The sequence below is a fragment of the Pinus tabuliformis genome, chromosome 9 (assembly GCF_031772625.1).
Source record: "Pinus tabuliformis cultivar Carrire ecotype Pingquan chromosome 9, CPIR1, whole genome shotgun sequence".
Lineage (NCBI taxonomy): Eukaryota > Viridiplantae > Streptophyta > Pinopsida > Pinales > Pinaceae > Pinus > Pinus tabuliformis.
Window position 1 is genome coordinate 634,029,466 of NC_142307.1, and position 72,089 is coordinate 634,101,554.

A 72,089-nucleotide genomic window follows, 5' to 3' on the forward strand; every position below is an offset into this window, starting at 1 on the left:
TGGTGGGAAAATGACTAAAAGATTAGGGCCTTCTCCACGGGCTTCAAATTTCAGACATAAGCTACCTAATCATTACAATAAAAAGTAAATGGTATCTACAATGGGTGTGATAAAAATTGTTTTTTACTCTTGAAAAACATAATATTTAAGCATCCTGCCATTGACAGGTCCTCCAGGTAGCTCTATTCCATCCATGTCCTTTAGAAAAAATGCACTATTACCTTTGTAAGCATGAATAATGTAAGGTCCCATCCACAAATTTTCAAACTTACCATGCTTTCCTTTCTCTTATATTATGGAATCCCATTTCAGAACATGATTTCTGATATGAAAATCATTAGCCTTAGTTCTTCTATCAAATGTCTTCTTGATGCTTCCTAGATCAACTGAGTTTTGTTTTGGACCTCCTCTCTTGACTGTTGCAAGTGAATAGTTTTGTTTATTCTCCTCTGTAGATCATTTGGTTCAACCTCTAATTCTTGAAGCATTTTCAAAATAGGAATTCCCAACGAGATTGGAAAAACAACATATATTCCATAAACTAGCTAATATGGAGACATGCCTATTGACTTCTTGGTAGTAAGCCTATCTTCCCATAATGCATTCACAAGTTTATTGTGCCATGATTTCTTATTCTCCTGCAACAACTTTTTAATAATATTAACCAAGATTTTATTGGAAGATTTTATTAATCCATTTCCTTGAGGGTAATAGGCTATAGAATGTCCCAAATTTACCTGATATTTGTTGCAAAAATATACCATACTCTTTGACCTAAATGTTGTAGCATTATCTGTGATAATTTTCCTAGGGCATCCAAACATTGAAAGGGTATTGTTTTCTAGGAATTTATTGATGACTGCATCAGGATTCTATCCATTTTGTAAAGTAATCAGTGGTTTTAAGAATCCACTTATGTTGGGTAGAAGAGGAGGGATGGGTGAATTTCTCATATAAAGTCAAGGCCCCATTGTTGGAAAGGATTTTATGCAGATATAGGTCTTAAGGTTAAAGGCAATAGTTTCCTTTTGCCTTTGAATATTTGGCATTTATGGAATGAGGTGACTTTCTTTTGGACATCGGAAAATAAGCTGGGCCAATAAAAACTTGCTCTTAGGATCTTTTTGGCAGTGGTTTTCCAGTACATGTGTCCATCGTAGTCTTCTCCATGAAATTCTTGCATCACTTTATCTGCTTCATCTTTCAACAAACAATTTAGTAAAACACCACCAACATCTTTCCAATATAGATTTTTATCTAGAATACAAAATTTTATAGCTTTGAGTAACTTTAATAAATCTAGATTTTCTTTTAGTCAAACTAGGAGGACCTTATAAATTATGTAGAACATAAATAATGTTTTCATACTAAGGATAGGTAGCAAAATCTTCTTCCACCTGTGGAGTCACCAACTCATCTAGTTCATTGAAAATTGCTAGAAAAATTATATCCAAAGCATGTAAGTTAGATTCATCCATTAATTTTGATAACCCCTGACCCTTAATTAGTTTGGTGGGTTGTATTTCAATATCATATTCTAATATAACAACAATCCACTTACCCATTTTCCCATCAAGATCGTTTTGGGTCATTATATCTTTTACTACTGCATTTGGAACAAAGGAAATTATATGTGAATGGAGAATATACACTCTAAAGTATTTTATTTCTTTTACCGAGGAGAAAGCCTATTTTTCCATGATGTCATATTTTAATGTTTCATATCTCAAAGATTTGCTAAAGAAAACAATACGTTGTTCATGGCCTTCATTATTTTTCTGCAAGAGAACTGCAGCAATCGTGTGCTCAAAAGCAAACGAGAAAATTAGAAAGTCTTTTGTAAAATCTAGACTAATTAATACAAGAAGCTGAGTTAAAGCTTGTTTTACCTTGTCAAATGATTACTTAGCTTTAATGTTCCATTTCACCTCAGTGTCTTTCCTCAATATGTTGGTTATATTCTTTAAAAGTTCTACTAGATTAGGAATGAATCTCCTCAAAAAATTTATCTATCTAATAAAAGATTGAACTTCCTTTACATTCCTAGGGGGATTAATTTTCAATATAGCTTCAATTCTATTGGGATCTATTTTGATTCCTTCTTTTGAAATTATGTTTCCCAACAGTTTTCCTTCTTGTAAACCAAACAATGTTTTCTTCAAGTTGAGGGAGATACCAAATACCTACATTTTTCAAAAACTCTTCTTAGGTGATTTAAGTGTTCCTCATCTGTTTTCGAAAAAATAGTGATGTCATCCAAATATATAGCTATAAAGTGAACTATTTCATCAGAAAAGGTGAAATCCATTGCTCTTTGGAAAGTGGTGCCAACATTCATTAGACCGAAAGGCATTTTCACATACATAAAAGTGCCCTAGGGTGTAGTAAACGTTGTCTTCTCTTGATCATCTGGGTGTACTAAGACTTGGTTATAACCAGAAAATCCATCTAACAAGGAAATTATTCTAGATCCAACCACCTTCTGTAGAATGTGATCCATCTTGGGAAGAGGGTAATTGTCTTTCAAAGAGGCTTTATTTAGATTCTGGAAATCAATACAGAGTCTGATTTCCCTAGTATTTTTTCTAGTCGGAACCAAATTAGACACGCACTTGGAATATCTTAAGGGGACTATGATCTTTGCATCATACATTCTTTTAACCTCTTTTTCAATAAGAGGAATAAGCATTGGGTTTATTCTTTTTAATTTTTGTCTAAAAGGTTTATGATATTCTTTTAAGGGTTTTTTATGTTGTATAATGCTGGTGTCACATGATTTTAGATCCTCATAACTCCAGGCAAAAACATGAATGAATTCTTTCAGCAATTCAATGTACTTTAGCTTTTCTACTGAGGGTAAAGATTTGGATAGTTTGATTATCTTAGGTTCTTGTTGAGTTCCAATATTATGTTCCCCAACTCCAACTCCAGTGGGTTCAGTTTTGGGTTTCTTAGCTACATAATTAAAGTCAAACAAGTCTTCTAATGAGACTAGTCCTCTAGGAATGATATTGTCTTTTAGCTGTAAAATTTATGCTTCTTGTTTCTCTTCATCTATTTCATTAATTCTAATTTATTCACATTATTATGTACAGTATCGTCAAAATCAATTTCAGAATATATATAAGCATCTTCAAATTCATCCTTAGACTTCAAAAAATTCTCAATCTGGGCATCATTTCCAAAAACCTGCAAGTATCTAATTTTATCAGGTACAGTAAGTCTATTTTTCACTTCGACAGTATATTGGCGAGTAGGGAAAAATGGTAATTTACAAGTATTTACCGAAGTATCAAGACCATCAGGAAAAAAAATTTGTCTCTTGAAACCACAGACAAACTATATTCAATAAAAGAATCCAGAAAATCCAATAGAACATTCCTATAAGCTCTTATCCTAGGATGTTTTGAAGAATATTCTCCTTTGATTTGTTTAATTACCAGTTAAGAATCTCCATGAATGGAAATTCATTTAGCACCCAACTTTTTAAAAAGTTTTAACCCTAATATTAAGGCTTCGTACTCAGCTACATTATTATAACACTGAAATGACCTTCTGAGTGATGAGTGTATGAATTAGAAACCCATACTCCAACTCTTGACCCTTCTTTATTAACAAATCCATCAAAACTCAAATTCCATAAAGCTTCATCTGAGTTATCATGTTCACTGATTAATGTTTGGAATTCCTCAGTGTGAAATAATGTAGTATTTTGATTAGGAACTTGTTCTTTTTTATTTCCATCATTATACATAATAAATGAGTCAACATCGGAATGGACAAAATATAGGGGATAATTATGATGTCTCTCCTGCATTGTGACCATGGATTTCATGATTTTTTCCCTATAAAGTCTCTTATTCTAGCCAAATACTAGAATTGTAGCATAGGTCATCCATCTGAAGGTTTCCCTATAGTTCATCTCCCCATGAATGAGAAAGTAGCATGCCATATTTAGGAGGTATGTCAACAACAACTATGTCCATTGCCACACTTTTGGCTAGTATTTGGACTAAGTTGACACATAAATACTTAATAAGTCCAAGGCACTTTACTTAAATGGAATCAAACAAATACATGCCTTTATATCTTCTAGTGATATCTAATCCCAATTTTTCCATGATTACTTTAGGCATGAGATTATGATAGGCCCCTGAGTCAAGCATAGCATTGTGTAAGATTTTATCATGAATAGTTAAGATAATGTAAAATGGAGGAACATCTCCATCTTGGAGTTTACCATAGACTTCCGGGCCAAACAATATTGCAGTTTGATCATCTGATACATTGAATGTATCAATATTTTCTCCTACGATTAAAGCTTTCATTGCCTGGCATATGTATGTCATTTTGTTCATCAATTCAATTAGGGGAATTGGTATATTTAGGTTTTCCAACTCATGTTCTATACCATATGATGTCTGATTTTTTTTAAATTGGCAGGCTCTTGTTTATTATCCAACCCTTCTTGGGATATGTCTCTTTGTGGGCTAGTGGAGGGATCATTTGTTTGAATTGATTTGGATGAAATATCAGGTCTTTTCTGTATTATAACATCAGTATTCTTTCTAGCAAGAATCTCGATGTTATTCTTTGCTGGTGTCTCAGTTGAATTTTTAGTTGGAGTATTAGGTGTTTTACTACTCCTCAAATTGTATTTCTTATGGACTTCCTATTGACATGGTGAATTTTCGCTATACCAACAAGGGGAACTAACTCGATCACAGACCCCAATTAGATCTGCTTTTGTATAAAGTGGCTAGTTCTAATGGGTTTTAAAGGACCCCATGAACTTTTATAGGTGTTGAGGGATTGCTTCCTGGAGGAAGACTTCAATTAAATAAACCAAAGAAATAGCTAATCTATATGCATCAAATCCTATCTACACTGTTGTTAACTACTCTAATATAGTCCTAACTATCCTAATCTATTCTACAGGAGCATAACAAAAGAGAGGTTAAACATCATAGGTAAATTCCAAGTCCAAACGAATCAATTAATGGTTCACATAAGAACAAGGCTACATCAAATCTAAATTGCAATCCAATCACTCATACAGGAATACACATTCCTTTTTATACAAATAAAGCTTGCAACTGATGTCTAACACAGTTTCAAATCAGGGACTACCTATGAATTAACTATGATGAAGAATTACATTCAAACAACCAAGGCTAATCATAAGTTGTATTGTTATCAATATGCACAAAAACAAAACACATTTGTATTTATGCTAGCAACAACACCCTGTTTCAAAACATATAAAAGCAAAGGACCTTAAATCTGAAACAAAAGGCTCCTCATTCAACCAAACAATCTTCTTTATTCATAATAAATCAAAGTTGTTCTTTCTAAACAAAAATCCCCTCTCCTCCTATCTGGAAGTAATACTTATATCAGCTGGAAATGACTCTTGGACTTCCCTTAACCTTTTTCCTTCCCCCTTTTCTTTTCAACATACAGATCAGAATACACCGATGTAGAACAATCGATGTCACTACTGACATGTAGAAGGCATTTCCTGTCACTGGAGTGCTTCATTTCCTAGGGAAATGAATAGATGTTGATTAGAAGAGGAGGACTGTGTGTCATCTCTTCATGATGAAACCTGGGGCAATTTCACTTTTGGAGTACACAAGCAACATGTGGAACTCGACCGAAACACCTAAGGCTACCTCTTTAAATGGCACATCCGCATATATGAACTCTCTGGATCTGCTCATGCATTTTTTTTACTCCTCGTATGTAGAGATAATTAACATTAGTTTTATGATTATGAAACATCACAACATGATCACACACAAACCTTGCATTCAGCCACAGTTTCTATTTAATCTTGCAACTCCAATCAACTATAATTGGCAAACCACCAAACCTTGTTGTGACACATATTCTCATTGCCCGTAATATTCAATTTTACTCAAGGGTTTCCTTAACAATGTTTCCAGGACAGACCTATTCATTTTATCGGATTTTCCCTTGAAAACCTGGACCACAGCCTTTCATCACAATACACAGGAAAACACGAGAAAACCCGTGACCGAGCCATAAGGCCGGACTTGCAATGGTATTCACTCAGGCCTATAGTTATCATCGGGTCTGCTTAATCACATCGCGCCTTATGTTTAAACGCTAAACTTCACTGATTACGATAAGCGATTGTGGGGGAAGTGGACTCGAAATATATGCATTATGTTTAATGATCCCAGTGGGTCCGAAATGTAAGACTTCCCTTTGAAAACACTGACCTCAATACTTTTCGAGAAACACAGGAATATACGAGAAAACCCGCATCCAGCCATAGGGCCAGACCTGAAATATTATATACCCAGATTCATAGTTGTCGGCGGGTTCAGAATATCACAGCGTGCCTTATATATAACCCTTGGGTTCCGTCGATTGCGATATCCGATTGGGCTCTGGACCTGATATATATCTATATATCTATATCTATATATATATATATATATATATATATATATATATATATATATATATATATATATATATATATATATATATATATATATATATATGTTAATAATTCCACCGGGTCCGGAGTATAGTGGCGCACCTTATATATAAGCCCTGGACCCTGCCGATTGCGATATGTGATATGGCTCCGGACCCGAAATATATATATTTGGGTTAATAATGCCATCGAGTCCAGAAGATAGCGGTGCGCAGTGTTGATTGCGATAGGCAAAAAGGGTGATTTATGCATGTTTGTGAAGCATTTCCATTATAAAGAGTTCTAATGGAAATAAGGTGCGATAGAAGGTTTTTGAGGGTTGAAAAGGTCTCGATGGAGGGTATGAATGAGGGGCTAGAAAGGGTTAGAGATGAACCATGCGGCAAATATTTGAAGAGGGGGGCTTAACCATTAGGCATTGAAGATTTGACTTGGCAACGAGTTAAAGTCTCTAGGATAAAACAAATCATTCGGAGAGGTGAAAGATCAACTTTTTTTAGGGGACCCATTTGAAATTGCTATCAAGTCAGTTTTTAATAGGGTGGTGGTTGTGGCCACAACAAATGGCGTACCGTTGGGTGAACCAGTTATCTCTGTTTCTTAATAAACCTTGGGTCAATAGAACATCAGGGTGTTAAGATAAACTTGAAATGAAAACTGTACAGATGGATAGGCATGGGTTCCACTTCAAGATTAATTGCTTCAGGTGGGATAAAGACAAATAGCTTCTACTTACTAATATGGTTTTGACAGGCATTCTCCAATGGTAATATTATGGAATTTATTGACCTTCCTTTACCTGTTTCCTACTTTCAAAAATCATTTCAGGGCCATCACTGGTCTGTCAATACCTGTTTAGGTGTGTACCTCAGCTCTTTATTGCTCATCAAACTTGATGTAGATATGTTTATTTGCGCTTTATATGATAATTTCAGTGCTATGTTTTCATATGATTGAATGGGGCGCAATCATGGATCATGCCATATTTTTAAACCACTTAAGCAAGGTTGGGCTTGCTGTGTCAACCGATACTCTGAGACCAGCAACAATTCTTACTCTAACCGGATTCCCAAACAACCTGTCCTTCCATATTGGCACAAGGACTTGACATTTCATTTTCTTTTAAATAAGTCCTTCTAGTTTCAGGCACAAGGACTAGAGCACAATTGGATGTGCCACATGGTATATGAAAGTGAGTTTAGCCCATGAAATGAGATTTACTTGTAGATGACAAGAATTCGAGAATTTAGTGTGGTGGATGGGACTAATGGAGAATAAATGCAAACCTTGCAGGCAAGCATAGGCTAGGTCTAAGTGGGATTTATTTAAAATGCAGTGTTCCTCCATGCCAGTCCAGCTGTAGTTACACATTTTTTGTTTTATAAAGATGCCTCTACATGCTCCAGGTATCCAGGTTATTAACAGATCTTACGTAGTTCCCAACAGATGTTAGTGAGTGGCTTCAATTTGAATTCCACAGTTGGTTTCCAAGTTCTCATAGGCTCATTGAAAGTTTGTTTGATTTGCAAAGTAATGATGGATTTAGAATCAGTAGACTCATCAGCAGGTTAATGAGGGGTGCAAAAGCTGAAGGTGGTGGATGAGGGTAATCTGAAGAGATTTGAAGAGGTGAAAATGAGACTGGAGGATCGAAATCAGTTGGCTGAGAAAGGACTGAAATTCAAAACAGAAGGAAAATGAACTATGCGGAAACAACAAGAATGGAAGGGACGAAGATATCACTAAGCTAACAATAAAATAAAATGAATCCTAACCTACTCGGGAGGTAACCACCATGTGGTGGCTACTAGAAGTATCTCTTGAGATGTTGGACATTGATAAGGATCTTTTCAGTGTCTCCCTCTAAATTTTTCAATCTGTAAGTCCCCTGACCAATTTTCTCCTCAATTTCGAATGGGCCTAGCCATAAGTGTTGGATTTTCACGTTCTTACCCTTTGGGGTGACCCTATCAGCCCAGAGGGCATTTGTTAGGGTGTTGTGCCAATTCCTCTGGTTGTCGGTGACAGATGCACAGATGAGGTTTTTATTTGGGGACTCTGCAACTCCATTTCCCTAGGGGTAATAGCTTGATGCATATCTTATGCGAATTTATTTATCGATAGCGAATTTGGTCAACTTTAGTGATGAAAAATAAGACGCGTTATCAAACATGAGAGCATCATGGATGCCCAACCTGTTGACAGTAAACTTCTCAATGAAAGATATTACCTTGTCTTTACTCTCATTCATATACCTGTCATGCTCTTTTTCATCAATGAGTGTGTTTTTGAATGTCTTCTCGTAATGCAGGAGCTCAAGGATCTTCTCATCACCTTCGAATGCCTGCCAATTTGAGATGTTATTAGGCATGGATGGTCTGAAAATCAATTCAACATAATATTTATTCTTATCTAATCTAAGATCAAGCAAGAGTTTTGTAGACATACCAGTCATTGGATCGACATCTTGGTTTCGCCATCGAGGTATGTGTATGATATTAAAAGAATAAAAAATGTCAATTAAGCTCCATACCTCATGTTGGTATCTTGCCAGGTGTGGTGAATTGCAATGTATCCTTTTCCTTACTTGGTCCACAATTATCTGTGAGTCACCAAAAGCTTTAATATTTCTCACCTTCATATCAATGGTTTTTTTCAAGCCCTGTAGCGAGCCTCTGTATTCTGCCATGTTTTTGGTGCACACGAACCCCAACTAGCTGGCCGTCGAATGTTGGTCCCTTTGCGGGTCAATGAGAATTCTCCCAGCACCTACACCTTTAGGGAAGTTAGAGCCATCAAAATAGAGTGTCCAAAATATAGAATCTAATGTTACATCAATTGAATTGCTTCCTATGAAATTAGTTCTATCATCTACTATATTACAAGGTGGTTCATCAGTTGGACTACAGGGAAAGCTTCCAACTGTGTGTTTATTGGAGTTTCTTCAATTGTTTCTGCATGGAATTCTCCAAAACAAGATTCCGTAGCACAAACATTGAAACTATAATTCCCAAGGATAGAGTTGGTAAACATTACAGGTTCATTGGCGCTGTTTAATTCCGTCACCACATACTTCATGTATCTTTCACGATCAACTCTCAACATATCACCCTTCTCTTTCTGAGGCAGCAAGAGATGGGACCAATCAGTTCAGAAATATCCATTTAGTTTTGATGACCAATCACTACTAAGCAGTGTTCCACAAGCCTCTGGTATATCGACTACCACTATATCAATGACTTGTGTGTATTGTGGTTTAGCAGCCATCCAAATCAGCATGTCTTTCAATTCCCCAATTACTTTTACATTTGTCCTATCTAATTGCATAATTTGAGTCCTAGTTTTCTCGGGTATCACATGCAGTCTTTTAGCAACAACATAAGGCATCACAGTGGACGAGGCACCGAAATCTACCAAGAAATTATGTATGTTCATGTTGAGGATTTCAAATGTGATAAGGAAAGATGGAGTCATGGATTTTTATTTCCTCCTTATCATGGCTGCACTGACATCTTGTAGGTTTCGACTCATTTTAGACAGACTGGCTTCCATAGCTAATGGTATTTGGGCTGTACTGGGGGTACTATTAGGTCTGGACACTGGCTTCTAGGTTTGGCTGCTTGGGATGGTGGGAGTTTTGCAGTTCCACTCATTCATAGCTTTCAAGAGAAAATCTCTTTGCTGCGTTAATTTTAGCAAATCAAAGTATGTGATATTAGCCCTAGATTTCTTAAGATCATCCACAATGTTGTAATCAATGTTATAAATAGGGTAGGGCAGAGTAAACATACTGGTTTTTCCGTTCTTAGGTGGGGGTTTACCATTTTGATTCGCCTTCGTTGTAGTCGGAGATGTATTCTCTTTCTCTGGATAGTTTGCAACAGGAGTATTCTTGGACTCACTACTAGGTCTACCCTTCTCGACAGGAACTTTGGGAGTGGATGCCTTCACAGGGCGAACATCTTTCTTGGTCTGGTCTACAGGCTTCATCACACCCGCAAGTGGCCCCTTACTTCGTGTGTGGATTTCATTAGTGTGGATTTTTTCCATACTATCTCCTTGGTCATCATCGTTCTCATTTGTATAGAAATCCCACAGTACGTTGATTTGATATTCTTTGTCCAAGGGCTCTTCTACTTGGTATTCTTCCTCATTTTCTTGTTCTGGCTCCAGCTCCACTATAGGTTCTTCATTGTTAAGGAGCGATACGATAAGAGCTAGCTCTTCCATATTTAAATTCCCTTCATTGGGTGGAGCAGGCAGTGCAAGTGGACCATGACCACCTTCTATCTTCTTATGATAGAAAGGTTTGAAGGGTTTTCTATTGTTATACTCTCCTCCACTCCCGATTGTACTCTCTCTAGAATTCCTTTTCATATCGATGATTGTGTTTGTCAACTTCGTAATGATCTGATGCAAACCTTCTACATCTATGGTATCCTTTTCTTTGATTTCGGCCACTTTGTTATCACTCCCATTATTCTTCTTGGATGCTTGAGAGGCTTTATTTTCTCTAGTTGTATGATGGCATGCTGTGAGACTGATCATTTCATTCTCGAATTTTACTACTTCATCGATAGCACCCTGTAAGGTTTGTACGTTACTCCTTTTGACCCACATCACAGTAGAGACAGGGAGAGAAATTATGTAGAATTCTATGAGCACCTCCTTGGTAGGTCTAGCATTAGCCGGGATTCTATTGAACAAGGTGTTGAACCGGATGTTAAAATCCTTGACCTTTTCTTTGGTTTCCATTTTCAAACGGGATAGTTCTAGAACTAAGGCCGCAGGGGTTTTTTCATCGCCATACTTGTCTAAAAAGGCCTGTTGAAAGGTAGCCCACAAGGTGATCAATCCTATTCTCAAGCTAAAGTACCATGTGGAGGCCGCACCAATCAGAGTAAAAGGGAATAGGCGACATACTATATCTTCATCGGCTACCCCCAACATGTGCACGGCTACGAAGAAAGAGTGAATATGGTTATCAGAGGTGTCTCCTTTCTCAGGGTCAAATTTAGGCAGTACTCTTTCTGCATTCTTGGGTAAGGGATGATGTTGCCCAGGTACCACTATGGCATCCTAAGCGAGCCAGGGAGGGAGTGCTCCCGGAGGAGGTGGGAGTTGGTTCCCACCTGGTTGAAGCTAGTTCCCACTTGGAAGAGGAACGTTAGCCATATTGTGGATAGGGATGTTCTGGTTGAAGGTTTTTTTGAGGCTTTCTTTATTAGGATTTCCCAAATCGGGCCAGGGATTACCTTCAAAGAGTGAATCTTCAGGAATTTCTTCCTAGGGAGTGTCTATACTTTGTAAGGACTCTAGCATAATATCTTCAAGAGACGGGGTTGTAGAGGTATCTTTGTTTATGGAACATATCCTTGGCTTTCTTTTAGTTGTCGGAGGTAAAGAGTGAAATATGGGGAGTTGAGAGAGGGAATGAGCATAAGCCCAAGTAAGTACTCTAATTGGTTGTTCCTGAGTGATAGGATACTCCCACAGTGTCTCTTCTTCGAAATGAGGCTTTTCCGAATGGGAGGAAGTATCTTTTTGACCTTTACAATCCATGCATTAATATTTTTGAATCCATGACATTGATAGATGAAATCATAAAAAGTTGTGGACGGTGGTTCAGGCCCTCCTTCTAGTGCCAATTTGTTGACATGGCGAATTTTTGCTATACCAACAATGGGAACTAACTTGATCACAGACTCCAATTAGATCTGCTTTCGTTTGGAGTGGCTAGTTCCAACGAGTTTTAAAGGACCCCGTGAACTGTTATAGGTGTTGAGGGATTGCTTCCTGGAGGAAGACTTCAATTAAATCAACAAAAGAACAGCTAACCTATATGCATCAAATCCTATCTACACTACTGTTAACTACTCTAATCTAGTCCTAACTATCCTAATCTATCCTGCAGGAGCATAACAAAAGAGAGGTTAAACATCATAGATAAATTCCAAGTCCAAATGAATCAATTAATGGTTCACATAAGAACAAGGTTGCATCAAATCTAAATTGCAATCTAATAACTCATACAGGAATACACATTCCTTTTTATACAAATAAAGCTTGCAACTGATGTCTAACACAGTTTCAAATCAGGGACTGCCTATGAATTAACTATGATGAAGAATTACATTCAAACAACCAAGGCTAATCATAAGTTGTATTGTTATCAATATGCACAAAAACAAAACACATTTGTATTTATGCCAGCAACAACACCCTGTTTCAAAACATATAAAAGCAAAGGACCTTAAATCTGAAACAAAAGGCTCCTCATTCAACCAAACAATCTTCTTTATTCATAATAAATCAAAGTTGTTCTTTCTAAACAAAAAGCCCCTCTCCTCCTATCTGGAAGTAATACTTATATCAGCTGGAAATGACTCTTGGACTTCCCTTAACCTTTTGCCTTCCCCCTGTTCTTTTCAACATACAGATCAAAATACACCGATGTAGAACAATCGATGTCACTACTGACATGTAGAAGGCATTTCCTGTCACTGGAGTGCTTCATTTCCTAGCGAATTGAATAGATGTTGATTAGAAGAGGAGGACTGTGTGTCATCTCTTCATGATGAAACCTGGGGCAATTTCACTTTTGGAGTACACAAGCAACATGTGGAACTCGACCGAAACACCTAAGGCTACCTCTTTAAATGGCACATCCGCATATATGAACTCTCTGGATCTGCTCATGCATTTTTTTTACTCCTCACCTGTAGAGATAATTAACATTAGTTTTATGATTATGAAACATCACAACATGATCACACACAAACCTTGCATTCAGCCACAGTTTCTATTTAATCTTGCAACTCCAATCAACTATAATTGGCAAACCACCAAACCTTGTTGTGACACATATTCTCATTGCTCGTAATATTCAATTTTACTCAAGGGTTGCCTTAACAATGTTTCCAGGACAGACCTATTCATTTTATCGGATTTTCCCTTGAAAACCTGGACCACAGCCTTTCATCACAATACACAGGAAAACACAAGAAAACCCGTGACCGAGCCATAAGGCCGGACTTGAAATGGTATACACTCAGGCCTATAGTTATCATCGAGTCTGCTTAATCACATCGTACCTTATTTTTAAACACTAAACTTCACTGATTACGATAAGTGATTGTGGGGGAAGTGGACTCGAAATATATGCATTATGTTTAATGATCCCAGTGGGTCCGAAATGTAAGACTTCCCTTTGAAAACACTGACCTCAATACTTTTCAAGAAACACAGGAATATACGAGAAAACTCGCGTCCGGCCATAGGGTCGGACTTGAAATATTATATACCCAGATTCATAGTTGTCGGCGGGTTCGGAATATCACAACGTGCCTTATATATAACCCTTGGGTTCCGTCGATTGCGATATGCGATTGGGCTCTGGACCTATATATATATATATATATATATATATATATATATATATATATATATATATATATATAATATGGTTAATAATGTCGTCGGGTCCGGAGTATAGTGGCGTGCCTTATATATAAGCATCAAACAACCAAGGCTAATCATAAGTTGTATTGTTATCAATATGCACAAAAACAAAACACATTTGTATTTATGCCAACAACAACACCCTATTTCAAAACATATAAAAGCAAAGGACCTTAAATCTGAAACAAAAGGCTCCTCATTCAACCAAACAATCTTCTTTATTCATAATAAATCAAATATGTTCTTTCTAATTAAAAATCCCCTCTCCTCCTATCTAGAGGTAATACTTATATCAGCTGGAAATGACTCTCGGTCTTCCCTTAACCTTTCGCCTTCCCCCTATTCTTTTCAACATACAAATCATAATACACAGATGTAGAACAATCAGTGTCACTGCTGACACGTAGAAGGCATTTCCTGTCACTGGAGCACTTCATTTCCTAGGGAAATGAATAGATGTTGATTAGAATAGGATGACTATGTGTCATCTCTTCATGATGAAACTTGGGGAAATTTCACTTTTGGAATACACAGGCAACGCGTGGAACTCGACTGAAATGCCTAAGGCTGCCTCTTTAAATGACACATCCGCATATATGGACTCTCGGATCTGCTCATGCGTTTTTTTTACTCCTCGCCTGCAGAGATAATTAACATTAGTTTTATGATTATGAAACAACACAACATGATCACACACAAACCTTGCATTCAGCCACAGTTTCTATTTAATCTTGCAACTCCGAGCAACTATAATTGTCAAACCATCGAACCTTGTTGTGACACGTATTCTCATTGCCCCTAATATTCAATTTTACTCAAGGATTTCCTTAACAATGTTTCTAGGATAGACCTATTCATTTTACGAGATTTTCCCTTGAAAACCCGGACCACAGCCTTTCATCGCAATACACAGGAAAACACGGGAAAACTTGTGACCGAGCCATAAGGCCAGACTTGAAATGGTATACACTCGACCTATAGTTATCGTCGGGTCCGCTTAATCGCATCGCACCTTATGTTTAAATGTTAAACTCTGCAATTGCGATAAGCAATTGGGGGGGGAAGCAGACCCGAAATATATGCATTATGTTTAATGATCCTGGCGGGTCCGCAATGTAAGACTTCCCTTTGAAAACCCTGACCTCAATACTTTTCGAAAAACACAGGAATATACGGGAAAACCTGCATCCGGCCATAGGGCTAGACTTGAAATATTATATACTTGGATTCATAGTTTTCGGCAGGACCAGAATATCACAGCGCGCCTTATATATAACCCTTGGGTTCCACCGATTGTGATATGCTATTGGGCTCCAGACCCAATATATATATATATATATATATATATATATATATATATATATATATATATATATATATATATATATATATATACATCTAATATGGTTAATAATGTCGTCGGGTCCGGAGTATAGTGGCGTGCCTTATATATAAGCCCCGGACCCTCCGATTGCGATACGCAATATGGCTCCAGACCCGAAATATATATATTTGGGTTAATAATGCCATCGGGTCTGGAAGACAGTGGTGCGCAGTGTTGATTGCGATAGGAAAAAAGGGTGATTTATGCATGTTTATGAAGCATTTCCATTATAAAGAGTTCTAATGGAAATAAGGTGTGATAGAAGGTTTTTGAGGGTTGAAAAGGTCTTGATGGAGGGTATGAATGAGGGGCTATAAAGGGTTATAGATGAACCATGCGATAAATATTTGAAGAGGGGGGCTTAACCATTAGGCATTGAAGATTTGACTTGGCAACGAGTTAAAGTCTCTGGGATAGAACAGATCATTCGGAGAGGTGAAAGATCAACCTTTTTTAGGGGACCCATTCAAAATTGCTATCAAGGAAGGTTTTAATAGGGTGGTGGTTGTGGCCACAACACTTCCATAGTTTCATTTTCAAAACTCTTTTTATACTCTTCTGATTCTTCAAGTTTTATTTCATCTTGGGATAGCAGAAAGAGGTCTTGTTCTTCTTGAGTAAGGAAAGTTGAATCATTATCATTAACTCCCATTAAATCTATTTGAGTATTATCTATATCATCAGCTATCTCTGCCTCCTCATCTATGTAGTTGATGCAGCCTAAGCCACATATACCCACAGTATGCAAATAAAATTGCATGTCACACTATATCCTAGGAATTCCAGAATTCCATACTTAGGGAAACCTTCCATAACCCAAGGTTTAACTCTCTTTAATTAAAATGCTTAAGCGAAAGCTATTTAGTCATATATTAATCAGATTACGCTCGTGGATTTCCTTACCATCTGATCTACAACAAACCTGACCAATCACCGTCAACTGCGTGTCGCATAGCTGACGTATTCATTTCAATGTTTGACTTTATGTGCTCCAAATCTCCACCATCAATCTGTCTTTCTTGATCCAACGGCTATCGCGTCATCCGCTTACCAACTAGCTTGGCCGATCTCCATCGTCAATCAATTCCACGTGATCCAATGGCTATCTCATCACCCGCTTGCCAACTAGCTTGGTTGATCTCCACCGTTGATCAATCCTGCTCGATCCAACGGCTATCGCGAAATCTCGCGTGAAATATTGCACGACTGATATCAGATCGAGAGTGTGCGAGAAAAGTAGTTTTCTTGTGCTACGTGTCAGTCGTTAAGGGTAATCACGTAGAATTCAGAAATACCACTTACAACTTTTAGGGTGTGCGAGATACTACTTACCACCTATGAAGACCGCTCCATCATTCTACACATTTTCCACCCTTCTACTTGACACGTGCTTTGATGTGATCCATCCATCTATTAACTTAATCTCCTGCGATAAGATCTCCACAGCTCATCTTCCATTAATCATGTTCGTTGATCCGACAGATCCAACGGTTCCTGTGCACTGTTACTTCATTACTTCTTCCTTCCACTGATTTCGATCTTCGATTGCTCTTCCACTTGACTTCTTCCTGAACTTTGTTCTGTGTATTATTTAAACGCTACCACTCCTGAGCTTTGATTTGGTTATTCAATCAAATTCCAACATTGTCCAATCATCGTAATACTCCTCTGAGCACTGTACTCTCTCTCAGATTCTTTTTGAATTCCTTGCACACTTATGTTATGCAGAATTACTCTAATCCACACACAATTTATAATTCAATTACTCAATATGCACCACACAAACTCAGAAATTACACTTTTGTATTAATAAACAAACATTTACACATGAATTTCTTTCTCGGCCTGATCTTCTATATCAGTGGCCTTTCCTTTCCTGATCATAGGCTTACAATCAAACCCTATCTAATCTCTGAACGCTAATTCTCACTCTAACTAACTGACTAACTAGTTAACTCTCTCTATGCCTTTTAGGCTTACATTTATACAAAATATTATGTTAACCAATTCTGGTTCAGATCCTTAATCTGCTGAACTAAATCCTGAATATCCTCTAAGTCCAATTTTGACTCCACTAATCACTAAGAATCCTCTCTAGTTCCACAAATTATGAAACCAATTTCTAATCTAAGATTTACAATTGATTTCTAAATCCCACTAATCACTCATCATCATTCATGTTCTCCTACATTCAATAGCATTTACAAATATCCTTACAATATCTAATTAATTCCTATTCCAATCACTCAAAACATTAATAATTACATTAATTTGATACATAGGAATCCAAGTTCCTTGAAAACACAAGACCCCCTAAGTTAACTACAATATAATTAAATTGGTGAGCTGGATGCTCCTGCATCAGACTCCCAAGGTTAAAATAATTATGATTTCCTGATTATGTGCTTCCGACCTTTGTCCTCCTAGATCCAATACTTTGTTCTGTAATTTGTCTTTGGTTGTTGTTGTTGTTTGTTGTTTTTCTCTAGGTTTCCACACTTTATGTTGCTTTCCCCACTAGCTACTTTCATAGTCTGTTGTTGTCTTTCTCTTTCTGCTGCTTGGCTTTCTTACTATTGCTTTCTTCTGAGGCACCTTCATCATCAATCTTATTATTCTTTCAATTTCTATGTCCAATTTATCTTTTGACTGATAATTACTTTTCCATTTGTTGTTGTACTCTATCCACTCATCTTCAAAGTGTTGTTTACTATTTTCTCTTTGAAGTTGTTGGTTTCTTACTACCGCCCTTTCATTCTTACCCTCTTTTTGCTTTCCAAACAACCTCTGTTCAATATCTGGAAATTTACTTTCAAAAAATAAATTGTCCTCCAATTTCCTTCGTACTTGATTCCTCTGAAATATATCACTATGTTGTTCATCAATTCAAGCATATTCTCTTTCCTCTTCTTTGACAACCCTCAGTAATTGTCCTTCACTTCCTTGACTGATTCTAACAATCAATTTAACTTCTTCAAGCATGGTATCTTCATGCTTTTCTTTTTCCTCATCAGCATGTCTGACCTAGAAACTTCTAGTCTTCTTTAGTTCTGAGACTGACTCTTTAACTTGAAACATGTCTTGTCATCTTCATCAAATCCTGTAATCATAAAACAATTATCAGAATTAAAAATATAGGGCCTTATTACCTTTTCCCTTTCTGTCAACATCTTAGTATGCCGCTCTAAGTTTTCCTTCAATTCCTTTGTCAACACATCAATATATTGATTTAAACTCTCATTCATATCTTCTGTTTCAATGATATCTCTCTGTTCTAGCTCACAATAATGAACTCCTCCTTTTGTAATGTCAATTTGCTGAACTTTTATTACCATTCTCTTTTCCTTATGATCGTCATTCATGGCAATTTCTTTGTTTTCCTTTTTCAGCAATTTATCCTGAGTATACATCCTTTGTTTTTACAACTTCCTTCTTTGAAAGTCTAATTTTCCATATAACTCAATAATTTCAATTGGAGTAGAATTTGGAAATTTTACACAATTTTCCATACCTTCCTTTGTTATTGACCAATCATCAGATGTCCTTTCTCCCTTTGCTAAATCTTTTGCATAGACTTCTTCTTTCTTCAATTTTGTGATTGTCTTTTCTTTGTCTTGAGACAAATCTGCCTCCCCTTCTTCTTCAATACACTTTTCCTTGTTGTCTCTCTGTAAACCTTCTTCAAGAGCTATCCTTGCCCCATCATCTGCATTAATATTCTCCTGCATTTGTTCTTCATCAATAACATTAATCAAATTCATTAGATTACCTCTCTGAGACAATATTCCTTCATTCTTCATCAGAATAAGATCCTGATCTTCCATCTCTATGACAGCTTTAAATGACTGTCTTCTCTCATTAAGTAACTCATCCATAGACTCTTTCTACTGTAACTAGTCAAATTCTTCCTCTTCTGAGAAATTTTCTTTGTCACCTTTTACTTCAAGATCTTCATCCATCCTGAAGACATCTTCACAAAGTTGCTTTTCTCCTGCAATACCTGCAATCATACACAAATTATCAGTTTTAAAAACATAAGACCTTGTGGTCTCACTTGATGCTTCAGTCATCATATCTCCTTGTTGTATTGAATTATCACAATAATTCATAAGATATTCCACAGGTCTCCAGTCTTCATTTTCACCCAGAAATTCACCCTATTCTGCTTCACAAATGGAAACTTCCATTCTCAACTCAGCTTCTCTGAGTTCTTCCACCAGCCACTTCACTTGCTTCTGTTGTAGCCTTCTCTATAACTTAGACCACTTCACTGCCTTTTTCCTCAAGACCCAACCTTGTCTTTGATTTTCCTCTAGTAGCATCCTTAATACATTGAGTTGTTCTTTTAACTCCGCAATCTCCTTGTCAAGCTCCTCTTGACTCATTCTCTTGCCATTTTCCTTGGCATCCTACTTCTTCACTTTTCTTCTGTTGTGATCTTCTTTAGAACCTCTGTTATCTCTGTTATGACTATAAGTATTCATCTCCTTCTCTATATTCATGAGTTCCTCACTCACTTACTATGAGCTGTATTAAAGCCTCTGTAATAGCAAGTCCTCCCTGCTGCCACTTACCTCACCAAGCTCTCCTCTGTACTTTTTCTTTTGGCAAGCACTTGGTTCTCTATTCTCTCGAACCTCTTTGAGCACCTCTCTCTACTAATTCTAGGCTTCAACTCATCTGCACCTTTTAATAACACAACTATCCTCTTGTATTTCAATCACAATGAAATACTAGGTTCTGGCCACCTCTTCTTTCACTCAAAAATTCTTACCAGCTTCTTCATCCCTTAGCAAGTCTATCCACATCCTTTGTGGAATTTCCTTTATGGTCTTTTCGTGAGCTACAACAAAAGCTCTGTAGAAACAAGTCCCCCTTGCTACATGATACCTCACTAAGCTTCTTTCCTCTAAGCTCGATCTTTTGGCATCTCTTTGGTTCTCTCTTCTTTGGAACCAATTAAGCACTCCTTTCTCTAGGTTGCTGCAATCTTCTCACCTTCTTATGTCGCTACCTTCAAGACCTCTACATGATCTTGTTCTACCATTCACCTGCACTTTGAATGGATTGTTCTTTGTTTCCTTTGCATCTGCAAATTATGCTACACTTTATCTCTGTGTGCCTACTGTTTCTCAGATTTAAAATCTGATCTCCTCTTGCCTGCATACACACCTTCAAAACATAACTTTGTTCTAAGTTTTCTCAAAGAATTCTTACACACAGAATTTCCTTGTTCTGCTCTGATACCAAATTGATGCAGCCTAAGCCACATATACCCACAGTATGCAAATAAAATTGCATGTCACACTATGTCCCAAGAATTCCAAAATTCCATACTTAGGGAAACCTTCCATAACCCAAGGTTTAACTCTCTTTAATTAAATGCTTAAGTGGAAGCTATTTAATCATATATTAATCAGATTACACCTGTGGATTTCCTTACCATCTGATCCACAACAAACCTGACCAATCACCGTCAATCGTGTGTTTCATAGTTGACATATTCATTTCAACATTTGACTTTATGCTTTCCAAATCTCCATAGTCGATCCATCTCGCTTGATCCAATGGCTATCACGTCATTCGCTTTCTAACTAGCTTGGCTGATCTCCACCATTGATCAATTCCGTGTGATCCGACAGCTATCGCGTCACTTGCTCACCAACTAGCTTGTCCGATCTCCACCGTTGATCAGTCCCGCTCGATCCAATGGCTATCACGCAATCTCATGTGAAATCTTGCATGATCAATATCAGATTGAGAGCATGCGAGAAAAGTAGTTTTCTCATGCTACGTGTCGGCCGCTAAGGGTAATCGCGTAGAATTTAGAAATACCACTTACAGCTTTTAGGGCACACAAAGATCACTCCATCATTCTGCACGTTTTCCACCCTTTTGTCGACACGTGCTTTGATGTGATCCATCCACCTATTAACTTAATCTCCTACGATAAGATCTTCGTCGCTCATCTTCCATTAATCATGTTCATTGATCCAACTGATCCAACAGTTCCTATGCACTATTACTTCATTACTTCTTCCTTCCACTGATTTCAATCTTCGATTGCTCTTCCGCATGAATTCTTCCTGAATTTTGTTCTGCATATTATTTAAATGCTACCACTCCTGAGCTTTGATTTGGTTATTCAATCAGATTCCAACACTATCCGATCATCACAATACTCCTCTGAGCAATGTCCTCTCTCTCGGATTCTTTTTGAATTCCCTGCAGATTTATGTTATGAGAATTACTCTAATCCACACATAGTTTATAATTCAATTACTCAATACACACCACACAAACTCAAAAATTGCACTTCTGTATTAATAAACAAACATTTACACAAAAATTTCTTTCTTGGCCCAATCTTCTATATCAGTGGCCTTTCCTTTCCCACCTGTAGGCTTACATTCAAACCTTATCTAATCTCTAAACGCTAATTATCACTCTAACTAACTGACTAACTAGTTAACTCTCTCTATGCCTTTTAGGCTTACATTTATACAAAAGGTTCTGTTAACCAATTCTGTTTCAGATCCTTAATCTGTTGAACTGAATCTTGAATATCCTCTAAGTCCACTTTTGACTCCACTAATCCCTATGAATATTCTCTACTTCCACAAATCATGAAACTAATTTCTACTCTAAGATTTACAATTGATTTCCAAATCCCACTAATCACTCATCATCACTCATGTTCTCCTACATTCGAGATCATTTACAAATATCCTCACAATATCTAATTAATTCTTGTTCCAATCACTCAAAACATTAATAATTACATTAATTTGATACATAGGAATCCAACTTCCTTGAAAACACAAGACCCCCTATGTTAACTAGAATATAATGAAATTGCTGAGCTAGATGCCCCTGCATCAGTAGTATGTTGGAACGCAGGTCTTATGTGTTGATCTGGACCTTTTTTCTCCCTTTGTTTGATCTAGGGTTGGTTTCTTCTAAAGTTGGGATTTCTGATTTGACCAGCTTGGTTTTCTCTAGGAGGAACCCTATCAGATATGTTTATTCTATCCATCATTTTCTCCATAGTTCTAAGTAGACTGTCTATTTTATAATCAGTGATAGAAGAAGATGAAGGTTCCTTTTTGATAGTCACCCTTTTGTTAGCTTTTAATTTAGCTTTTTTGCTAATAAATTAGCCTCAACTTTGAGTGCATTTTCTTGCATTTCCTATAACGTCATGGGATCTCTTTCTTTGAGTTGATAAGCCATATCAACATCGAATCCTTTTGGGAAATGTATTAGGGCCAAGCCAAGGGGAGGTTTAATGGAGTCAGAATTGCATTGTAAACCTTATTAAATCTATCACGTTATTCCTCTACAATTTCATTTGGTCCTCTCTTAAGGTTATTGTATTCATTGAGGATCTGTAGAGGACTCTTTTGAGTTTCCCACCTATTTACGAAAGATTGGTGAAAAATAGCAAGGTCAACTATACTACCTTCTGCTAATTTTTTGAACCATTTTCTTACTTCTCCCCCTAAGCTTTAGGCAAAAAACCTCAGTTTTATATCATTCTCATCTACTTCATGAAGGTTGAAGAAATAATTTATTTTATCTATGTGTTTTTATGCATTGATAGGACCAGTTCTATTGAATTGAGGAATTCTGGTTTGATAGTCTTGGGGCATATCATGCAACTGGGCAGGTAAAACTACGGGGGCATAATGAGAAGCCATGTTTGGTGAAACAACGTGTGGTCTTAAGGGAAGTGTAAATATAGGATTTGTGGGAATAGGTTGGGTGAGTGTTAGTGTTACTACTGGGTGAGTATGTTAGGGCCTAAATCTACCTCAGGCTAAAGGAATGCAGGTCTAGGGTGACATCAAACCACGCTTAACCTGGTAGCTAGCCCTACCAGGTCGGGAGAGGGCTCTCTCCTTGTCAATCTCAAAGAAAATATGGAAAATAAGGCTTGAGATGACTGATATGAATACTAGTTTTAGGTTAGGTATATTTTGTCAGAGGATTTTGTTTAATTTTGATGGTTGGTTGCTGGATCCAGTGAAGAAGGCAGCTTTGGGTCCGGGAAATCAACTCAGATTTGCAGGGAGTTCTGTGGGGCGAGGTAGGTAGGTGTTTTGGCACTTTGAATTGGGTGTGATGGTAAGTATAAGACTAGTGAAAAGTTGGAGAGGGCATGCGAATTTCATGAGTCCTCTTCAAACAACAGAAAACATTAAAAACTAAATGTATCCTCAAGGCAGAGCACTGAATATCAATGGATTCCACCTATTTGTCTTGATTCATTTAGTTAGAATAAAAATATAGATGCTGGCACATATACACATAAGAGAAACTAAATAACAGAGGAAGAAACAATGCCAAGACACATTACCACAAGAATCCCACAAAATGTTGCAAAACCCTAGTTCATTTCCTTGCCAAACTACAGAAGTGATTTACAATGAAGTTCAAAGCATCCACAAGAGTCAAACCTTTACAAATGGCTAAGAAAGTACATAATATAGGCATCAAACCACCTATGCTAGCCATCAGGGGTCGAATCCATAAGTAAGGAGCTATTTCAACAACATCTAAACTAGGAACTAGAAACTAGGCAGTGGAACAGCTTGCCTCTAAAATTATGGAAACTGATTCATTCAAGTTCAAACCACGTCTAACTGATGTATCTACCCCCTCAAGTCATTTTTCATCATATTTACATCATACTACATCATATTACTTCATAAATTTACCAAGGAGAAAAGAAAAAGTAAATTGATAGTCAAACTGGGCGAAATTCTGAGTTTTTAGGCAAAATTGGCAAAAATTTGCCTGATGCGTAGCGCCCTGAGCCTGATGCACGGCGCCACTTCAAGGCTGATTTTGGAGGCCTTCCACTTCACCAAATCAAGCCCAGGATAGCTTGCTGGAAATCTCTGCCTATCTAGTTTCTGGAAAACTTGAATTTTTTGATTTGGAGGTAATTTCCCCCCTCAAAAGTGGATTCTCCCAAAACTGGTTCCTATGTGTCCCAAAAGTGGCAGAGAGGGCACTTTTTGAGTGTTTTTTTCCCTTTTGGTGGCCCAAATCTCCTCCAAATCTTATGAAACTTTCTAGGTTTCATTATTTTTCCATGAGGAATCCAAAAATGTAAGCCTTTTTGCAAAATTCCTAGCCAACCACATCAGCTGAAAATTCCTGTGTTTTTAATTACAAAATTGTGAAATGACAAAAATTTCCCAAAATTTCTCCAAATTTGGCACAAGGGTCCCTCATTGATTTCTTTTTTGGGCTATTGAAGCCTCATCCAATATATTTAGCTTATCATGCTCCTTTTTTCTCCTTAAGTCTCTTCGTGGAATTGTCACTAAGTGTTTCTTCTTCATAACTTGTTTCACTACTTCTTGTCATGGTGCTTGTCTTAGGGATGTGATGACAATATGGTGGAAAATGATAATGGGGCAGGACAAGGGAGATGAGTATGAAGAGATTTTACAAATGTGAAATGGAGTTGGGGAATGAAGGGAGAGGTTTTGGAAAATTAGGGTTTTGTGAAGGGACATAGGGTTTGAATGAAGGGAATGGGTTTTCTTAGGGGAGTGGGATATGGAAAATGAATTTAATGGATTAATTTAGGGCAATGAAATATAGAAAAAGGGAAAATGATGTTGGTTTTGGTTATGGAGTGAAATTTCTACAATGAAATGGAAATTTATGAAGACAAGCTAGGGTTTAATTTTCAAGATGCAAAACTTATGAAGAAAACATGTAGAAAATCAAATTTAGCTCAAGACCAATGAGAACTTACTTGTAGGAGAGAAATGTGGCGTTTTTGAGAGTTTTGGGTGATTTGTAATGGATTTGGCACTTTCTTGACTGATGCGCAGCGCACTGGGCCCAATGCGCAATGCCCTTGTAAATTAACACTGGCTGAAACCCGTTGATGTGCAGTGCCAGTCTGATGCGCAATGCACTGCCTCTGATACGCAGCGCCAAGCATATTTTCTAGAAAAATAGGGTTTTCACCTTCTTTTGCTCAATTTGCCTCCAAATCGCGATTTTAGCTCTTCAAGGGTGTTTTTCACAATGAAATAAATGAATAGCATATTTTTACTTTATATATGGATGCCTTTTAATTTTTCCTTATTTCAAACCCACTTTTATAATGTCATAGTCACTTTTGCTCAAAAACTCTGTTTTTCATTTGAAGTTTGACTTTTCTTGATCAATTGATGAACTAATGAATTGATGCTTTTATTTTTTGCAATGGCTGGAGTTGGAAAGGTGACCAAGAGTAGCAGCTGTGTTATCGGGAAAAGTGTCTATCTAGATCTGCTCTATCCCACTAAGGTGTGATAGCTACCTTAGAAACAAACAGAGAAAACTACTTTTGTATTCTTCTATATGAACTATAAACAAAGAGGAATAGGATGAACCAACCTATATCTTGCGCTAGTCCTTTGATCCAATCTCTCTCCTCTTTGACAGCTTCCAGCTACCTGCTCTCTCACTTACCCAGCTTCACCAAGTACCTGCAAGATCACAGAAGAAGGAAACTATACAAAGACATGGGTTTATATTCACAAATAACTTAGGATCAGATTTAAGTTAACCATACAAATGTAACAAGCATCAATGAAACACAAGCATGGAGAAGAATCTCAAATAGTTTTATTGATATACAAGAAGATCCAGGAGGAGTTACAACCGATGATTCCTGACCCAGCATCAACCTCCCAGCAAAGAAGTCCCTTCTTCAACCCCAACAAAGCATAGATCACCCAATCCTCTGATATGTATCTTAAAACCAACAGCAATTCCTTACAATGTGTAAAATTCCAGCCTCTGGATCTCTGGGATGAGGGATCCATATATAGATGTATGCAAGGAGGATGAGTCAGCTCATGAATTGATTAGTGGTTTCTCTCTATCAGTTCTTGCTTCCACTTGGAGACTGAGAGCCTCTTACTCATCCTTGGTCGAATTCAGTGAGGCAAGTGTCATTGGAGAAGATTCTGGAAGCTTCCATTGTCTCTCCACCTCGTGGAATGACTCTGCCACTTGTCATTTCCCGCTCAACGCACCCTGGTAGTGCATTTAGGTGCGTTGCAACGCACCTAGCTAGTGGATTTAGGTGCCATGCAACGCACTTGGCTAGTGGAGCAGCTGAAATGATCCTGATTTGACTTATTCTGAGAATTTTCTGGTGGAGAACTTCTGGGAGAAGCTGTAATTTGTTGACCTTGTTCCTTTAGGAGTTAGAACAACACTTTTAGGGACTTATGAGCCCTTGGTTTATGGACATTTTCATGCTTAGAGCTGTAAGGCACAAAAATTTCTATAACAGTTGCCCCCTAAAGTATGAGGCCGTTTATCGGGTGAAATGCTTTATTAGGAGGATCTGAAGTTCTTTCAATGCTGGGAGGAGACCTGTAATAAGATACAATACAATGCATTATCTTCATACTGTTTTCATGATCTAGCTGAGGCGGGCATTCCCATGCTCAGCTTTATAAATTCATTTTCATGTACATAGGACAGACAATCGTCTGATGGTAGACTGATGATTCTGATAGAGCCATCATCCTTTTGGTAGGATGATTATCTGTGCTGCAATGCTGTACATTTCAATGTCTTTATTTTCCTGAATATATATCGCAGCCCGGATGGATGAAACTAGATCTGGGGTCTTCAATCTCGTCCGATCTTCACTCGAAGTACAAGTCGATCCATGTGAGAAATGTTTTGAAGTCGAACATGGAAAGACATCGCTTGATTACCAGTCAATCATGTAAACTGTTAACAAGCGCGAGAGGAATCACCGATAATGATAATGACCCTCAAGGTACTGCAGTACAATTCACGTGGTGTGAATAAAGGACTTGGCATCGAACACCACGCAAAATCTTTCAGTCGAAGGTCATTGATGTATACTTGTCGCCGGAAGTGAGAAACTTGCCATTGAGGCATGCAAGCTTCAAAGTACTGAATGGGGTGTTCCTAGATCAACTTCTTGGATAATGAGCTGATTTCGACAAGAAGTGATCCGTCATAGGAGGGCCTTAATGAATCCCACATCAATGACACGGAACGGAGCAAATGATTTTGATGGAGGTGAAAACGATCTGATGATATATGGTTCAGGGTGGCGGTCACGAAAGAATGGAGTATAATGTATGGTAGTGGGCAGGACACAGGTGGCCTTTCTGGATGACTTCTCTTGAACATGTCGGCGACACTTAATGTGATGGATTGGTAGCATTAACCCCAAATGTGGATGGTATGGCGAGACCATGGTGATGTGACCGGTGAATGAAACAACCCAACCCGACTCGGGCACGGAGTGGAAGTGTCATGTTCAAGAGCGACTTGCTACCAATAAAGATTCTTTGAGTTTTCTTCCCAATTTTTCCCCAGTCATTGTTGACCAGTACCTATTTATTTTTGTCAAGCTTGAGGAGGATAACATATGCTTGTTCTATAATTTTCCCTTCGGGCAAACCCATCGCTATGTTTTAACGAGCCTAGCGATAGTGAAACTCGTTCTCGTCTAAAGACAAGTTTGTCGCTATTAATCTTTTTAACGAGTCTAACGAGAAAGACAACTCGGTCCTTCTCATTTTTAGAGAGTCTGAAAATGTAGGTAAAGGTAACTCCAAAATTCCTTTTTCGTCATCTAATCCCTTAAGTCCGAAAAATTATAAAACAATACAGAAGGGATGAATTTTCGATTAGCTTTAACGAGCCAAACAAAACAAGCGCTCGATCTTTTTGTGCAATAATCCCTCAGGTCCAAAAAGATTAAAATCTAGAGGAGGGATAGCACTTCCTGTCGCTTTAACGAGCTGGAAGGCCAAAACTCGGCAATCTTTTCATATTTTACGAGTCAGTTGAAAAGAGCTTAAAGAAGACTCGTCTTTTGAGGAACGAGTGATAAAAAGGGTAGCAGCTGATTCCAGGTAAGGGTTGGAATTTTCCAATCACGGCAGTGTCACAAGGATGGCTAGTGAAATCACTCTTCGCAGCTGTTCCTAAAAATGGGTAAACAACCAAATGGAGGTGAATGATCGGCCAATGGAAAAGTGGAGGTGACGATGCAAACACGACCAAGGCTTTAATGGCTGAAATGCTACATTCACGGTGGTTATTTACCAAGGAATAGTTCATTTTTTAACGAGCTTAAACGAGGGTGGAAACATTTGCTCATGTCTTATGTTTATTTTTTAATGAGCTTGAACTATGCGCTAAAACTGCTCGATTAATCCAGTCATATGATAAGAATGTCTCATATAAAAACGACAACTTTTAGATTTTTGCCCCACATCCTTTCTTTATGCAAGTTAGGTGACGACTAATCCTACGAGTTTAAAGGGTTAGAGGTCCTAAAAATTTAAAAAATAAATAGTCGCCCTTCGCTTGCACTCCAAAAGGTTTGCATGCCCCCAGGTATAAAATATGGTTTCAAGGTTACCCCTCAATTTGCAGACAAAACATTTGTTCTATCAGGAGAGGCCTACCTCTTACAGGTTACCCAAATATTGTCCTATTCACACAACAAACAAAACACTTCTTCGGTGATGTCTACCGAGATAAACAAAGGTGAGCGACGATGCCCTCCAACTCACATAACTTTGACAAGAGAATCTTATTCTAGAATAACCCCTCTTCCACTGACAGACGGGGTACAGACTAGTCATATTCTCCCGCGGAAACCTACCCTATACCCGAAGTTTTCCTGCCGAAGTAGACCAGGACGCATGCCCCCTGGGTTTCAGTCATATCCCTCCGAATTACTCGCGCTCATCGAGAGGACGGACTGGGGATTGGGACATTTCTTGCGTGAAGAGACCATTTAGGGACGGTATATGACTATTTGCTATGCGCGATCCGGGAAATGAAAGCTGGTCCACGAGCTTGACCACTCTTCCTTCATGCGGAAAACACATTACTCTAAAGAGTTAGGAGACAATGGCTCCCATGCAATAAATATAGTCTCGTCCAAGGAGTAGGTTATAATCCAAGGGTCCTTGAACTACCATGACGTTCATGCGAACTGTCTTCCTTCTCAATGTTATGGGCACATCGGGAAGGATCCCTAAAGGTCGACTGGTTCCTTTATCAAAGCCTGTCAGATTTCTCATCTCAGGAAAAAGCGATGGCGAACCAAGCGCTTTCCAAGCAGTAGAGGAAAGGATACTCACAGAAGCCCCCTCATCTATGATGGTACCAGCCATGACCATTCTATATATTTGAATGATAATTCGGAATGGTATGCTTACTGGTAGGTAGGGTCTACCTAGTTGATTCCAGTCGAAGGAGACAACTAGGTTGCTTGGAGGTGGGACCGAGTAGACGGCCAGGTATGGCTTTGACGAACTTCTTTCCTGTGGTAAAGGAACGGGTAGATTGCCCCCATGTTCATCGGAGTCTGTGTTGATGAAGAGAATTTGGACGGTGTCATCCTTGTTCTCTTCAGTGACTGTATCATCCGAAGATAAAACCTCTGAAGGCAAGACCGGGTCAACTGCCGCCTCGACCTTTTGAATTTCGTCTGGTATGGATTCAGTTGGTTTATCTTCAATGATATGCGCTTCAGCCGACCACTTGAGCGGGTCAGCTGGATTCTCAACTAGTGACGGACTCGGAAAGAGTTTTTTATATCTAGGATGGAGTCGTAACGGTAAAACCGGACGATCATCCAAAACTCTTTTAGCTTCGTCTAAGAAGGGACAAGGGTGGAGGGCATGATTGCCTTCGCACAGTTTACAAGGAAATCTAGCTTTCCCTTTTTGTCCTGGGGCTTCACTTTCACTAGTTGACGGTGTGCTTTCAACATGATCACCAGAGGTTGATGACACCGGATTGTGCAAACGAGGAGACCAGTCCCTTAGTATCTGGGGGATGCAAGGACAATCTCTGTGAAAGTGGTCTCCTTTGCAAATGACACATAGCGATTTAGGCCTGGTCGGTGCAGTGTGTGGATTTTCGTTAGACGACACTCGTTTTCCCCCATTCGCCTTTGGCTCCTTCTTCTTCTTCTCTTTCTTCTTATTTTCCTTCTTCTCCTTAGGAACATGGCTTTTAGCTTTACCAGCTCCATCAAGCGAAGAGGAAGGAGGAGAGGAAGAATTAGATGAAGTAGAAGGCTGGTGGGCAACTCTGGATTCGTCTAATTGCTGATTCGATTGTTCAGGAATGGTGGTGTTCTGAACGACATTGGTTGAGAAGAGCCATACTGGCAAGCCAATTGTCAGTCCTAGAAGCGACAATGTGGCCATATGGGGCACACCAACATCTCCCCAAGAGGAGAAGGGACTAGGATTTCCACCAAGGGGAATTCCTTGGTTGGTAGGCTCCATTTTCTCAACCCGAGATCAACGTAGGAAAAAGGGTATGAATATTCCGTTTAAAATAAATTTTAACACGCTTTGACACAACTTGTTTTTTCAGTTTTTAAGAGTCGAGAAAAAACAAAAGATGACTCTAGTCTCCTTCGATTTTTAATGAGCCTGAAGTGACAAGTGCTCAGATGGACCTTTTCTGTTAAGGAGTCTGAAAAGGAACGAAAGGGACTGCTCTGGAGGTCTAGGTAGAGGGAGTACCAAACCAATCGCAAAACTGCAGAATACTTTTTACGGTACGGCAGTCAATCTTTCCGAATGCTGTGTTCGGTGCATTGCGATCAGTAGGGTGGCCGACACGGCTTCCTATGGATAAAGGATTTAAGCCTATAGGGGTCTCCCAATATATACTCGACGGTACGTGGGAGCACAAGTCCGTACTGGAACTTACCTCAAAGTGGAGGAATCACCCAACCATCAGTGAGGACAACAGTTACCAGGCTTTACGACGCTGGAATACGTCTCTAGCCTAGACCTCTAAATGTTGTGCGTTAAGTTCCAAAGCGTTGTTAAGTTCATTGAATTTATTTTAAGTTGATCTTTCTTATGAAGTTTACCTTTTGGGATCACCACGAGATGTAGATGTAATTCCTAAAATGCAATCTAAAGATGATAAACAAACTTGTATCTCTTTTCAGCAATGAAAATCCTAGCTACTAGGGGAAAAGAAAGACACAATCTTTTCGCAAAGAGCAAAGAGCACACTGTAAATGCACTTTTCCTAAATCAAGCCAAACAGACTGCCAATATGCAAAAGCACATGCATGTGTTTTTTTTTCACTTTCTTAATATTGATGCCTAAAAGAAAGTTGATGTACAAATCTGAATTTGCTTTCAAGCGACAAACACAAACAAGCTTCTTTTCGAAATCAAAAGGTAGAGATGATTACGACACTTTATGATTTTGAAATAAATACTCGTTTCGACACTAGAAAGTGACAAATTCAAACCAAAGGCAAAAGTAAAAGCATAATCGACTATCAACAGCAAATAAACTTCCTCCTATGATCAAAATCGACACTTGCGACAGATCTAAATCAAAGGACGACAGCACGACTATTCTACTTTTGCAATGGAAAACTGTAAACGACGCAAAAAACACATAAAAAACATCTACGGTTTCTTTTGTACAACTGAGGCGGAATATCAGTAAGGAAAAGGGGTTTGAAACAGTGAAATACTGATCACAGGCTGCAAAAAACAGAGACAAAACTGAAAAATGAAGCAAAGAACCTCAGCTGCACAAGGCTAGGCTGATCAGTGCACCTGTTACACAGAGAAACTGCATTGCAGCACAGGTAGCCCTCTCGGGAAGTGCGTTGAAATGCAGAACCTCTTCACAGAGCTTGTGCTGGGGCAGAAACGAGAATTCTATCCGGGTTCTGGGTCACGGTTTGCAGTTTAATCTATGGTTTTTGGCCGAACAAAAGCAATTAGTAATGTTAGCACTTGAAATTTCACCTCAGGCTGAAAAAGGTAAACTCCAAGGCAACATCAAACCACTTAGCCTCGTAGCTAGCCCTACGGGGCAGGAGAGGGCTCTCTCCGGTTTATCTTGGTAAAGATTTTCAATGGGCGAGATAACCAATAGGAAAACACCGATTTTAGGCTAGTAAACTGATCAAGAAGTTTGATTTGGGATTTTTAGGTTTTTGGTGGAAAATTGGGGAATGGCAATTTCGGGTGCGGGGATTGGACACAGTTTCCGCAGGGGGTTCTTTGGGGCAAGGTAGGAGACAGTATTGATGCCTTTGATAGAGGTGGATGGATGCGAATGACCGGTGAGGAGTTAAGGAGAGCAAGCAATAACCTTGAATTCCCCTTAAACAGTTGAAAACATTGATATTAAGCAAACTTAAACGCAGAGCATGACAGTCATGAATTCTACTTTAACACTTCATTTGCCTAATTTGCAGAAGGAAAAGTAAGGAAATGATTCACATAACACACTTACAAGTACAAATAGAAACACACTATCAATACATGTTGACCACAAGAATCCCAAAAAGGACTGCAAAACCCTGGTCTTCCTTTGCCAAAAATTGCAGAGATACAGTAAGTAATACAATAAGAGCTTCTCCCTCAAGAGTCCAACCATGAAATTGAGCAAGAAAGTACATAATATAGGCCATCTAACATCTTTCCTTGCCTCTAGGGGTCGACCTCACTATCCTAGGAGCTGTTTCAACCAATTCTAAACTAAGCACTGAAAACTAGGCAATCAAAACAACTTGCCTCTATAAGCTAGGAAACCAATTCATTCATTAAATTTTTGCCTATCTTATGAATGAATCTTCTAGAAAAGATAAATAAGTGTCAAAATATCATAAAATTACATCATTTACAACAAGGAGGATGAAAATCAAATCCAAAAAGTCAAATCCAGTTAAAACTGCGTTTTGCTGAGCTGTAGGTTGAATTCCTGTGCAAACTGCCTGATGGGTCACGCGCAATTCCTGAATGGGTTGCGCGCCTTTGGAGGCACGTTTGAGGCACTTCCAGGTGTCCAAATGAGGCAAAAGTGGGCTTGTTGGAAAGGTCTAGATGTCTACTTTCCAACACAAGTGGAATTTCAGAATTTGGTGGTCATTTGCCCCTCCAAAATTGCAATCTCCCAAGACTGCTTCCTGTGTGTCAAAAATGTGGCAGAAAGTCATTTTTTGCTTGTTTTTTGACTTTCTGGAGGCCCAAAACTTGGTGAAATTTCTTGGTAATGGCTGAGCAAGTGTAACATTCCATGAAAAATCCAGAAATGCTGAGTTTTACCAAAATGGAGTTGCCAAACGAAAGGGTCGCGCGCCGCAACGAAAGGGTCGTGCGCGGCGCGCGACCCATTGGTGGAGAAAACCTTTGTTTGGCACAAAAAATTCACAATTGACAAAATTTTCTCCAAATTTCTTGAAATTTGGACTGGGAGTCCCCAATAAAGTACCATGATCATTCAAAGAGGCTTTGGCCAAAATTTGGAGTGGATCGGGCCTTTTCCGTCGTTTTAGTGCCTTGGCCAACCTCCTTGGATCTAGCGATTGCAATTTTGACATTTCTCTAAAACCATGACACCTGTGCAAAAAGTGAAGGAGGTTTTTCTTCTTTGGCATGTTATGGACAAAAACTCTCTCAGTTTTCAAAATTCATCTTTGATTGCTCTGGAACATCATTTGAGTGCGACTTGTCCCGATGTGTGAAATAAGGAATTTTGTCGAAATGGAGCGAAATGAAGGGGATAGGGGGCTTCTAAATTCTTGGGGAAATTTTTGGGAGTGGGGAGGGATGTTAGGAAGCAGGGGAAAGTGGAATCTCAGAGATTGAGCAAGGGGAAGGGGTCCAAAAGGGCGAAACACAGGCCAAACCTAGAAAATTGCCAGGTTGTAGCTAGAAACTAGGGTTTGTGCAAAAATGAGGATTTTGGGGGATCTCAGTGATGGGAAGCATTTGATAAGGTATTTTAAGGATAGGGGAAGGTGTATGAACATCTGGATATAAGTTTTGTAGATGATTTGACCATTCAAGAGAAATTAGCTTTCAAAACCCTAGGAGAGGGAAATGACCTTGCCTAGGTGCAACTGAAGCATGAACAAGGTGTAAAATGACTCATTAGACACTGAGATGATAATGAAAACCCTATGAATGATGATAGACTCAGCTGAATGGTGACATGGACCAGCATTTGGACAACTTTAGAAGGAGTGAAAGCAAACCCTAGACCTAATGCCTAGTGACCAAATTTTGCCTGAAAACTCTTTGAAATGACAAAATTTGACCTTGACACTCTGAGACCACTTTGTAAGAGCATATTTGATCACTGGAGGAAGGCTGGAAAGACTGACACTAACATTGGCTCCAATGGGGATGGTAGCTCCTTGGAGGTGCCAAGAACCTTTGACCTCTGGGAGAGCAGACGAGTGCTTTCAACCATTGGGCGATGGAGTCATTATTTTAAACGGATAACACAACACCTTTGACACATTTATTGAATGAAACTTGACTAAAAACTGACTGAAACTTAACTGAAACTTGACTCAAACCGACTCGATGACAAATTGAAATGATGGAAAAAACTTGATTCTAACAAACTAACTCAAGACCTAAACTTAAAACTTAAAACTTGATGGCAGTACATAACCGCCTAGGTTACAAGACAACATACCATCAAACTATATCATAATGCCAATGTAACCAATCAAGTAGATGCCTTCTTGACTGATTCTCCCAATCAGATCTCATGATCAACAATAGATAATGGTAACTGGGCATCCAAAAGCATAGCTGACCATGATCTCCTTCATCACTGAACACTGCAATAAACACTTTCACTGCTGGCTGCAACAAACTTGCTAAAGGATCCTGAAAAACATGATGACTTGACATTGCCACCTCCTGCTGAAAAATCAAGGTGTCCTTTGTTTCAATTTCTGATCTGCCTTCCTCATGTGCTTCGGTGAAAGTATGCTCATGGGCTTCAAAAAACTCTGAACAAATGGATGAGCAGATCTCTTCTTGGAAAAACATTTCAGCACATGAAACATATGAAGAGGAATCTGAATGGAGATCCTGAAGGTTTTGTTCTTCTATGGTGTGAATGTGTTGTAGGTCATCTTCATATGATATCACAACCAAATTATCAAGTTCCTTATTACATTCTTCAATATTATCAAGCACAGTATTATCATTTACATCGTCTGCCACAAATTTACTCAAAGAAACTTTTTCACTTGTTTGAGCAAAGATCTCACCTTGCTGTTCATGAGCAGACTGAATGACCTCCTCATGAAGACTCTGTTCTGATGAGATGAGAGCATTTAGGTCTGCTACTCCATTTTCTTCATTTGAGGCAGCCGCGACAATACAACTCTCTTTTATGAGATCCGGAACAACATGTTTTGCCTCATCACAATTTATCTCCCGATCTGATTTATCATCATCACTTTCTGATATTGGAACATTACTTTCCTGCGGTACCTGCATGCTGTCTTCTTCTATGGACAGATCTGAAACAACATTTGCTCTTTCCTTATTTTGAACCATATGGAAATCTTCAGCCTGCTGATCTTGACAAGTATCCTCTAAGATTTCAGTGTGCTGCTGAAATGGATTCTCATACAGAGCCTCCATAATCTCAACGTCCATAAAATTATCATCTTCATAATATTTCTCAAGGCTTTCAATAAAAGTTGAAGCATGTTTGCAACAATCATGAACTAAATTTAATGATGGATGAGAGTCCTTATATCGTTCAATGAAAATAGCATGAAAATCCTTTAAACAGTAAATACAAGCAGGCGGCAAATTTTCATACCAGGATTGAGCTGCACCTTCCAGAGTGGCCAAGAATATCTTCATCAAGCAATCTTCAGGAAAATCCACCTTCAACTTGTGAATATGCATGTGAAATCTAACTAGATGTAAAGCAACATCCTTCTTACCATCATCTTTAAATGTAGGCAGATTCCTTGACCAATCTACCTTCGGAATTTTATTTGGAAAACCAGGGATGTGATCTCGGCTCAAGGGAGCATATCTTCTTGTGATTCGGTCCATCTCACAGCTACTGATCTCTCTGCAGTGAAGTCACCATGAAGCACTGATCGCTGGATTCTTCAGTGAAAGGAGTCGCCAAGTGAACGATTTCAGCCTTGTCAGTGTCTGATCGTTGTTCACCATCAACAATCAGATCTGAACTTGATACATGTACTGGGGTAGAATGCAAATGAAGTATTGTATTCACAAGCTCACGGAGATTGACTGAAGCAGCGTTTATCTACTTCCGCTTATGCAATGCAAAAGCGTTTCGAAGGCTACCTGGCATAACTTCAGGCTCCGTCTAAGACTTATGAAACAAACACATCAACCCACAAACAAGTTTGTTCTCCCCAGTATGGTCGCCAATATGTTAGCGCTTGAAATTTCACCTCAGGCTAAAAAAGGTAAACTCCAAGGCAACATCAAACCACTTAGCCTCGTAGCTAGCCCTACGGGGCAGGAGAGGGCTCTCTCCAGTTTATCTCGGTAAAGATTTTCAATGGGCGAGATAACCAATAGGGAAACACCGATTTTAGGCTAGTAAACTGATCAAGAGGTTTGATTTGGGATTTTTAGGTTTTTGGTGGAAAATTGGGGAATGGCAATTTCGGGTGCGGGGATTGGACACAGTTTCCGCAGGGGGTTCTTTGGGGCAAGGTAGGAGACAGTATTGATGCCTTTGATAGAGGTGGATGGATGAGAATGACCGGTGAGGAGTTAAGGAGAGCAAGAAATAACCTTGAATTCCCCTTAAACAGTTGAAAACATTGATATTAAGCAAACTTAAAAGCAGAGCATGACAGTCATGAATTCTACTTTAACACTTCATTTGCCTAATTTTCAGAAGGAAAAGTAAGGAAATGATTCACATAACACACTTACAAGTACAAAGAGAAACACACCATCAATACATGTGACCACAAGAATCCCAAAAAGGACTGCAAAACCCTGGTCTTCCTTTGCCAAAAATTGCAGAGATACAGTAAGTAATACAATAAGAGCTTCTCCCTCAAGAGTCCAACCATGAAAATGAGCAAGAAAGTACATAATATAGACCATCTAACATCTTTCCCTGCCTCTAGGGGTCGACCTCACTATCCTAGGAGCTGTTTCAACCAATTCTAAACTAAGCACTGAAAACTAGGCAATCAAAACAACTTGCCTCTATAAGCTAGGAAACCAATTCATTCATTAAATTTTTGCCTATCTTATGAATGAATCTTCTAGAAAAGATAAATAAGTGTCAAAATATCATAAAATTACATCATTTACAACAAGGAGGATGAAAATCAACTCCAAAAAGTCAAATCCAGTCAAAACTGCGTTTTGCTGAGCTGTAGGTTGAATTCCTGTGCAAACTGCCTGATGGGTCGCGCGCAATTCCTGAATGGGTCGCGCGCCTTTGGAGGCACTTTTGAGGCACGTTCAGGGGTCCAAATGAGGCAAAAGTGGGCTTGTTGGAAAGGTCTGGATGTCTACTTTCCAACCCAAGTGGAATTTATGAATTTGGTGGTCATTTTCCCCTCCAAAATTGCAATCTCCCAAGACTGCTTCCTGTGTGTCAAAAATGTGGCAGAAAGTCATTTTTTGCTTGTTTTTTGACTTTCTGGAGGCCCAAAACTTGGTGAAATTTCTTGGTAATGGCTGAGCAAGTGTAACTTTCCATGAAAAATCTAGAAATGCTGAGTTTTTCCAAAATGGAGTTGCCAAACGAAAGGGTCGCGCGCGGCGCGCGACCCATTGGTGGAGAAAACCTGTGTTTGGCACAAAAAATTCACAATTGACAAAATTTTCTCCAAATTTCTTGAAATTTGGGCTGGGAGTCCCCAATAAAGTACCATGATCAGTCAAAGAGGCTTTGGCCAAAATTTGGAGTGGATCGGGCCTTTTCCGTCGTTTTAGGGCCTTGGCCAACCTCCTTGGATCTAGCGATTACAATTTTGACATTTCTCTAAAACCATGACACCTGTGCAAAAAGTGAAGGAGGTTTTTCTTCTTTGGCATGTTATGGACAAAAACCTCTCTCAGTGTTCCAAAATTCGTCTTTGATTGCTCTGGAACATCATTTGAGTGCGACTTGTCCCGATGTGTGAAACAAGGAATTTTGTCGAAATGGAGCGAAATGAAGGGGATAGGGGGCTTCTAAATTCTTGGGGAAATTTTTGGGAGTGGGGAGGGATGTTAGGAAGCAGGGGAAAGTGGAATCGCAGAGATTGAGCAAGGGGAAGGGGTCCAAAAGGGCGAAACACAGGCCAAACCTAGAAAATTGCCAAGTTGTAGCTGGAAACTAGGGTTTGTGCAAAAATGAGGATTTTGGGGGATCTCAGTGATGGGAAGTATTTGATAAGGTATTTTAAGGATAGGGGAAGGTGTATGAACATCTGGATACAAGTTTTGCCGATGATTTGACCATTCAAGAGAAATTAGCTTTCAAAACCCTAGGAGAGGGAAATGACCTTACCTAGGTGCAACTGAAGCATGAACAAGGTGTAAAATGACTCATTAGACACTGAGATGATAATGAAAACCCTATGAATGATGATAGACTCAGCTGAATGGTGACATGGACCAGCATTTGGAAAACTTTAGAAGGAGTGAAAGCAAACCCTAGACCTAATGCCTAGTGACCAAATTTTGCTTGAAAACTCTTTGAAATGACAAAATTTGACCTTGACACTCTGAGACCACATTGTAAGAGCATATTTGATCACTGGAGGAAGGCTGGAAAGACTGACACTAACAAGTAATACACAATCAGAGGTAGATCTAAGGGGGGTTCTAAGAGCTATCACAAGGGTAGTCAGTTAGTTTATGAATCAACTGTTCAAATCATAAACAAATCCAGTGAATGGATCGAAGCAGCAGATGTCTACTTTGCATTTGTTAATGGCAAATGCAGTTCGATTGCTACTTCTAAGTTTATGAAACAAAAAACAAGAGAAACACAAACAAACTAACTAGACACGATCCCCAGCGGAGTCGCCATTTTGTTATCAGGAAAAGTGTCTATCTAGATCTGCTCTATCCCACTAAGGTGTGACAGCTACCTTAGAAACAAACAGAGAAAACTACTTTTGTATTCTTCTTTATGAACTATAAACGAAGAGGAATAGGATGAACCAACCTGTATCTTGCGCTAGTCCTTTGATCCAATCTCTCTCCTCTTTGACAGCTTCCAGCTACCTGCTCTCTCACTTACCCAGCTTCACCAAGTACCTGCAAGATCACAGAAGAAGGAAACTATACAAAGACATGGGTTTATATTCACAAATAACTTAGGATCAGATTTAAGTTAACCATACAAATGTAACAAGCATCAATGAAACACAAGCATGGAGAAGAAACTCAAATAGTTTTATTGATATACAAGAAGATCCAGGAGGAGTTACAACCGATGATTCCTGACCCAGCATCAACCTCCTAGCAAAGAAGTCCCTTCTTCAACCCCAACAAAGCATAGATCACCCAATCCTCTAATATGTATCATAAAACCAACAGCAATTCCTTACAATGTGTAAAATTCCAGCCTCTGGATCTCTGGGATGAGGGATCCATATATAGATGTATGCAAGGAGGATGAGTCAGCTCATGAATTGATTAGTGGCTTCTCTCTGTCAGTTCTTGCTTCCACTTGGAGACTGAGAGCCTCTTACTCATCCTTGGTCGAATTCAATGAGGCAAGTGCCATTGGAGAAGATTCTGGAAGCTTCCATTGTCTCTCCACCTCGTGGAATGACTCTGCCACTTGTCATTTCCCGCTCAACGCACCCTGGTAGTGCATTTAGGTGCGTTGCAACGCACCTAGCTAGTGGACTTAGGTGCTATGCAACGCACTTGGCTAGTGGAGCAGCTGAAATGATCCTAATTTGACTTATTCTGAGCAGTTTCTGGTGGAGAACTTCTGGGAGAAGCTGTAATTTGTTGACCTTGTTCCTTTAGGAGTTAGAACAACACTTTTAGGGACTTAGGAGCTCTTGGTTTATGGACATTTTCATGCTTAGAGCTGTAAGGCACAAAAATGTCTATAACAAGCTGGAACTTATTACATATAGAAAACACTTTAAATTACATAAAATTTGTACATAAAATAAAAAAACTCTATTTTCACCTCAAAACAAAGTTTTGAGGTAAAAACCATTTATTAAGCATATCATCAGTGAATTTATGATTTTATGAACTTATAAACCTCCTCATGTACTTGTTGACCTTTTACTGAGCTTTGGATGACCATGGTAGCAAACCCTAGACCTAGTGAGACTAAAACCCTAAAACTGGCTTTTGTAAATGAAATGAAACGAAATGACAATAAATGACGTAAAACATGTGAAAACAGGCCAACAGGTGAGTGCCATGAGGGAAATTGACAATTAACCACTACCATCAGTTGATCCATGACCTAATGGAATGCAACTGATCAGATGGGACACCTAATATGCATGCAAAAAGAGAAATTTGATCACTGATGGAGGGATGAAGATATTGACACTAACAGAGTAGTAGAAATTACAGAAGAGGTAGGGCCAACTGATGTTGGATGAACTGATTGGGAAGAGCAAGATGATGTTGAATGTAAGCTTGATGCATAGCTTGATCAAGTGTTGATACAAGATCTTGCAATTTGTCAAAATCCCGGAGAGCTTGCTGATCTAAATCAAGTTCAACAGATGGTTCTACAGTTTTATAGGGATGAAGAATAGATTCATCAACCACTGTCTGACCAATAAAACTTTCAGACTTGGTCTTGAATAGAAAAAAGGTAAGTCAAACTAAATATCTTGTATGGTATCGAGGTTTTCAGGAAGGGAATTTTCCCTCGAAAGGGGGCTATTGCTTCCTTGGCTTTCAACTAGACTTCCTTTTCTTATAATTTTTTCAGGATCATCTAAAATTTCAGGTGGTTTTGGATCAGGATTAGATCTGGTATGAATTCTCTTTGGAGGTAAATCTTAAAAGGGAAGAACAAGCTCTAATCCTTTATTTCTAAAATTTTGATCACTTGTTCTTCCTGAAATAAAGTTTTAGGAACTAGGAAATTTACCTTATGAAAATGAAATTAAGGATTGTTTTAGTCCCCAGTATGGTCACCAAAATGTTAGCACTCTGTAATTTTCCGAGGTTGCAGAATAAAATCACAAAGGTAGCCACAAACCTACTTTGGAAGCTGGGATCTAGCCCTGCCAGCTTCAAAGAGGTCTCTCTCTATAAGATTTAACTTTGTTGTATTAAATATTAGGCTAGTTATGATTATTCCAAGTTTGGTTTTTAAATTGATTGGTTGATTAAGTGTTTGAACCTTTCGTTGGGTTATTAAGTCTATAGTTTAAAGGGGCTCTGTTTCAGATTTTAGGAGTTTCACAAGGCAAGGTAGATAAACTAAATGGATCCTTTATATTTAAGTGAAATGGAATGAAAGAAAAGATATAAGTTCAATAGAAGTTAAGGAGAAATTAAGAATTCCTTAACATGATATCAGAAGAAAACATAGAAATGATTTTCGACCAGAAGTATTGTACTTTTCAACAAATTTTGTTCATCGATTTTCTGTAAAATAATTCAGATTCAGAAAACACAAGTATGGAAACAAAGTAGTAAAACATTAACAGTGTAAGAAGCACATCACCAGATAATCTAACACATGAATCTTGTGAAGAATGTCCTCTTTATTATTGATCAACCCATCAAATAGAAAATAGTACAATAACATTCTGGATTGCAAAAATCCATGCAGTAATCAACCCTTGACACTTCTAAAAGAGAAGTATTTATAAGATATTTACAAAAAATCCTATCAAAACTGACTAGGATGTATTTAGGAATTCCTAAACTGAATCTATCTAAATTATTACAAATATTTAGGAAAATTCGAACTGTCTGTAGTTCTACCACTAAATTTGTGGAATCGCTAACTGTCTGGCCCTTTGAATTATGATGTTGTGTTGACATTGAGTTGTACAACCAAATCCACTGCTTACTCCAGTAATTCAAATAATTTATCCCAATGTTGCTCACTTGGGATAGTTGTCTTTAGTAACTTTCTGTCAACTTCATTGACCTCAGTGTATATAGCAAATATTGGTTTGGAAATGAGTATGTGTTTCATTTCATATTGAATGTCCAGGTCATATGATAATGCTTCCAAGGATGCTTTTCACGTCATGCTTATTATTCCACCTGTAACCTTCAAACTATATTTAGCCTTGGTCATTAGTTTCTCACTGTAGACCACGTACTGAGCTTATCATTTATTACCAATAAATTAGGAAGTCCCTTTTTGTAGAGAGCTTCCATCTTTTTAAAGAATCTTTGTACACCAGTGTCCAGAATCTAACACTTTTCTTCAAGCTGCCTCACCAAATTTCTCTTAGTCAGCACCTTCTTTACCTCCGTATAGTTTATGTTCTATATTCAATCTCTAGCTCTTCTAATTCCTATTTGTTTTTAGAGTTGAGGAATTTGATGAGCTCAGTAGCTTCACTGGGTCTGTCACCCAACTATTTTTTGACTTGTTCAATGGCTTCATTAGACCTTTTGATCAGTTCCTATTGCTCAAATATAATTTGTATTGAAGGCCATATATATATATATATATATATATATATATATATATATATATATATATATATATATATATATATATATATATATATATATATATATATATATATATCATATCTTCATTGTTCTGTTTCCAAATATTTTCTTTGACCTGGGCCAAGGTATTACCCATGGCAGTGTCTTTCTCCATCTGCTGCAATCTCAGAGAAAGTGTCTGGGATTTATGTACTTATGTTAGGAGGACATTCTCAAATATTGTTTTCTACTCCTGTAAGGTCTTCACCTTCTATCTTAGTTTCTTTATCTCTTCTCCCTGTATAGACATGTTTCCAGGGATTCGACCAACTTAATTGATTCATGTGCAGTTGAAGAAGGAGGTATTGCAAAAGAGGATGCTCCTACTATTGTGGTTGTTGTAGGAATACCTATTTGGAGTAGGGATTCAATTGGTATTGCATCAAGATGAACCACTGCTAGTTGAGAACTCTTCTCCTTCTCTTTGATCATCTTTTCCATCTATGCTTCCATCTCCTTGATTTGTGCACTCTACTCCACCGTTAGCTTGAGCATTTCTTCTTTCTGTAACTTTGTCTCTCCTAACTCATTTTCCTGGGGATCTTCAGTCGCAGGAAGCTTCAATTTCTTTTTTAGGGCTACTATGTCAACATTCTTATTTTTAATAATCTCCTCCATGGAATTTGAATTACCAGGATCAAAACTTGCTTTAATCACCATTTCCTCCAAATATTTATTTATGTTGTCTTTAGCAAGGGAGGAAACTTTCTCCAATTGAAGCTGAGATTGAACATTATTTAAAGAAAGCTATAATTTGGAAGCAATGAGGGAAATTTGTGTAAAGGTTGAATAGACCATTTCTCCAGTTTTCCTGTTCATGTCCATTTGATCCAAATGATGAATATCATTTTCCTAAAATTCAAAGGTAGTTTGTTTGAAGTTAGATATTAATTCGGGTTTTGGAACCTGTGCCTGTAAGAATGCCATATGCATTCTTCCTTTCTCAGTGTCATAGGCTGAGATGAGTCTATGCAGGATATAGGAAGTCTTCTCCCTGAATTGAGTATAGATGTTGTCATGAATGCCTACATTCCTCTATTTAATCTCTTTATATCTCTGGAAAATATCCAACTTCCTTTGTTCTATAGATAACTCTGGTGTGTGAGGTATGATCGCTAGAATCTCTTTAGTAGGAGAGGATGATGGAGAATCGGTGGTACTCCTATCAAACTTAAAAGTTTTAAGGCTAGAGAATACGATGGTGCCCTGTGTTACCTCCAGTAGTGGGAATTCAATTTTAGATCTTGTCTTAGTCTTCTTTGTATATATCTTGAACTCTTTGGCTGAGACTTATGTAACCAAAGGTGAGTCTTTCTCTCTTGGTCTCTTCTCAATCTTTTCTCTAAGTATGGGATTCTATGAGGTAGTCTTGGAAAGTACTTGCTCTTTGGCCTCCTACAATGTGTTCTCTACCCAATTCTGTTGGTTCCTATACTTCTCTATTTCTGGTCTTTGGGTATGCACATAGGGAGTTTCCTTTTGTTCCACTCTTAGCTTATAAATTACCCCAAATGTGTCATAAGACCATGTAAAATTAAGAGGGAAATTCCTTTGTTTCAGCAAGAGGTCTACTTCCTCTCTTGCTGTTCTACTGTTACAGATAAAAGGTCCTATCTGTGTCTTGATTCTAAATTGAGACTTATTTTTGGTTGCCACAAAATGGATATTGTCTGAGTGAATTATTTGCTTGATGAATTCCAAGGAAAATATCCTCATGGGAAGGTACTTGGGCAGCTTATATAGTGGCAGCTTTGAGCCATAAACTTTGATCTTTGTAAATGACTGGTATAGGTACCAATCGCATGTCTTCACCTTCTCACTAAGCTATAACACTTTCTGAATGTCTTCACCTGTTCACGGAGTTGTAACACTTTCTGAATGTCTTCACTGATTCTTGGAACCTACTGGCTACTCAGAAAACAAGTTGTTGGATACACAAAATGATCAATAAAATCTGTGAAACTGAATTCCTATGATTGTTTTCTGATCATGGAGGTCCAGAAAATAATGGCCAGAGGCTCTCCTTGTTGATGGAGCTTCTGTACTGAAAAGGGAAACCTGTCTGTCTGAAAGAAAATGAACATGTACATAAGAATAGAATAATATCAGAACATTCCTTCAATTAAAAACTGAAGGAATTATTCATGAATTAGATCAGCAAGGAAGTGACCATAGTAAAAGGTGACTGATAGCCCTTCCTCTGTAGAAAGAGTGGATAGAAATCCTAAGATAGGCTCCTCTGCCCATTCATCTGACAATTAACCAAGCAGGTAGGACAAGACAGAGATAATCTGTCTAGTTCTTTGAGGGAAAATAAAAGAGGGATAAGGGGGATTCTTCTCGGGGAGTTGAGAATATTCTGGTAGGATGACCTCAAATATTTTAGCTCTCTGGGGAAAGGTCAATTTCTGATAGATTTATTTGAGAGCTTCAAGGGAAAAGGGATTTTGGTTTATACTTTTAGAGGTGATGGTGAAAAGGATTTCACCATTGGGGGAGATGATAGCCCTCTTACTTGAAAGGAAAGAGGCATGACACTTGAGGAAGAATTCAGGAAAATAGTAAGACCGGGGGAAAACGAGCAGGGGGAGTCTAGACTGCCAAAGGTTGATTTCATCATATTGGTCAAGGTAATTGTCACAGAACCAACATCGTAATTCGAATAGATCAAATTCACACTACGTCTCAGTAATCTTGTAATCTCGGTCAGCAAGGGGGATGTGTATCTAAATCCACAGTGGGGGTGAGCATAGGATTCACCACACTGGCAGTTTTGGGGGCCATAGTGGTAACAGAATAAAAGTGAGAGAAAGTGACAGAGGGAATTTGCAGATGGTCACAATAAATTTCGGAGGAAAAAGCTTGGAGGGAATATCTATGTAAACAATTGTCGATAGGAAAGAACGTAAAGGGCAAGAGCAATGTAACAGTAGGAAAATGAGAAAGGGATGTGAGGCGTAGGAGAAATGGAGATTTATAGACTCATAATTGGAGCGGGACCATTGGATAAATGGTTTTTAGGAGCTGCATTTACTCAAGAAACAGGAAGGATGCAACAGAAGTGGTGTAACGGTCGTCGATGTGGCAGCTTAGGATAGGCGGACAGAGGCATGGGGCCATTGGCGGGAAGTGAAAAGAGGAGGGAATACGTGGTGGTAGTGGAGTGGCAGTTGAGCAGGGTCGTGGCAGATGAACGTTGGAGGGAATGCGAGAAACAATGGGATGAACGAAACCACTTTTGGTGGGGGATGATAGTTGTTTGTGGTATTTGAGGGGGGGTGTCCAAAATCAAAACGGGAGGACACGTATCATCGAGAAAACCACTTTTCGGACTCCCCTTCACTGTTAAAGAGAATCACAGCGGTTGGGTCTGAAAAGGCTTAAGGGTAGTTGGATGTGAAGGTGATTGCAATCGGGGCAGGTAAGGTAAGCGGAATATAACACTGGCAGTCCCATAATGTGTGATGTGCACACATTTTATCATAAAGTCCAAACTTTGGACTAAGCAATGTATTACAAAAAAAAAATTCATAACAAGAGTTTCATTTTTCCTAAACTAGTCTAACTTAACCAATTAGGGTGCATTTGAGAATTCGAACCCTATTTATTTTGCCATTTTTAAAGGACTAAGAATATCCATTCAAATCACTAAACTAATCTACCAACTACATTAATCTCGATTAAACTGTTGGATTAATTTATTCCCCTATTCGACCTATCTAATCTCAGCCAAGATTACAATGTCTGGTTAAGTTATTCACTCTAACCTAATTGACATAAATTGAAATTTTCTTGAACATGATTAAACTGTATGTTTCAAACAAAAATAAGTATGGTGGCATTTTAAACAAGCTGCACACAATTTCATGAATTTATTCACTACAAAAGTATTTGACTATTAGTGGCACTTCAATTGGAATCATTTTCACATTTATTCTTTTTTGTGGGGTTCTTTTATCATTTATTTTCCTATTTTTTCTATTTATACCCTCTTTTCATTTTTCTATATTTCTTTTGGAAATCATTTGTAGTATGAAATATTATTTAGAAACTGAAATATAGAAAGAAATCATTCAATAATTATTTGATCCTATAAATTATAGGACCCTAACACCATCCATCCTCATCGACAGTACCCTACGAGAAATGAGAGATCATGGCAAAGTCCTCCTCCTCCAATCTCCTGGTGTAATCATCTATCTCAACAGAAGTGGCAACACCGATGACCTACTTTCCTTTCTTCTTCTCGACATCTCCCTTCTTATTCATCAGACATCTTGATGAAAAATGACCCATCTTGCCAGAGTTAAAACACTTGACCTTACTAAAGTCCTTCTTCTTCTTACCTTTCATTCACGTTACAAGTTCCATGTCATCATCGAAAGTCTTCTTCTTTTGATGAAGATCCTCGTATCGAAATTCTTCCTAAATGAAGCCGTCCCACAACCTATTCTAGTTTAGAAATTTCTTTCTCGAAACAAATCCTTTGATGGAGGGTTTCCATTCCTTGGTAAACCCTTTCAAGGCAATCCTTGCCATATCTCCATCTGAAATAGTCACAGTGATGGCAGCAAGCTCATATTTGACCTGAGACAATCTTGTCAGATACAAAGTCACTCCTTCACCCTTTATCATCTTCATGGACTTCAACTTATCCTCCAATGGCAATACCCAGTTCTCGTTCTTATTCTAGAACATATTCTAAAGAGTCATCCACATCTCATGTGCAGTGTTATTCCCAGACAAATGAGGTATTAGGGCATCCTTCAAATGATCAAGGATGATCAATCTCACCCTCATGTCCAAATCCTCGTACACTTCCAGCTCCTTTGGGTCAGCTGGATTCTTGATGGCTTTCTCGGTGAACTCCAAATCCTGTTGACCTGCAAGACCAACTTGATCATTTTCTTCCATGGAATATAGTCGGACAACCCCTTCAACCTGTCCTCATATGAGATACCAACCTGCAACTTCGACATTGTCACGTACAATGTGACCAACTCCCTCTTAAGTTGTACTTCATTAATTTGATAATCACCCAATGAGTGACCTCAGTTAAGAATTATTAAATGAAGGTATTACAGACTCATATGTTGGTGTGTGTGCCTATGTTATTTAAGAAACGGATCGATAAGATTGCAATACACAGAAACTTGAAATGGAAAACAGCAGAGAAATACAGTAAGCAAAGACAAGAACACAAGAAATTAATAAGGAGTTCACCCTATCCTCCAGGGCTACATCTCCAGTCCAGCTCTCAGTGGTGGCCTATTGTGTCTTGAAGTAAAGAATTACAATGAAGGAGCTCAATACAAGTCTCCTAAAATAGATTGGCTTGGCAAGGTGGTTCTTGGATTCCCCAAGCCACTGGAGTACACAGACTCTCTTCCTTATCAGCTCTTTGACCTCTCTAGTTTAACAAATCCTTTCATGGATGGCTTGAATCTCTCAAGCTCTCTGGTACTCGATGCTACCTTTGGTCAGTTCGGCCCTCTGTCTTATTTCTACTTTTTGCTTCACTGAATCTTTTCTCTTCTTTTCCTTCTGTCTTTGGTGTTCCTCTTCAGGTCCCCGACTCCTCCATGTCCTTTCTGTTCTCTGTTCACGGCCTTAAATCCATTCGGGCTCATGGCGATTCAGTTCCTCTTCCACCTTCGTCGGATCGCCTGCTTGCAGCTGCGCTTGGAGTTCCCTGTTCTCGGCGTCATCATCAGGCTCATAGGGAGTGGCCACTTGTCCTCCTGTGAACTGCGCCAGCCTGCATCGTCAATTCAATTCTTTGGATACATCGTGGAATGAGTCTTTTGCCACCTTGGTAGTCAAAGCAGACCTCAAGTTCTTCTAAATCGCGGCTTATTCCCTCGTTAAATCCGGCTTCTCCATCGGGCGCGATCTCAGCCATTAGATCTGGAGCCCCCAGATCTGACGTCGTTCACTCGTCCCACGCGGTTCAATAGCTCAACCGTTAGTGCGCGATGAGCGGCGTTTTTCTCTCTCCTTTTCTTGCAACGCTTCAAGCGCTGAGTGGAATCTCTCCTTTTCCATCAAAACTGCTTACCGCCCATGGATGCCCCCGATCAATACTGTTGGTTTTGGAGCGGGTCCCGCCTTTAGAGCTTAGCCTTTTGTCCCACGGTTTTCCCAGCTCCCACACAACCGAGTGCTTGGGGCTTCTCCATTTTGAGCTTTTTCGCCCAGCGATGTGGGATTAGGGCTAATCGCACATCAAAAACTACCTCTGTTTCCTGATCCGGGCCTCCCAAGGGCTAATTCGCCTCCCACGCGGTCTCCATGGGCCTCGGTCAGCGCGCTTTGACTGAGGTCCTCGTTGTTCAACGCTGGTTGCCATTTCCATTGGTTTAGAGGCGTTTTTGATTGCTGTTGTAAATTCTTTGAAGTCTACCCCGACCTAGTACAACCATGTCTTTGTTAATTATTCTTTATGGATCCAATTTGGATCACGGCCTTCCCACTGAAAAGCTTTTGGAACACCAAAAGTTGGTTTTCTTTCAAGCATCGACTAAGTGAGGGTACTGCTATCTCACTTTCCCAATATTAATCCACTTTTCACTGCTCAGCTTTGAACCTTTGAGTCCAATTCTGAGGTACTCAACGTCTCCTCTACGCATTGTCCTCACCTTCCTGTCCAAGATGGTGTCTTCCTGCAATTCATTAAGATATTCAGGTACCAGGTCATCAATAGAAGGCAACTGACTTTTCTCTTCAGGATCCTCAATCATTGAGGGTTCAAACAATCTCAAGCAATCTGCATTTACGACTGAGTAGATGTGCATGTAAGCTGGTAGATCAAGGCGAAAAACATTTTCACCAATCTTCTCAAGTATCCTAAAAGGTCCATACCTGATAGGATTTAGCTTTTTACCTTCACCTTTCATCCTGTCCTTGCTGATATATAGCCAGACCTGGTCTCCAACTTGAAAACTATGCTCCATCCGATGCTTGTCATGCCTTGCCTTGTATTTGGCTTGTCTCTTTTCTAGCTATTCCTGTACTGTCTGGTAGATCTCCTGGATCTGTTCAATGAACCTAGTTTCCTTGTCCACATCACTGTGTCCATCAATGGTGGTATCTTTACCAAAGACAAAATCCAAAGGAGACCTTGGTGTGAAACCAAAACAGGTTTCAAAAGGAGATCTCTATGTAGAAGAGTGTTTTGCTCTATTGTAAGCATGCTGCACATAACACAAATGTTCATCCCAAAGCTTAGGATGTTTGCTGCAATATCCTCTAAGTAACTGGATCACTGTCTTGTTAACTACTTCTGTTTGGCCATTGGTTTATGGATGAAAAGTTGTTCTTTTCTTCAGTTGGGTGTCCATCAGCTCCCACAGACTGGACGAAGGCTTCCCCACAAATCGGGTGTCTCAATTGGATACAATAGAAGTGGGTAACCCAAAATGAACCCATACATGTTCAAAGAAGAGTTTTGTAGTTTGTTCAGCTGTAATCTGCTTATTACAAGGTATCAAAATACACATTTTGTTGAACCTATCCACAACCACATACAGATAATCATGACCTTTCCTAGATTTAGGCAGTCCTCCAACAAAATCCATGGAAACACTTTCCCAAGGGTGAGAAGGAACTGGTAATGGAGTGTACAAGCCTAGTTTTCTATTGTTGGGCTTGCTTTTAGCACACATAGTACACCCTCTTACATATCTAGAAACTTTCTCATTCATTTTCGGCCAATAACAAAATATTTGCGGCTGTGCAACTATTTTACTTACCCCAAAGTGATCTGATATTAGAGAAGTGTGTACCTCTCTAATTATCTTTACTCTCTCTGTTTGTGGAATCCAGAGTTTCCCACAATGATATAAGAGTCGGTCCTTCACATGATAATCCAATTCTTCTACCTTTTTGCCTTGACTCAAATTTGCATATACATCTTTAAAGTCTATAGCTTGAGAATATTGTTCAATGTAGCTTTCATGTAGTACAGAATTATGCTTAAGTATAGTAGATGCATTTATAATGGGTCTAGAAAACATGTCTGCAACTTTTTTATGTATGCCATTTTTGTATCTGATGACCAAATGAAACTGTTGTAGAAAACCCATCCACCTGTAATGTCTTGATTGCTGCAACTTAGTTTGGGAGTGTAGATATTGAAGTGGTTGATGATCAGTATGTATTATTGTCTCTTTTCCCATTAAATAATGTTTCCACTTTTTCAAACTCTAAACTAATGCATACAATTCTTTATCATATGTAGGATAGTTAACTATTGCGGGATTAAAAGTCTCAGAATGATAACATATGGGTTTACCACGTTGTGTCAACACTGCTCCCGTGGCATAGTCACTGGCATCTATTTGGATCTCAAATGGTCTTTGTAGATCAGGCAGTGCTAGTACAAGTGATGTACTAATCTTTTCTTTCAAGGTGTCGAAGGCTTTCTGATGTTTGCCTCCCCACTGAAACACCTTGTTCAATCCTATCAAAGCATGTAAGGGAGCTGCAATTGAGGAAAAGTTAGAGATGAACTTCCTCCAATATTGTGCTGCTCCTAAGAAGCTTCTCACTTCTGTAGCAAACTTGGGTTTAGGCCAGTTTACAATGATTGCCACTTTAGAGGGATCTATTTTCAATTCACCACCCCCTACTATATGACCCAAATAATTTAGAGATTTTTTTCCAAATTCACATTTTGAGAGTTTAACATAATTTTTTTCTCTTTTCAAAACATCTAATGTCTGCTTAACATGCTTTAAGTGTTCTTCCCATGTTTTACTAAAAATCAGAATGTCATCCAGATACACAATAATGAAATCATCAAGAAAATGTCTGAGTACATCATTCATTTGTCTCATGAAAGTAGCAAGGGAATTGGTCAAGCCAAAAGGCATAACCAGCCACTCATACAATCCCTGCTTTGTTTTGAAAGTAGTCTTCCATGCATCTTTCTCTGCAACTCTGACCTGATGGTATCCACTGTGCAAGTCCAGCTTGGTGAAATAAACAGCTTCCCTTAATTGATCTAAAAGATCATCTATACAAGGAAGGGGATAACATTTTTTGATTGTTATCTTATTTAGTGCTCAATAGTCAATGCACATTCTCCACGAGCCATCTTTATTTCTCACCAAAACAATCGACGACCCACATGGTGATGTGCTAGGCCCATTAAACCCCTTCTCGAGCAACTCCTGCACTTGCTTCTTGGTTTCAAAATTCTCTAAAGCAGACAACCTGTACATTCCAATGTTAGGCAATGGAACATCTTTTTGCAAAATAATATCATGTACTATTTCCTTTTTGGGTGGCAGACCTTTAGGTTCTTGAAACAGAGCATCATACTCTGAAACAATCTTTTCTATATCAGCTTGTTGCTTAGCATTACAACCCTCAAATACATTGGTTTTATCAGGGTTCTTTTCCTTTACAACCATTAGTAAGAATTGTTTGCATGAATTTATCATTATTTTTATCTGCCCTGAGTTTATGAGAGTATAATTATTCTTGAGCTTATGAGCTCTTACAAAGTATTCGATTCTATTTTTAACAAGTAGATACTTGTTCGCAACTCTATAGAAAATAACTTTTCTATCATACAAGTAAGGACTTCCTAAAACAATTCCACATATATCCAAAGGAATTATGTCTAACTCAACCTCATCTACAAATGCTGACCCAAAAGAAAACTTGAGTTTGCACTGTCTAGTCACCCGTAGTTTTGCTTTATCATTCAACCATCCTAATGGGTATGGTTTCTTGTGAGGTGTAGTTGCTAATCCCAATTTCTTTACAATTGCTTCAGAAATCAAATTTACTTGTGAGCCACTATCAAACAAAGTATCAATCTTTTGATGTTTGGAAACAACTCGAATATGGAAAAGCTCATGTCTTTTTCTCTCATGTTCTTCATCAATAGTGGTTTGAGCAGAATTACTAGTAGATGCTTCAGAATTCTTACCTTTTATACCTATGGCTACAATGATTGTTTCATCTCCCGAGTCTGACCCCAAATCTTTCTGAATAGCTGCATCAGTCTTCTTCTTCTTGCCCTCAAACTTCTTAGGTCTCAGCTCTGGATGCAGAATCCAACAATGCTCATTATCATGCCCATCCTTTTTACAGTGAGTGCATGAAGTTTTGCCTTTTTGTGCAGTGTTAGCCTTCCTTGCTTTCCACTTCTGCTTTCTTTTCTCCTTGCTCTTGCTTGCAGTGGGTTGGGATGGTCCCCCAACTTCTGGATTTCCATTCTTTCCTCTAGCTTTTAGATGAGTAGCTTGTACAGATACCTCATCTATACTAGTGGGATTAAACATGAGGATGTTATGCCTCATGTAGCTGTGTAGACCACCAATGTACTTCAAAAGTGTCTCTGGTGAGTCTAATGAGATCCATAGAATCAATGCTCTCTTTCTAAATTCTTGAGTGTACCCTTGCACACTTTGCCCTTTCAACTGCCGAAGAGTTTGCCAACTCATCATGGCTTGTTGCATGTAGGCCAATGGATAGAACTTCTTCTTAATTGCAGAAACAAAGTCACTCCAGACAGAGATGGTCTTACCATGTATTTTCATGTCAGCTTGGGTTCTGCCTTCCCACCAAACCAAGGCAGTGCCTCCTAGGCATAGGCTTGCCAGCTAAATTTTTCTCTTGTCTGAGTCGATGTTCTGTACTCTGCAATACACATCAATTTGTCTAATCCAATTGTCCAACTTTTCAGCATTTATCTCTCCATCATATATAGGAAAGTCAAATTTAACATCTAGTTTAATCAAAGATGCTTTCTTATTATGCACAGGGCTATTAGGAGGTGTGAGAAAGTTTTCCTCTTTCCCTTTTCCTTTTGAGTGGTCATGGGAATGAGACTCATCTTCTTCTTTATCTTGTTTAGAACCTGATGAATCTTCATCCTTATGCTTTCTAAAGTCCCTATACATTTCTTCTACCATAGACTTTATAGCTAGGAAACTCTCTATGAATTGAGGGTCTGGCCCCATAGAACCTTCCTCTGACATTGTCTTCCGAGGATAGACTCTCCCAATTTCAGGATTAGTTTCGACCAACTCTCCTTCTCCTAATTTGAGCTTTGATCTAGTGAGCATTCAATAGCTAAACCAACACAAGCTTGTCTAACCTTACAGCCTAAAGCTCTGATACCACTTGATCTGATAATCACCCAATGAGTGACCTCAATTAAGAATTATTAAATGAAGGTATTATAGACTCATACGTTGGTGTGTGTGTCTATGTTATTTAAGCAACGGATCGATCAGATTGCAATACACAGACACTTGAAATGGAAAACAGTAGAGAAATACAGTAAGCAAAGACAAGAACACAAGAAATTAATAAGGATTTCACCCTATCCTCCAGGGCTACATCTCCTGTCCAGCTCTCAGTGGTGGCCTTCTTTTTATTATGTCTTGAAGTAGAGAATTACAATGAAGGAGCTCAATATGAGTCCCCTGAAACAGATTGGCTTGGCAGGGTGGTTCTTGGATTCCCCAAGCCACTGGAGTACACAGACTGTCTTCCTTACTAGCTCTTTGAGCTCTCTGGTCTGACAGATCCTCTCAGGGATGGCTTGAATATATCAAGCTCTCTGGTGCTCGATGCTGCCTTTGGTCAGCTCGACCCTCTGTCTTCTTTCTGCTTTTTACTTCACTGATTCTTTTCTCTTCTCTGTCTTTTGTCTTCGGTGTTCCTCTTCGGGTCCCCAACTCCTCCGTGTCCTTTCTATTCTATGTTCATAGCTTTAAAGCCATTTAGGCTCATGGCAATTCGGTTCCTCTTCCACATTCTTCGGATATCCTGCTTTCAGCTGCGCTTGGAGTTCCCTATTCTCGGTGTCATCATCAGGCTCACAGGGAGTGGCCACTTGTCCTCCTGCGAACTACGCCAGCCTGCATCATCGGTTCAATTCTTCGGTTACGTCGTGGAATGAGTCTTTTGCCACCTTGGCAGTCAAAGTGGACCTCAAGTTCTTCTAAATCGTGGCTTATTCCCTCATTAAATCCGACTTCTCCATCAGGCATGATCTCAGCCGTTAGATCTGGAGCCCCTAGATCGGACGTTGTTCGCTTGTTCCGCGCGGTTGACTAGCTTGATCGTTAGCACGAAATGAGTGGTAGATTTCTCTCTCCTCCGCTTGCCATGCGTTGGGCACTGAGTGGAATCACTCCTTTTCCATCAAAACTGCTTATCGCCCATGGATGCCCCCGATCAATACCATCGGTTTTGGAGCGGGTCCCGCCTTTAGCACTTAGCCTTTTGTCCCATGGTTTTCCCGGTTCCCACGCGACCGAGTGCTTGGGGCTTCTCCATTTTGAGGTTTTTCGATTGCGCATCAAAAACTGCCTCTGTTTCCCAATCCGGGCCTCCCAGGGGCTAATTTCGCCTCTCGCCTAGTCTCCATTGGCCTCAGTCAGCGTGCTTTGACCGATGTCCTCGTCGTTCCACGCTAGCTACCATTGCCATTAGTTTAGAGGTGTTTTTGATCGCTGTTGTAAATTCTTTGAAGTCTGTCTCAACCTGGTATAGCCATTCCTCTGTTAATTATTCTTTATGGATCCAATTCGGATCATTCATTATGCACAACTTTGATTCACTGACTTCCAAAGTAGCTCAAACACGCTTTGATACCATGTTTAATTTCCATGATCTTGGGTCTAGGTTAGAATCTAAAATCACTGACGCCGCCAAACCAAGAATCTCAACAAGAACTGCTTTTCATATAGGAAAATATAAATCAATAAATCACATGTACACAAGTATACACAATTTTTGACAAAATTGTACAATAATGTACAACCCAACATTCGTTATATTAAACCAAATCTAAATAATACGAAAGCCTATGGTATACAATATACAATGACAAACTTCATTGCAGCTTCTATGCCGTATCTTGTCCTGCTAGTCCTTCGCTTCCATATTGTTTTCTAGCTGCCCCTAAGTCCTTCAAAGGACAACACATAGAGACTCCAGGAGGGTTGCCACCTAACACTTCTGCAAGTCACTTTTGTAACATGTTCATAGGCTGATCCAATATGATCTTTGGGTAGGCCTAATCCTGAGCACAAAACTAACAAGCTAGCAGTCACCTTAGTCCATCAAGGTGCTGCACTTCGGCACCAAGCTTCACCAAACCTTTAGCTCCTCTTCTTAACTTCAAGATAACTCCTCTAGGGCTACTTTGGGCTATCAACACGTTTCCCTCCACCAAACCAATGATTCCCAATTATTCACTATAATTTTTTCTCCTAATTGATTTCTCCAACTGCCCAACTTGACCTTAATACATGGCACTTATAGGTTGCAATAATTCTGATCCAAAACTGACCCAAAACCACGGATCCAACAAACCTCAATACTGTTGTCCAAGTTTGTGCCACTATTTTTATGGCTATGACTGGTTAGGGCATATTTGACTATTGTAATATCCCCTAATTAGCCACCAAAATAACCCTCCCCTTCCCTCGACCCTCTAGAGAGTTGCCTCGGCCTCCCTTCCAGCAACTCGGTCCCCAAAATACCCCTAAAATATACCTTTTATAACCCTTTTTGTTTAGTCATTTCCTTGCTGCAGCTAGGGCACAAAAATCCTCTTCTCCATCGAGTTAATTTTCTTTGTGTGTCTCACTCTTTGGATGAGTAATAGCCTCACATATCACCTTCTATTTACACATAAATTAAGGACTCCTAAAATGTCATCACAAGGGACTGCCAACTTGTCACATGCCTAAAACAACCTTAGGCTGATATTGAAACTTATGGTGTCAACCCATTAATTACCTTAAAAAAGTCATACCTCCACTTCTACAACTCAGAATTAGACGATTCTCGAAGTGTTGGATTCTCCTTTCCGCCCTCTATCGTCTCATGCCATCACATGTATAAATGTTCTCATGGAAATTCCTAAAACATGATTTGGTTCAAAACCCTATACTTGCATTCCAATCCCACAAGTGACTCTTATGGCACTTTTCCCTCCAAACCTTGAACCCTAGGGCTTCCAGTACCTCCCAAGCTACACAAATTAACACATAGGAGTCCATAGGTTGTAAAATTCAAAGAGTCATGAAAAAGTTCAAAGTTCATTAGCACTTATTATAAATAAGCCCTCGTAACTTAAGTAGAGTGATTTGACTTTTAGAGATTTGGCCTTGGATTCTCTAATTATGCATAGGGATAAGATTATTCTTTTGGAGAAGCACGTGGTAGCTTCATGCTCCACTATTGGGGCTAGTGTTTCATCAATGTAACAATGTACTTGGATCTTTCACTAATTATCAGAAGCTCTTAGAGCCAACAATCTTTCATGCATGTAACGTAAATATTGTAAGACTATTCTTTAGATATTTGTGGTATATGTTTATGGTATTCATACTAAAGAGAATGAACTATTTCATTTCTTTAGATATGAATCTTGTTGAATTGGTTTTGTTATGTGTTTATATAATCATTGTTATCTTGTGAACTAATTTGCAGGTTAATCAATGAATCTTCCCATTTTCTCTCGTGCGTCTATCTTATGATAGTACTAATACTTTTCATGAAAGATCATTTTACACCTTACACTTGATGCCTCACAAATCTAACACACTTTCTACCCCAAATTTATGTGTATGATTTCTTGTGTGTGTTTTGCATCCAAGGCATACCTTTAAAATCACTTACAATGGTGTCCGGACCTTATATTTGTATTGGGATCCTACACCAAATGGTGTGAGGTCTAATTGGAACTTCACATCGGGGACACCCCATATATGTTTGTGGTATCCAATACCATCAACATTTTGGCACTAGAAGTAGCGCCAAATCACAAGTTGATCTTGTGAATTCTATTTGAATCTGCTATCTTAAATGGCTTCATCCCAAATCATAATCATGAGGTGTTTTTTAAAGGCTTTGGATCTTTCAATCCCCATAGAATTTTTACATAAGTTGTCATGTTTGAATTTTGATGGGAAGGGACAAGCAACCATCCTTGATTATGTGGGTGTATTTTTTCAATTCTATTTTTCAAGCGGAATTTATTCTGAGGATATTATTGCTAGATTGTTTACCCTCGCATTAGAAGGTTGTGCCAAAAAATGGTGTTATTCTTTACATGTTGCCTCTATCCATTCTTTCAAGCAACTAGTTAATGTGATTTTTCATGTCTTTGATATGTATGAATATCAAGAAGTTTGTAATAAAATTGATCAGCTTAGGATGAATTCAAATGAATCTTTAGAAGAGTTTGTCGATAGATTTATTCACATTTTTTATGAGTTTCCTGATGAAGATGTGGATTGGGAGTGTTTGGATGATTTTTTTGGTTTTTAGTCAGGATTTCAAGGAAATCATTTCAATTAGATATGCCAGATGGTCTTTCCCAAGAGGAATATCAATCTTCTGAGAAGGAATCTACTAATCCTTTTATTCATTGTCCTCCTCCTTTTCTTGTACCTTTTTGGGTTCCTCCTTTTAACCTTACTCAAGTTAGAAAATCTGAAAATCAAATCCATGAATCTGATTTAGAAACTATTTCTAATGCTGAGTTTATTGATGAGTTACTTTTCCTCTCATCTCTTTCTCAAGATGATGATTCTTCTTGTTCAGTCAATCATTCATCTCATAGTCTTGTTAATCAACTTGTCAATCTTGAATCCTGTAATCATGTTGAACTCCTGGAGAAACATTATCTTGGTCATCTTGTTTCTATGTAGTTACATCACTATCCAAACCTTACCGATGAATCTGTGTTTTCACAGGAGAACTAATATCTGCATAAATTTCAATTGGAGTCAGATTTGATCATTGAGGAGTTTCTTTCAGGTATATCTATCCCCACTTTCCATACCTTGTGTCAGGATTTGGGTAGTGAATCAGCTAGTCTAACATAAGGGAATGAAGGTTTTCAAGAGATGATATTTTAGTCATCAATGATTTTTGTCAAAGTCTTGGAATTTTTTTGTACGGAAATTGACCATTCCATGAATCTTTTGATTTGGGAAACTTTGATTTGGTCCCTTTTGTTAATGAAAATGATGGAAGTTGTTCAAATATAGAATTGACCGTGTGTTCAAAGTTTGAGTTTTCAAATTTTGAAAGTTCTGAGTCTTGTCAAGATGTCAAAGCACTTTAGTCTACACTGATGGTTATTTCAAGTCCTCGCTACCCTGATGAAACTTTTGAATTTGGTTAGATTAAAGTTTTCTCACAAAAATCCATTGTTAGCATTCCTTAATGGGATGTGGATTCATTCTTAAGAGATGTTCAGTATCTTCATGTTAAATTCTTTAGCCCTCAATATATAGTTTGTGGTCATATGCATAAACTCCAACTGAAGTATCCTTCTTCATGTGCATCTTTGGTCTTGAACTTGGAAAGAAAGAGTGTATTGAATGGCTATCAAATCTTTCGATCTAGCACCCCTCTGTCTTCGTCCATCATTAGGTCTAATCCACATACCAACACTGATCGTTTCCAAAAAAAATTTGATTCAGAATCTGATCTTGATCATGTACATGATATGGATATGTCTATTGTAAATTTTTCTTTGCAAGGTTTTCAAGCTAGTTGTTTTTACGAACTTATTGTAGATTGGTTAGAAGGGTCATACCTGATGAGTTCAATGGCTCATAACAAATACCTTCATGTGTTTAATCAAACTTTGTATGGGTATGAGTATAAGAAGTGTTGTTGTGGTGTCTATTATTTTCATCCATCCCACCACTATCAAATAGAGTAATCATTTACCTCACACCACTTTTCTTGCACTTCACACCTTCGTGTTTGTGTGCAGATGTCTTCATTGTCTACCATTCTTACTATAAATTGCATTTTTTTGCTTTCACTTGATGATATCTTTCAACTTAAGGGTTAGAAGCAACTTCTATGGCTGCATTAAAGATTGACATTATCATAGAAACACCCTCGAAATTTGGTAACAAGAAATTCAAGATAAGATATTAAAAATAGACTCAACAAGCTCATATTGTCATTTGTCCCTCCTTCTATTGTGACTTGTTGACGGTACTGGAAGTTTGCAAACAAAGGGGGTATCCCCGATATGAAGTCACAATAACACCTCACACCATTTGGAGTAGAAGCCCCAACTGTGAAATAAGGTTGGTTGCCATTATTCTTAGGTATTTTCCTTGGTTACAATTATCAACATAAGAGATTATACAAACAATATTTGTAACAAACAGTAAGTTGATGTTGTGAGACATACAATCACAATGTATAGAAGGTACTTTTATAGCAAGGAAAGAGGGAGTGATCCTCTAGAAAAAACGTAATAGTGTTATCCTAAAAGAGACACATAAGAGCATGAGAGGATCGTTAGCAAACCTACAAAGTAATTCACAAGATTAAAATGATCATAGAAGCAAGTAACAATGCACATTCAACAAGATACATATGAATTCCAATGAAATAGTTCATTTTCATTAGTATGTCTTCAACATAAACATACAATGAAAAATAATGAAAGAGTAGTCTTACAACCATTCATGGAATATACATGAAAGTACACTGAATTTAATAACCTCATATATTAAGTGAAAGTCTCAATATACACAATTACAATGTTGCCACACCAGCCCCAATAGTGGAACATTAAGTCACTGCTTGCTCCTCCAAAGAAAAATCTTCTCCTATGCCAAGTTAGAGACGCTGATGTGAAAAGTCAAAAGTCCCTTCTCTTGAGCTATGAGGGTGTATATATAACAAATGAGGTGACTCTCCACCTCCCATATGACTCTTGACCTGCCTCATGACTCTTGAGCTACTACTATGACTTTTGAATTCCTATGTGACCTTTGAGTTGCTACATGACTTTAGAACTTTCTAGTGACTTTTCACACTACATGTGGGACCCTTGGTTTTTCACACATTTTACATTTTCTCATTTTTGGAAAATCACATCATTACATTCCACAAGTGATGTGGAAAAATACATTGACACATATGAATTTGTAATGACACTTTGAGAAGCCAAGAATTGGTGACAGCGACATAAAAATTTGTTGTATCAGTGCCAAGCTTTTCTCGTTGCTTCTATGAATTTGACTTATTCATGATAGATTTTTGTTTGTACTCCATTTTCACCCTCCAAAGGGTTTATATAGATGTTGTAACCTTCCAAGTTATCATGAGTAGCCACCTCTTTGTCTTCATCCAAGATTACTTCATGTCTTTCATGATGGTTCCTCCTCTTGCTTCTTCTTCATAAATTCCTTATTGTAACCTCTCCTTGATGACCTCCCTTGGAAATCACACTTCCATGTTGAAATGATAATACATGCAGATAAAATTCCCTCATGAAAATATAACATCAGTCTGAAAATCATCTATTATATTTATTCCTTCTCATGGAAAGTGTTGAATGTGATAGGGAAATGTGCAAGGGATTTGAGAGAAAGAAGCTAAGAATTTGTGACATTTAGGACTATAGGGACCCAAGGATGGCCATATTGTCCTTTGGAACTACACAATGTGAAATTAGGGAAGCCTTATCAATGTATTGCATAGTGGGGAAGTCCAGGAGACAAGGTGATGATCTTGTTGACTAAATATGCATAGTGTTTAGTGCTCAAGGAAAAGGAGGAAAAGATTGTGTAGTTGAGCTTCATAAGGATTGAGGGATGACCTCACTACACAATAGGAGGCAAGAAAATACAAGGTATTGCGTAGTTAGGGGTTTCACTCAACATGATAGACATGACTAGCCATTGTGACTGCATAGTGCGTAGTGATTGAGGATCATATTCCAAGGATTATGCATTGGAGGGTTGCAGTGAACTAGAGGTGACTTACTATCCACTAGAAATATGCAACATGTAGTAGGAGGCTCACTTGGGAAGGGATTTCACAGTTGGGTAAGTTAAGTTGACAATGGACGCAAGCTTATTCACTATAATTTCGCAATGCGTAGTAGTTGAAGAGGAGACTTAGGGGATTGCGTAGTTATGCATGTAGTGACATAGATATGACCCCACTATCCATTGAAACTTCATAATTCACAATATAGGGCATGAGGGATCATGAACTTCATAATAGGAAATGTTGTGCAACATGATCGATGGTATGGACTCCAGGATTTCTCAATGTGCAGTTAGAGGAGGTTGTCCTTGAGATGAGTGCAATGCACAGGTCCACAAGGTAAGGATTTCATCACTGGGAGTTAGGAGAGTGCAAAGTACTCATCACTTTCCTAAGAAAGCATACTTGTGAGTTGCGCAAGGTGTGAGGATAGGAATGAAATCCAAAATTGACTAAGTGCGAGATTAATGAGATAGGAGTAAGGGCATGTAACAAGTATTAAACATTATCATGCACATATATTTAGCCAAGCATATTACAAGAATACACACAATACCCAAAACCAAAAAGCGTGTAGTGAAACAAGAAGAAAACAACAACTGTCTCCAAGTGCGACACTTGAAATGGAGTTTTGTGACACTTAGAATGCAAGTTATGATGCAAGTGTTGACTGCAACCAGAAAGTGCGCTAAGATATGTGAGAGTGTCTAGCACATATTATTATGATATATAAGATCAACTAATGCAGAAGAGTTCACTAGAGCTGCTTCTGGTGGTGAACCAAAGTGCGACAAATGCAAGAGTGAAAACAATCAAAAGAAACACTTGAGACAATAAGAATGTGAAAATGACACTTGTAAAAGATGAATAAAGTGAAAGCGACACATGCGAAATTCAAAGAAATCAAAAGTGACAATTGGGAAAGTGAAAGCAAGTGAAAATGACAATCACAAAAGTGAAAGAAACACTTATGAAAGAAAAAGTGCGCAAAATCGATGGTTGAAAAAACTCACTAGGGTGATGGTACACTTGCAACTAAGAGTGAGAGAGATTTCCAACTAGAATTATTCACTAACTGTCCATAGGGATTGCACAATGCATTGTCCCTATCAATTTGGAAAACACTACCATCGAGAACTGTGAAATCACTGTTACCAAGGATTGCACAGGCACTGTCTTCCAAGATTGTGCAATGGCTATCTTCAAACGATTGACATGGACTACTAAGCTTGCTAGAATAAAGTGCACTTGTGAAAGCATCCAAATATAAGCATGTGTAAGAAAGTGGCTTTAATAGTTAAAATCTTAGAAGAAGACTTGAACCCTTAGAAAATAATTAACCAACCACGAAGTGACGATGAACAACTTGATATGACAAATCATAAGATCAGAAGGAAGCTCCAAAATTCAATTGTAGGTGAAATTTTGGAGGGTGTTTGTTGCAGAAAAAACACTCTGTGACACACTGGAAGAATTCCAACTTCTCTGTTTAGGTCTAGCTTTAGGCATAGAGTCTAGTATTTCAGAAGGTATTGGTTCACCATGTAATTTTCCTTAGCTTCCCCATTTATCCTGGTTATAAGCATAGTCTCTCATATCCCCTTTCTCGGCTAAACACATTTACAAGTCTTACCATGTCCAAATTATTACGATCTAGGAGAAGGATAGTATATATTTGTGAGTTTAAGATGATCAAATTTTTAGTTCCATCTCTAGTGTTTCTCTACTCCCTAGAAGCTTGTTCAGTACCCTAATGGATTCATTACAAGAACACAAGCATTGCTTCACTACTAGTGAGCCTGTTCAATAATTCGATGAAATTACTTGCTTCATCTCCATGCGCAGGAAGAATTTCTCCATTCACCCGTTAGTTTATTTTCAATATGCTCATTGCCATTTTATCAGCATTTATATCACCGGGGTGGAAGAGGCATCTCGAATTATTGAGAGTGAAAGAGGTTATTCCTTCAAAGACTATTATATACCTCTAAAATTAATATTCTTTCTCTTAGTTTTATCCTTTCCCTTCTCTACTTGATTGGATCGCTAAGAAGAACACCAGTTAATTACCATACTGAATCAAGGAATGAAGATCCTAAAATAGATATGGGCATCATGGTTTTTCTTAGGGCTTTCTATTAGAATGAATCATATTTTCCATTCCGACATCATTGACTTTAAAGATATTAGACCCAAACGAAGAAGAGGAACCAAAAGTTAACCATGTGTTGATGTGTGTCACAAAGCCCTTTCAAATCTTTACCACATCTTTTCGATCCAAACAAGATAAAATTTCATGCATGGTCTTATTATACAAGATGCGAAAGAAAATACATGACACAACAAGAAAATAAAAAGCATGAAAAGATACATGCAAAACAAAAAACCAAGAAAATACAAAGATTAGATGAATATTAAATGCAAGGTCATACAATGCAACTATACTTGTTCCTAATCTAATCAGCTAGAAGGTCAAGGCTACATGAAATCAAATTTCCAATGCAACCATTGAAGTTGTCCTAGACCTGCAATAAAAAATATATGATCAATTACCACCAGGGTGAAACAATGTGCATAAATAAGAAGACTTACCTTAATAACTTGCACAAAAAGCTGAAGGTCCTACCTATTGGTAGAAAGATGTGCCATAAATTCTTCTTTTAACTGTTTTGAAATCTTATCGTGTTTATAATAACAATGATCATACAAACCTTAATGGCTACTCATGAATGTACATTCATATGTGCTTTGAGTCTTAGCAAACATTAAATAAATAAAAAAAAAAAGATTGAAACTTATTACTAGTAATGAAGCTTTCCAAGTAAGATTCCTCTAGCCAATCATAAATTGGATCATGATATTTAGAACAACCCATTATAAAACCTTGAAACTCTTGGGAAAAATAAATTGCAGTCAGTGAAATCAAATTATAAATAGGATTGACAAGGTAAACTGATGTAAAATGATTATCATCAAATGTAGTAATGGGAAAATGATTAATCAAGTCATAGTTGTTGGAACTAGTGTTGTGTTTAGATTGATGAATTAGTATATAAGATTCTTGGTTCTCCATTGGTTCCCTTTGTGTCTAGTCACATACTATACTAGAAATATGTGATCTTGGGATATTAGAAACAATTACTTGAATGGTAAATCTGAAAGACCAATTAGGATACCAGGCTAACAAAAGATTAGAAACATGTGTTAAATCACATCCATAATTCAAATTAATATGAGAAATTAATTTGTCAGCATGATGGATTTTATCCACCAAATGATTCAAGCATTTACTGATCTCAAAAAGGATAGATTGTGCTAGAGAAAAAATGAATAGCTCCAAAGCATAGGCATAAATGATAAGGAATTGATTACTCACAAAATAATTTGACAGGGAGAGATATTTTAGGGAATGATGATCTTTGTCTTGACAATCAAGATGGAAAATTTCAAATCTATGTACATCTATGAAAGGTACATGCTCCAATATTGAATTTGATACAAAGGATTTGCATAAACAAGAATTATCCAAATTGGAATATTTAGCTCTACCTTGAGGATTAATAAGATTAACCTAAAAACACTAGAAATCCTTTAGGAATGAGCTTATATCTAATGAAACAATGCTTAGAAAATAATTATGTAGAGAATCACAATCTAACCTAGTTCAGAGACCTCATTAGGATTGTTAGATCATGACATAACCATCAACTGAAGTTGAAGTGCCTCGACTTCCTGACAAGTCCCTGAACTTTCAAATGTTGAATTATTGAATTTTGAAAGCATGTTCAAGTCAGCATTTATGTGAAGACAACTGTCATCAACTGTTTCATCGGGAACATTATCAATCAAATGAAAATTGTTATAATCGGTCCCATCAGTTGTCTCAACATCACCAAATAGATTACCCAGATTGTAATAGAGTGTTCCACAATTACATCATCAACTTCTTCATCATGGGAAACCTTATCACCTTGTGTGGATTTCAAATTTAATTCATTAGAATGTGAATTATAATAACATGATATATCACTTGATCCACTACCCACATCTCCACATAAGGGTTGGTCAGTTGAGGAAGAAATTCACGTGAGAAACTTTTCTACAATTAGACTGGATTCCAGATAAAAGCTTCGCAAATGCAAGTATTCGCGCGAAAACAAAAAATAATTCAATGTAATTGGGAATTCATCACCATATATGTTGGGTGTGGAGAATGATTATCATCCTAATTTAGAGGTCTTTGTTTCAGTCGGATGTATACCCCAGGAAGATTGTACACCCCTCCATGCGAGGGGGTGTGGGGGGGACTTGTCCCCCCCGCAGGGGTTCGGGGGGGGCATCCCCCCCGACTGGGGGGTCCAGGGGCCAGCGGTCCCCTGGCGAGGGTTTCGGGGGCAACACCCCCGAAGCTAAAAACAGATGTAAAATTTCCTTGTAAAAGTATAGTAATTTCTAGTCAATCTGGGCCATTCATTAGGCAGATGATCTGACGATAGAATTTATGTTTAGTTTAGGGTTTTTTTCCCTAGAAGGAAACCCCTCTATTTGTATGAGGGTATTGTATTGAGGCTATGGAATATATGTGTATTCTCAAAGTGAGAAACGGATAGGTGAGACTGTGAGAGAAAAAAGAGGATATTACATTGGATCTATTGTAGGTTGTGTCTCTTCATTTTGCTGGATAATAGAAAGGAAGGACTGGTTTTTCGGGGTTGATGTATCCCAAACTGGGTGAACCACGTATATCCGTGTCTCTCTGGTTTTATGTGTTTTTATTTTTTCGCATATTATATGTCTTTCATTTCTCTGTTATATATATTATTTTTCTAACAATATATACTAGCATAGTCAATGTTTTCAGGGTGATAGTTTCCCAAGGCTTCATTTTGTTTAAGGGGTTACATCTCACTTAATTGATTACCAAGATGATGAAATTCTTGATCAACAAAGAATGTAGGAACATCATTTTGACATGGAGGAATTTGAGAAAGAGAAGAAATATTAAAAGGTATCTTCATCCTTTTTCACTTCTACCTATGAAATGTGACCATCTTGTACCTGATCACCATTTGGACTAGTAAATTGAAACTCAAGAATATCTGAAAAACTTGTTGGTGGAGTGGATTGATCAAGTGAATCAAGCTACAAAGAGCCATGAGATGTAGATGATAGAGAATGACAAGTATCCCTTGAGGAAACACTACTTTAAACTGAATCAAATCAAATATTAAGAATATTCATATTAATGTTATCTTGGAGAATCAAGGGATTAGATTCAATACGGTAATGAGAACCATGAAATTTCTTTTGAATAAAAATTGGTTCATGGGAAGAAGATGAATGTGGGAGAAACAAATCAACAATTTGGTTTTCAAATTTTGCAACTCCAACCTCAACATAGTTGGTAATTTTTTTTAGTGATGAGAAAGGAGGAGGGCACGAAACAAAAGAAGTAATAGATTCATCCTCCGAGAATGGAGGTGACTCATGACTGAGAGAAGTTGAAGGAGCAAATCCATCTAGATAATCTCATGCAAATGTTTCAAAGAGACTAGAACCAAACGCTGAAACTTCTCACTCATGAAATCCCAATCAACATATTCTTCAGTAAATTCATACCAAAGGTGAAGAAACAATCAATAAAATCTTCTAATGATTCATCAGGTTTCATTCTAAGATGATTACTTATTTTATATACATATTAATAATCATACTTATCAAAAGCTTTGCAAAGTTCCTTGAACAAGTTGTTCAAATGAATGAATAGAAGCAATCAGTAATGTATGACACCATTACATAATTGTTTTTATGAAAATTAAAAAATTTGAGAAATAGAAGTGTATGCTCTAGAATGGGATGCTTTACCCTCACCATCAAACTTAAGATGCGACAAGTCATCTATTAGTTCCACGAGAATTGAAGATTGACATAGACGAAGAAACCCCCGGGGATTAAGATTTGGGAAGAAGCCATTCAAGGTAAGAGATTCAAAACAGACTCAACGATATCAGCTTGTCAGTTGGCCCTCCTTCTTGCACCACTTGTTGACGACGTGTTTACAGTGTTGGACCTGCCAAAATTTTGGGGGTCTCCCTGATATGAAGTCCCAATTAGACCTCACACCATTTGGTGTAGGAGCCCCATCCAGAATATGTCTCGATTGTCAAAGAAGTGAGTTTTAATAATGTGCCTTCGCTACAAAATGCATAGAGTGTTGTATTTGTGACTTTGGTGAACAAGTGTGTGACTTTGAGGAAGGTCAAGTGTGATGTATGAAATGTTATAACACATGAGGGGAAAATAAGTGAGCCCCTTAGAAGCCTATAATAGTACGCATCTTGAAAGGAACACACGAGCATAAAGACATCACGAGTTAGCTTGCGAAATAGTTCACATGTTAACCATGACAAAAATAAACAAAAACACACATTCAACAAGATTCATACTAATGCAAACAAAATAGTTCATAAGCATTAGCATAAGTGAAATAACATATATTGAAAACATAATAAGAATAGTCCTACTATATTCACAACATATGCATGAAAACATGTCGGCTCTAAGCTTTTATTAAAGTGAAAGTTTCAAGCATACATATACCATTGATGAACCACTAGTCACAATAGTGGAATGTGAAGTCTACACCTTCTCCTCCAAATAAAGATACTACCTATGTGCTACGAAGAAGCCAAGGCTCTCAACAAACTCCCAAACTCCCGATCCTAAGGTAAAATCCTAGCTGAAAGCTTGGCTCCCAAATTCCCTTTACATGAGTTATGAGGACATATTTCTAACAGAAGGGGTGACTATTCATCTCCATTTTGTGACTCTTGGACTTATCTCACAACTTTTTCAACTTCTTTACAAAATGACTCTTCATCTTCCACAATTGACTCTTGGAAATCCAATTACAAAAGAATATTACAATATACTATACCCATATAGGACAAAATTGGGTAGAGCCAACTAGACATCCTAATAAGACAAATAAGTCAAGCTTGAGTTTGGGGAAACTCCAGCTCAACAACTTCGACTTGTAGGTTCTCGGTCACATGATGGTGCCAAGCTTTGTACTGCGTGATGACTTCCCCAAATTATGCGATGGGATCAGGCTAAAAGCAACTCTAGCCTCCATGGCATCCAAGTATAATGATTTGGAACTGATTTGATTTTCCTTCTTTAGTAAGAGTATCATAGTATTGATCTAGACAGGGCCACCAAATTACTTCTGCATCTTTTTCCTATTCACTTCAAGATATTCCTTGGTAGCGATCTGTCTAAACCGGTCCAAGTATTCTTTAACCTCTTGCCTAACCTGATTCCTATGTTTGGCTTCAATGAGTGAGCCAAATGATGGGATCTTGTGTGATTTTACCATTAAATCCATGTTGTTGTACAATCATGCATATGAGGCCTGAATATTAGCGATGAATGAGGTGATTTGTTTGTTTTTCCGAATGATCATCCTCACTTGTTCTTTCTCCAACTATGCTTGTTGCCTTGTTTTCTTCGCCAACTTGGACGATGCCCCTTTGTACTATATTGACCATTCATGCATGGCAGCGATGGTTGTATGGATAGACTTAAGAGCTTTAACATTATCCTTACACTTTTGTTGCATGCCGTGCAAGTGGGAAACTTCTTTATGCATGGTGACAATCTCTTCATACAAGCCATGCATAGTTTCTCCCAATGTCGATACTTCACCGAGTATGTCTGCCTTAAGTTCTTCCAGATAAAATTGTGTGGGAACTGCGTTCTGAACCTCTTCTCAGAGTTGTTAAACTTCTTTCCTCATAGCTTGTATGTTATTTTCCAACTATTTTTTCTTTCCCATCAGATACTTAGAGTTTGAATTTTTAGCACCTTCAAAGGCCAGGTTGGCTACGGAAATGGAATTCAGATTCCTTCTCGTGTTTGTCACAATCACCCTTTATTTGATGAATGCAAGGGATGTGAGATCATTCGAAAATTGTTTCTTCCTTGCTTGTAAAATCTTCTTCAGAAGTTCGTTGTAAGTCAGATTGTATGTGTCCATAATCGTACCCTCATTAAGAGGAACAATTTCCTCTTCCTCTCTTGGAGCTTGCTCTGCTGCCAGAGGGGAAGACTGAATGGTGACCTACTGAGTGTTTGGCATCAGGTCAACATATTGGTTTAACTACTCTAGTTCCACCACCATGTCTTGAATCACAATAAATTCCTCAACTTCTTGAGTGAGCTCCTTGTCTTGCAATTTTTTTCTCTCCTCTTCTGGTATTCTATTTTGCTTTTGTTCCCCTACCTATTTTTGTGTTGTTTTTGCTTCTTCCATTCTCTGCCTTTCTTCTTATTCTTATTCTTGTATTTTCCTTTTATCTTCCAATCTCCTCTACTCTTATTCTTCCCTCTGCCTCATCTCGTCCTCCCGCTTCCTTTTCTTCCTCCTCTTCTCTGTTACTATGGTCATTTTCAAGATGATTGGATCTTCTTTCATCTTGTGGCTCTGCTCTTCCACTGGATCGTGCGCAACTTTCCTCTTTCCCTTTTCGCGCACTAGTTGCGCCTTTCCACTGGTACTAACTTTGGAGTGACTTATTTCTATGGAGTAACCTATGATGTTCTAGTGAAGTTGACTAGTTCATGGGACTTGGAGGCATTATAACAATTTTTCCATGCTTCCTCCCCAAGTTTGTGAAATTTCCTTCTTGGTCATTTATAATGAATCCTCGCACAATGGTCTTTGAAAACATTCATAGGATCGTATGAATTGAAGTCCAAATGACTGAATGTGAATTTTTCTATCTTATTGCCTTCAATATCTACAACTACAACTTTTAGATTCTTGATTTCGTACAATCTTATCTGCATAGGAATAGTGGGCCAAAGTGCTTTCTTTTTCCTGTGTAGAACTATTGATAACCCTATGGAAAGATGGTATGCAACTTCTTTCATGACCAGCTTATCGGTGGCATACCTCAGTAGAAGATATGGAGGCTTTTGTCCGCCAAACACTAAGGAACATTCCATCCGGTGAGGCAAACCAATCTGCCATCTCTAACATTTCTTCCATTGCCCCATGTGACATGTAAGGTGGTTCTTCCTCAAAGATTAACTTATATAACAAGAAGAGGAAGTGATCAATCAACCTTTCCATTACTCCTTCTTTATTGCACTCTAAATTAAACTTCTTGTAAATATGCATGACAATCTCTCTTGGTGTACAAGTCCAATTCATGCTAGGAAATGAATTGTGAGCGCAAATTGCATCCAGCAGGTAGGTAGACATGTAAAATCTAGCTTGCTTTCCATTGGGAGGATTATCAGCATTCACTTCATGGATATTAATTGTCGATCTAACAAGTCTAACCAATTGAATGGTTTTCCTTCATTCACAACATGGTTCAGAAAGAATGCCCACCCTTCAAGGAAGGTATCAGTACTCTATTGACCATATATCCCACAACTTAGAACTATTAAGTATTGATAAGCCTTCCTGAGAGAATTTTTCTTGTAGGTGTTGGTGGATATCTGAAGGAACTTTGTTGGTTCTTTCACATAGCCTTTGACAACCTCCTTTGTGCTCAAGTAGTTTGTGGCAGCATAGAATTAAGAATCCATGAGCAATTCTAGCTTTGACAAATGGTACATGAGATGGTAATCCGGTGCCAGAAAAGAAGAAAACCTTTGTCCATTGGCATTATCAAGAGTCGTAGTCTTGGAATCTATATGCAGAATTGTCTAGTTGACAACGTCTACACATGGGAAATTCAGATACCTGCATGCAACCTTATGTAACCCTTACTTTTGGGCATTGATATACACCTGTTGGTCTTCAAGATCTACTTTTAAGCTTCTCGCTGAGAATGCCTCATTTAATTTGTTCGATGTGATGTCTCACTCTTTCTCTATGAAAATTTGAGTATTTGCATAAACTAGCATGTTCATTAGAGTACTCTCAACTTTATCCTCGGTGATGCTCTCTATGGTGTCCTTTGAAGTAGATCTCTTTGGTGCCATGATGACAGTAACTGATGAAGAGAAGTGCTCAATAACTACACTACATGTAGGAGGAAAACCACTCATGGAAAACATGAATTAGCTCCAGCAAAAAGACTCACATTGCAAGATCAAGGTAGCAACCACAAGACTGGAGGGAGGAATCGTGCAAACCCTGAGTTGAGGGAAGAGGTTGGCTCTAAGAACTGCACATTGCGTAGTCTCAGTAGCCAAGTGAGCAGCTTGAGGCTTAAGACTGCGCACTGCATAGTCTCAGCCTGGGAAGATTGAGGGAGATATTTCACATTGCACAGTCTCAGTGGCCAAGGGTGTGGTTTAAGCCCTGGAAATACATAATGTGTGGTTGGGCTAGCCAGGTACTGCGCATTGCATAGTCTCAAATGCCAAGATTGAAGCTTGAGCCTTGTACTTGTGCAATGGAAAATGAGCAAGGAAACTATTGGCCAGGTGAAGGGAAAAT